Genomic DNA, 72,089 nt, shown 5'->3' on the forward strand with positions numbered 1-72,089 from the left:
TCCAATTCCCTTATCAAAAGCAACATGTCGGAGCTAGACGACTTCCCACCTCCTCATCCTTCTCGAGGCCTTCAGCAAGCCGATCCATCCCGTATTCAGCAGGACATCCTAGAGGAGCAGGTAGAGCTGTGGTGGTTCAGCGAGCCACGGAAATCTCTGCTGTGTTACAGCGCCTCTGTGGCCCTAGTGGTGGGCTGCGGGGTGGGTGGCGTCGGCCTGCTATCCAGCACCACCAGTTTGTCAAGCGAGTGGCGTCTGGGCGCGGGCACGACACTGTGCATGCTGGCATTAGCCGTGGTCCTGAAGCAGCTGCTCAGTTCAGCCGTGCAGGACATGAACTGCGTGCGCAGCCGGCAACGCATAGACGTCCTGAAAAGCGGAGGCTTGTCCGACATCCTGGTCGTACTCCTCACTGGACTTTCCTTGCTCATCTGCGGAGCCGTGTTGCTCAACGTAGCTCTGGGATACCACATGCCTAAACCGGGCCAGGCTCTCAACGATATGTTTATATCAGGAGTGGTTTTGTTGGCAGGTGGAGGGTTCACGGTGGTGGCCGTCACCGTTTACTCAGTTGTGGTTTTCTTTTTGGCGAGGATAAGACCCGAGCAGCGCCTGAGAGACAGAATGCTGGGAATTTTCACTGTATCTGGGCAGATGCGTGCCCGGCGGGAGACGGCGTCGAGCCTGGCGCAACTCATATAATGATGGATATATATATATATATTTGTGGCTTGAACAAACTTACAGAATCTATATAGAAAGTGGGCTGTTAAATGTTTAAATGTTTATTTTTTTTCAGTAACTACTCTCAAGAAGAGGTGATCAATAAAGCAGCACAGCCACTATTGAAGATTTTGCACAGATTGATTGAATGTATAAAACTACAGCAATGGTGGTACAAAAACACATTGTATTATTAGCTCTTTATTAAATATACACATGTACTGGTCTCACTGTGCTCTGAAACCATGAGTGGGACCATATTTATGGGTCTCACTCCCTGACACCCAAAGCCTTTTATTGTTATGCAGCGTCAGGTTTTACACTGAACGAAACAATGAATTCTTTTTTAGATCAAACATGTTGGCTCTTCGCAGCATAACCGTTGCCTTCCAAACATATTAATGAGCTTCACCAAACATCAATTCACCATCTGTGGGGAATTGACTGTGTGTCCTTCACACGTTTATTTATGTGGGCGAAGAGGCGTGTCCCAAACGGAGATCCATCTGGACCTTGCTTGTCAGAGCTGTGTAATGTGTGTTTCGAACGTATCAGCCGTGTCGGTTTGCATGTTCGTGATTTTATACCGTGACCTCTCTGTGGCTCTGAGACAGCAGTACACACTGTCGATCAAATAAAACCAGCTCCGCACCCAGTAAGAGTAAAGAAACTGGTTATGTCTCATTGTATTTGAAATGACTTGCTGTTTATTTTTGGCGTTCTGTACTTTTTATCGTCATTTAATATACCACAAGCACATTTTATGCCCCTGATAAAGTAAACTTTAGTTTATACTGTACCTCTTGATAAATCTGGAGAGCTATTGAAAGTGTTTGAAAAAGGTTGTGTACGAGCAAAAGTGTGGGTGTTTCCATAGGACACTTTATTTTAAAGCCCAAAACGTAAAATTGTATATATGATTATAGACATTCTGTTACATCATTAGAATGTAATTATGTTATGTGGCTTAATTTAGAGTGACTTGAGTGTAAATCAGAATTTACCAAAACTTATTTGAAAATAATAAATAAATGAATGAATGAATGAATAATGGATAAATATGAAGAATTTTCAAAAAATACACATGTTCAATGGTATGATTTTTATTGAGATACAGTGTTAAATGTTTCAGGATTCTTAAAATAAATTCATTTCACTGTTTGAATAAAAGAAATGTTTTTATTATTATTAATATTTAAAAAAAAGTAATGGGTGATTATAAATGAGCGTGTTATGTGGGCATTCAGTACTGCTTACCTTGTTTAAAAAAATCTATTACATTTAAATATAATTACATAAGAAAGAATTAATGAATTATGAATTAATTCATAAATAAATAACAATATTTGTGAAAATTTAAAAAAAGAAAAATTCTGTACATAACATGAAATATTAAAATAGCATTTCTCTATCTAGCATTTCAAGTTCAATACTTGAACATGAAGCATAAACTATTCATTTTTACCCATTTGATTTAGTAAGTATATCATGGTAACACATTCGTTATTGGAAAAACCTTTACAGAAACGTGTGAATGATGTAGTCTATATGTATTATATTTATTTTTATTTTTTATTACATTTTACTTTTAAAATTGAGAGACCATGAGGCCTTGATGTTCTCTTGTAATTAAGCTAAAATAGCAAAAAAAAAATAAATTCTGAAATGTTTTTTAGGGAAATATAAATTATGTGTAAATAAATGATAAAAGCATTTGTTTAATGTGGGCCACTATGTTAAGAATGCAACTTAGATATATGTAGCCAGAGGGGAAAGTATGCCAGTTTTATATGCTGTTTCTGTTTGCTCCGTGTGTGTGTGTGTGTGTGTGTGTGTGTGAGTGTGAGTGAGTGAGTGTGTGCATGTGTATGTGTGCGTGTCAGTGCACATCAGGGAATGAAGGTTAGGCCATGATGTTGGCATTCGTGTTGGTTGGGAAGGTGTGCAGGACTGCAGTAATGTTGGTTCTTGCCCTCGACAGTAGGGAAGTCACTGTTTTTAACCTGTGCTCAGTCACAATATGAACAATAACCATTTCTGAGACCCACAGTGTTTAAGCCCTTAATTTGTCTACTGCAAGCTTGTCAGAACAAGTCTTTACATGTTTACATACAGCTGAGAGATTAAAGAATAACTCAACACAATCACAACCAGTGTTGGGCAGTAACGCGTTACCTTTTTACAGTAACTAATACTGTAATGTGTTACTTTTAAAAATAAAGTAACTCCGTTACCGTTACCGTATGGTGCGTTACCCGTTACTTTTTTAAATGAATGAATTTGGGCTGAAGTGTAGACTACAGTCTAACCTGTTTACAGCAGCGACGCATTGTAGGATTGGTGGAGGAACCACTGTAAACAGGAAGAAGACGCACTGTAGGATTGGTGGATGAACCACTGTATACACGAAGAAGACGCGCTGTGGGCGTGTCTCCGTTTATTCAGGTCTGTGCGGCAGTAATGGCGAGTTGAGGCGAGAGCAAGACGAGTTTCTCAAAGTGGAAATATGCTCATTATTTCACTTTAGTTGAGTATAAAGACAAAAACTTTTAAGTCTAATGTAAGTTGTGTCTTTCTGGTTCGAAGCTCGTATCTACTGTGATAAACAGCAACTCCAATCTGTTGAAACACCTCCAGAAACTCCATACCTGAGGAGCTAGAAGCTAGAAGCTAACCTGGTGTTCTACATTGTTGATAGTTTTCATACTTCAGCTGTGAAAGGAACATTTTAAAGGCTCAACACAACAGCAGAAGCCACTTTAGTTTTTGATTGTGAATATATTATTCAGCTTGTTTTGTTCTTTATTTCAAAAATCCTTGTGATATATTCAGTGTGTGCTGCTCTGACTTTATTAAAAGTGTTTAAAATTACTTTGTGTTTAAGTCAGTTTTGTGTTTGTAGACCATAACGCATACAAGTGCATTAATGGGAACTTTAAAGAACGTTCTTTAAAAAAGTAACTAAAAAGTTACTTTTAACAGTAACACGTTACTTTTTGGTGTAAGTAATCAACAAAGTAACCGAGTTACTTTTTGAATGAAGTAACGAGTAACTGTAACGAGTTACTATTTTTTAGTAACGAGCACAACACTGATCACAACCATGCGCTTGGGATTCAGTTTTATATTTGTCTGGTCTCTGGTACAGGAGTTTGGTGAACTGTACAGCATCCTAAAAGCTGTTTACTTTACATGAAATAAGAGTTTGTTATATTAAAAAAAGGTTCTTCTTCTTATTATTATTATAAATATTATTATTGTATTTTTTTTGTATATTTTTGTAGTATTTTATGTGCAGATCTATTTTAAAGAGTGACTATCACCTGATTTAAAACCTTTTCTAAATATTTATTTATTGTGTGTCTTCTATTAATGATCTATTGATCTTTTCCACTCAAATGTGGTTCTTTAAACTGTTTCCACAAATGTGGAGACACACCATTGTATGGGATACCTTTGGATCAGGTAGCATTACATTTCCCCTTCGCCTCCAGCTGTTTCTAGTATTACAATGCACAAATCGAGCTCCATGAAGATATGCTTTACATGGGTTGGAATGAAAAATCTTGCTTAGCCTACAATAGAGCTCTGACCTCAACCGGATTAAACATCTTTGGGATCTTAACTTAACGCCCTTAGGGCTGAATGAGCATACATTTCCACAAGTAAACTTCAAAATCAAGTGGGTAATCTTCCCAGAATAGTGGAAGTTATTATAAAAGCACATGGGAAGTGGTACACTATATTGCCAAAAGTATTGGGTCACCTAGTCATAAGTACAGTATGTGATTTTTGAGCGGTACATTCCACATTAAGTCCCAATTTTTTTTTTTTTTTTTTTTTCTTATAATTCCCTCCACTCTTCTGAGAAGCTGTTTCACTAGAATTTGGAGTGTGCTTATGGATATTTGTAAAGGCAGGGACTTTTGTAGATGAGGTGAGGAGGCCTGGGGGTGCAGTCAGAATTCCAATTTATCCCAAAGGTGTTCAGTAGGGATGAGATCAGAGCTCTATAGCAGGCCACTCAAGATCTTCCTCTCCAAAGCATTTAAACCAGATCTTCAAGAAGCTCACTTTGTGCACAGGGGCATTGCTATGCTGGAACAGGTTTTGGGTTTCCAAGTTCAAGTGAATGCAAAATTGTATTATAGCGCATCTAAAGACATCCTTTATAATTGAGTGCCTCCAGCTTTGTGGTAACAGTTTGGAAAAGAACCACATATAGCAGGAAAGGCCCAAAAGCAGCTATACTTAAATCCGGATGTTGATTTAGTTCTCTAATAATTAACCCTGATGTGACAGAGGCAAGAAAATCTCATAAGATGACATGAGGAAGAAAAGAGAACTCCAAAGCAAACCCCTCACTTTTGGTATGACTCTTCTTCTTCTTCTTCTTCTTTTTCTTCTTCTTTCGGCTTCTCCCATTAGGGGTCGCCACAGCGGATCATCCGTCTCGATACCCCCCTGTCCATTTCTAATTCTGTCCATCATCGTCACTCCCAACGAAAACCTCACCATCTTCAGCTCCACTACCTTCAGCCCCACCTCCTGTCTTTTACTAAATGCCAGTGTCTCTAAACCATACAACATCGCAGGTCTCACCAGTCCTATAAACTTTCCCTTTCACTCTTCTCCACCCACTCCACCCTGCCTGCACTCTTTCCTTCACTTCTCTAACACACTCTCTATTACATTGCACTGTTGAACCCAGGTACCTGAACTCCTTCACCTTCACCACCTCTTCTCCCTGCAACCGCACCACTCCACTGCCCTCCCTCTCATTCACACACATGTACTCTGTCTTAATCCTACTGACTTTCATTCCCCTTCTCTCCAGCGCATACCTCCACCTCTCCAGGCTCACCTCAACCTGCTCCCTACTCTTACCACAAATCACAATTTCATCCACAAACATCATAGTCCTGGGAGACTTGTCTGGCCTCGTCTGTCAACCTGTCCATCACAAATGCAAACAGGAAAGGGTTTAGAGCCGATCCTTGATGCAGTCCAACCTCCACCTTGAACCAGTCTGTTGTTCCTACTTTTGGTATGACACTGAATAATTTTTAACAATATGACATAAGGTCAGAAAGTATTGATTGTGTGAAGAGGATAAGAACTCTGAGCAGATTGTGAATAAGAGTCCTAGGATGAGCACAGGACAAGCTTAAGTTTGTTAAAGCAGCAGTACTTAAGTTCTATTCTATCCATTGAAGCAAAGGTGAGATTTCAGCATAAAATGTCTGGGGAAGGGAAAATCTTCAGGGGAACCTTTTATGGCTCCAAACAGACTATTTTAGGCATTTTCTAATAAGTCCCCAGTGAAGCACTTTTAAAGTAATTTTTTATGCCTGTACATGTTTAATAAATTGACATTGAGTGCCCTTTTGTGATTCTCCTGTTCACAGTTGGGTTTTCCCGCACTTACTACACTCATTTACATCATTGACATTCATAAATAGACATCTAATTTACATTAACATGTAACTCAAAAAAGAATACTAACTTACTGCATGGGCTTTCATTTAGAAAGTAAGTCTAGGGCAATCACAAGTGAAAATTTGTTTCTTAGTCCTTACTAAACACACACTTTCGTAGCAAGATATGTTTTATACACACATTAAATGGACAAAAGTATCAGGACACCTGACTGTAATTTCTATGTGCATTTTGAACATCCTGTTGCATATTTAGTCCCCCATTTGAGGTGTGCTTTTGTAGATTTGTGTTAATTCACACATAAGTTCATTAGTAGTCAGGGACTGATGAAGAATGAGGAGGCCTGGGGTGCAACCAGCGTTCCAATTCATTCTAAACGTGTTCATTAGGGTCAGAGTTCTATAGCAGGCCATGCAAGAGCTTCCACTCCAACCCATGTAAACCATATATCTACAGAGTTCACCACACACAACTATGTGCCTCCAGCTTTGTGGAAACAGTTTGGGGAAGAACCAAATGATTAGAAAAGACATGTCCCAAAACTTTTGTTCTGGGATCTTCACTTGCACTATGCTCATTTCAGCCAATGTCATGAGACAATCATGTCTTGTATGAATTAGATATTTCTCCGTCTCATAGTTAAAACTTCTTATAGTAAAAAAGTACTTTACAGTAAGCCTTTAATTATAGGTAGCCTAGACACCCAGCAACAACATAATCTAATTGTTCCTCTTGTTCCTTTTTTTCCTATCTGTAAATCAGCTTGTATAAATGTTTTTCTCTGCATATGTAGGTGAAGAACTAAAGGTCAATTGTCCAAAAGTACACTAACGTTGAAAGATTTATGACCAAACTCTTGATGTCACCCATATGAGGATGGGTTCCCCTTTGAGTCTGGTTCCTCTCAAGGTTTCTTCCACATATCATCTAAGGGAGTTTTTCCTTGGCACTGTCGCCACGGCTGCTCATCAGGGACAAACGCACACCATTCACCTTCACTGTTGTTTTCTGTAAAGCTGCTTTGATACAATGTCTGTTGTGAAAAGCGCTATACAAATAAACTTGACTTGACTTGACTTGACTAACGGGCCTCTTTTACTTCCTCCACACTTTACGATCTCTTATCCAAAAAAATAAAAACTAGGCGAGTCAGTAAAGGTCAGTAAATGATCCTTTGCATGTCGCAGGTCTCTACAGAGAAATGGGTGAAGGACTGTAATGTATTATTGATATGGTATGCGTTGTATGGTGTATGTAATATGTATTCAGCTGCCTCGGCAGAAATCGCGTATAATATTCCACACCCCGAGCAGCTTTGCTGATACAGTAAGTAATGTCCTGAGTGCTGAATATGGACAATTACTGAATTCTCTGCAATAACAGTTCAGTGACAGTGGCAGAAAGAACATGATCAATCATAAGATTTTTAGACACAGAAAGAAGGATAGTATTGAATCTCATTCCTTTTCACTGTTACATAATTCGATTGCAACTGAACTAACAGAGTTTATAGTTATGCAACATAAAAACCTTTATAAAAGTGTGCAGCTCCACTACCAAAGTTTCCTGGATGATAAACTTGCATTCTTACAATACTGGACACAAAATCAGCACCTCTTTGCATCCATGTTCTCTGTTCTACCTTCTGTCCCTGTGTGTATGTGTGTGTGTGTGAGACAAATCTGTTTGACCACACCAATAAGACTTTAGAGTTTACAAGGACATTTCAGAGTGTGAGCATGTGTGTGTGATGTGTTTGTGTATTTTTGTAGGCTTGTGCATCTTTGTGTGTCTGCTTTCTTTCCTTCATGCGTATTGCATAATGTGTGTTACGATTTTTAGAAAACACATCATGTGTTATTATGTGTGTTTTCCATGTGTTGTGTTTGTGTGTGCATGTTTGCGCTTTTGTGTGTTTTCTGCTGTGTATTGTGTATTGTAGGTGTGTTTCTGTATGTGTGTGTCTGTGTCATGTATGCTTATGTATGTATTTTAATTTAGTTTGTTGGTTTGTTTTTTGCATGTGTCATATATGCTTATGTATTTGTGTATTTTCCTACACATGCTGCTTCTATGCATGTCAGGCCTGCTTGTGTGTGTGTGTGTGTGTGTGTGTGTGTGTGTGTGTGTGTGTGTGTGTGTGTGTGTGTGTGTGTGTGTGTGTGTGTGTGTGTGTGTAGTAGTGCAAACTGAACCCTCCAGGCTACAGTGCTTCTGCAGTGAATATATAGAGTTACACCACCAACCACCTTATTAATGATTGATTTCATGCACAAGCTATTTATTTCATCGCTCGGTGATGCTCTGTAGAAATAAAGCAAAAAAGTTTTAACATCGTTAAGTATCTGCAATTATAACCATTAACATACATATCTGATATACACTATTAGGACAAATGTTTGTGGACACGTGAGCATCACAATTCTTGTATGCTTTTTAAACATTCCATTTCACATTTAATCCCCTTTTGTAGTTTTATGAACCTGGGAAGATGTCCCACTAGATTTTTGAGTGTGCTTGTAAAGATTTGTGCTCATTCAGCCCCAAGGGTGTTAGTAGGGCCTGGGGTGCAGTCAGCCTGAAAAATTCATCCCAAAGGTGTTCAAAAGAGATGAGGTCAGAGCTCTACAGCAGCAAGATCCTCCATTCCAACCCATGTAAAGCATATCTTCATCGAGCTGGGACAGGGGCATTGTCGTGCTGGAACAGGTTTAGGTCTCCTAGTACAATCCTGTGGTTCTAACCGTGTGGTAACAGTTTGAGAAAGAACCACAAATATGTGTAGCTTGATGAGTCAAGTGTCCCAATACGTTTGTCCATATAGTGAACTATACCCGAGAAAAAAAAATTAATACAATTCTTAAACTTAACTTATAATTACATTGTAAAATGTAGATGTTTAACACATAAAAATCCCACTTTACACAGGAAACGTAACAGTCGACATTTATTAATAAAGTAAATATAAAATGAACAAAGTGATCAGTCCCACATGAAACAATATCACGTGGACTACTTTGTTAGTTTTGTGTTCATTATTCGTTTTAACACATTTATTTACACACTCATTCATTCATTCACATACCTGAGCAATGCGCACGCACGCACGCACACACACACACACACACAAACACACACACACACACACACACAAAATACACGCACACCCACAAAGCGTAAGAGAAGTAGGCCGTAACTGCTTGACTGCAGTGTGAGAACAGCACTGCACTGTCTCTGTCTCTCTTTGTCTCCCCTTTTCGAAGGCGAAGCAGACAGAAGGTCAGCGCTTTGTGTGCGAACCCGCACCGCTCTCACAAAGACATTCAGTTTGTCCTTAGCTGATAATCTGTCAAATAAAATCACATGAAATGTCAGCAACTCTAATAAAACATCACACCCAGTGCTGGTGAGGTGTGTAGATGTGATCTGTGCAATTCAAATCGGTAATGAATAACTGAAGAGAGATAAAAGATTCAAGAGTCTGCATGTCTCGCTGTCCTCTGGTGTCGCAAACCATAGACTACACTATCAGTGCGTGAGGGAGAAAGTGCTTGTGTCTTGAAACAAAGGTTTCAAGACAAACAGAGACATTTCTAAATAGCACATGAGTACACCTGTGTGTGTGTGTGTGTGTGTGTGTGTGTGTGTGTGTGTGTGTGTGTGTGTGTGTGTGTGTGTGTGTGTCTGGCTCACCTCCACTCTGCGTAATATATCGCACCCATGGTAATGCCTGGTAGCCACTCTTCTCAATTATCTTTAAGTATCGGACCTGAACACGAGAAAACACACATCGTTACACACACAAACTAGCCACTTAGAGGTTTATAAACACACCCGGACGCTCTGACTCTCGATATCCAGATTCTGACACTTGGTTTTGGAGCATATCGGAATCTAATCTGGGGTGTGGGTTATGAAACAGGAGTCCTTTGACAATTAAAAAGCGGTCCTGCAGAATAAAAAGCAAACAGGTTGAGAAGAATGATTGCATAATATACATATAATCATTTTTTAGATATTTTTTATTTCTGTGTCTTTTGGTATTATGATATATGTGTGAAGTGTAAATGTTATACTAATTTGCAAGTCTTTTAACAAATCATTATACCATTTACATTTGAAAATGATCAGAAATAAGCTGCTAGCACAGGGGACCCTAAGCATCGGGTAACAGACAGCTACCGAGCCGCGGATCATATGGTACCAGGCTGCGTCAAAAGGAATGCAGAATGTTTTTTTATGACTATTTTTCCCTGTGCCAATTTTCTGCACTTGTTTCAGTCACAGTTTTTTCTATACATCGATTAACGAAGCTGCCATTATGACTCTGCATTATAGTGAGTTGAATTGAATTTTCATTATACACGTAATAAATGAATAATTAAATCATATATTCTGTATAATAGTAATATAATATGCACATCATTGCACGTGACAATATACAGAGTCCAACCCAACCAATAAAGAGTTTCCTCTGTTTTAGAAACAGAAAAACACTATGTACTCTACTTTAAGGTTTAGGGGCATAAAGATGTTTTTAAAGTTTCAATCGATCTAAAATAGTGAGTTTGTAGATTAAAGTGATTGTAGCATGGCAGGATACAAGCACATATACTTCAAGTGTTTAATTGGGGGCAATCTATCAATCATAGTGTGTATGCAGTAGAGGGTTTCAATACAAGTAGGTACAAAAACAGACCAGGATAATCCATACTTAAAAAAGAATATACAGGTAAGAGACTAAAAAAGGAAGTAATACCTGGACTAAAAAAACAACGAAACAATGCTTGGATGTAACTGACTGCACAACAAGACTTCACAAGCACACGAGAGAATATTTTGTACAAAGACAAACTAATCAAGGGATGAACAGAGAACAATTGGAACACACCAATGACAGGACAGAGGCACAGACTAGACGAAATACTCGCCTGAATACCAGACACTGTGAAATAAGGGATCTCAAAGTTCACTGTGATTGGCCTTTTTGCCTCTTGTTCATCGCTCTCCACGCTCGGCAGTTCAAAATGCGCTCTCATTATGTACTCCTTCCCTCCCTGCACACACACACACACACACACACACACACACACACACACACACACACACACACACAAATAAACAATGATTGTTCATTTTTTCTACACAGAAGGATGACATATACTCCACCATTTTCATTTTATTATTTTAATTAATAATGTTTTAAGCCTCAAGCCATAAGCTACAGCTTATGTTGCACCTTGTCGTCCCTATCCATGGAAGACGAAGGTGAAATTACCTACAGGTTAAAATGCTTCTGTAGCAGATTGCCGTATTGCAGCAATTCAATACAATTTTATTCATCTAGCGCTTTTATCAATGGACATTATACCTAAAGCAGCTAAAAAATAATTGCCTGTTTTCTAATTTCTCATATTTAGTGATATACTGGCACAATAATGCACTTCAGGAAACTCACTGTATCCTCACTGCATTATTAAATATCCAGTCAAACAGTAGCCCTACTGTATATTACCATATTTTTTTTTTATAACACGACAGGCTGACATTCTTCGTGTAATATATCTTTAGTATGAAAATTTCATGACATGATGAGTCAGGCTGCATGAATAGTGTGTCTTCCCCACACAACTGGAATGTAATGTTGTCATCACTTTGCCCCTGTGTCATCCTCTGGCTGCCTCGAATACTATACCAAAGCCTATTTATTAACAAGCTGCCATATTTGGTGCATCAGCACTCCAAAGTCTCACATATTCTCACAGTTTGTCCCCACGGTGTAATAAAGACGTGACAGTTTAATGTGAGTTTGCTCCACATTGCTCCACTGTATACTAAGACTCTAACTAGCAGGTGTCTGCTCGTTCCCTTGCGCATCATTAGTCACGGCTTTTACAGGTGATATGTCAGCGTCTGACTAAATACATACGTCTGGGGTGTTTCATGCTAATCGGACGTGCATCTGTTTACCATTCACGCCTCTGTTCGGACTTCCACTGATCCAAATGGCAAAAGTAAAACTTAATTTTTTTTTTCATTTTACAAAAAAAAAAAAAAAAAGAGAGACAAAAGGATTTTGCTTATTATTTCAGTAATATTACCCTTTTACTGTATTAAGTTTATGTTCTAACTAAAAATAAATGTGTTTTGAAATAACAGTCCACAATAAAATATCAAAAGGGACACGTTTTCCCTGTCCTGCTGCTACTGAGACGTGTTTTCTGTGTTCTATTCCTACTGGGACATTTCTTCCCTGCCCTGCTGTTACCGAAACCATTTTTCTAGTTTAATTCCTAGATTGAGCACAATTGTTGGCATTCACAGCCAGGTTCAGCTCTTCCTCCGCATTAAAGCTGGAGGTGTGGTTTAGCACGAGTCTGCAACGTGAGAGTGGTGATTGGTGAACGAGCAACAGGGGTAATGATTAACGTGGCACACCTGAGCCCTGTTTTCCCGAAGGATCCTCGGGTTTCCTCATAAGTGTAACAACAGTGTGGGAGTGCAGAGCTTGAAAACAATACAAAAAGTGCATTTATTTATGCCTGTGAATGTGGTGCAGTTGTCAGAAATGTAAAAATTTGCACATCTAGTACGTCTAGTACATCTATATTGCAGCAATTTTAGAAATTGTGGTCTAGTCAATACTAATAAGATTTTGTAAAAATGTATAAAGTGATTTATATAAGAGTATTCTGTGTTCTATATTCCCTGAGTAAACAATGCACACATTACTTAGTACCAAAACAGAATAAGATGGTTAAAGTGAAGTAAAAGTGTCACTAACTGGAAAGGATTTGATGGTCCACTCCACAGTACTCTTCTCAGGTACCCACTTGGCATGGCCTGTGCTGGTCTTAAATTTGGGTGAGTCAGCGTCACTAGGCACAGGCACTAGGATAACCACGTTGTTGGCAGTGGATCGGCTCTTAAACTGGCTACGGGCCTGCAGGACACCGTACACCACACTGAAGTAAACATACATCTGCCACCAGTAAAGCCACATAATATGAATATGACTTCACACAAACAATAGTTAATATTAGCTTTCCAGAGCTGCATGACCTACAAGGTGTCCATTATAATTTACTTGTATTCATGTGAATGACTGTATTATTGAAGCTTTATAACGTCAGTGAGGGGAAAAAAAAACGCCAGGATCAAACCACAAGATTAGCCGAATTGGCACTAAATGTACTTTCCCAGGTAAAGTAAAGGTCCAAATGACAAAAGTACCCTTGAGGCTTCAACCTCACTGACAAGTATCTGTGTCCTAAAATCTACTGTTACAGTCTTCAAAGTTGAATGAAACAAATTGATGTATTGTAAGTGTGTATGAGAATGTGTGTGTGTGTGTGTGTGTGTGTGTGTGTGTGTGTGTGTGTGTGTGTGTGTGTGTGTGTGTGTGTGTGTGTGTGTGCACTAGTACCTTAACTTTGATCTCAACTCGGCTATGGGAAAATTTCTCAATCACACTTTCAATCCATATTAGGGGTTTCACCTGTAGCAAGCACAATAAGAATTCATTTGGGCATAAGGACGTAAGCTAAATCATTTAAATAAACCAAATCATAAAGTAATAAACTCTGATGCAGATGCTCACGGTGGTATTGAGGCGGTAAGACATGAGTTCGCTCTCTCCATCAGGGGGAATGAAGGAAATGGTTCGGTCATTCTCAAAGCGAGAGAGTCGCACACACTGATGAAACTTCACATCCTCTAACTCCACAGACTTGCTCTTCTCTCCTGTGGGATAGCGTTCACACATATACACACAGATAAACCATTAAAAAAAGTCACTGTTGCAAACAATTCTGAATTAACATCAGATTTTATCTTATATTCTTTACATGTGATATATTTATAATATATTTATATATTTATATTTGATATATACTGTATATATATAATGATATATCATAAAGCAATGATGAACATTGAAAGACAAACACACATTGCTGAACATATAAATATATGTGCTTGTGATTATCATAAAACTTATGTGCACTGAGCAGATATATTTGTATTTCATATTTTTCATATTCACACATATGTATTAAAATAGCTATATATTATATGAGTCTCCAATGCCAGTGCTTTGGAACAGTCCATATGATTTCTACTGCGGGAAATTTGTTTTTGTGTTTCCAATAAGCAGTGCAATTTCATTTAATGTGAATATAGAAAAGGAAAGAGAGGCCTGGTGAGGAAACTTTTTATAGCTGCTATAATGTAAATTATAACAGGATCCATCTCACTGCAGTGTATTGTATCCATAGTATAAAATGATACAACCCGGGACATGCATGTCAAGTCAAGTCAAGTCAAGTCAAGTTTATTTCTATAGCGCTTTTCACAACAGACATTGTCTCAAAGCAGCTTTACAGAAATCAACAGTTAAGGTGAATGGTGTGTATTTATCCCTGATGAGCAGCTGTGGCGACTGTGGCAAGGAAAAACTCCCTTAGATGTAATGAGGAAGAAACCTTGAGAGGAACCAGACTCAAAAGGGGAACCCATCCTCATTTGGGTGACATCAAGAGTTTGAACATAAATCTTTCAACAATGCATAATGTATATATAGGAATTTTATTAAATATATAAAATATATCTTGTTATTTACTAAAAAGCCTGGTATAGTTTGATAAGAAATGGATATTGGTCTTTTTGGTTTGGTCTTATTGCTTTTTGTATCTTGTTTTATCCGTTCTTGGTTCTAGTACATTTTATGGTCTTTCATTTTATATCTGTTTAATGTTTTTGACAGCTATGAAAGCATAGCAAAATGTAATTGAAATGTAATATGCAAAATGCCAATGCAATATTGAAAACGGCAATGTATTACTTTATTTAAATTTACATTTTATATTACCATGTGTGCAAAATAAAAAAAAAAGAAAATATATCATTTCATTTGCCATTTCCAAAAGTAGTTTTAATATGTAAATTACATACTAATCTCTTACATTACGCTTTGTTAGTTGTTAGTAAAAAAAAAAAAAAAAAACGTTTTCCCAAATTGATTTGATATGTGTAACATGTACAAGCAAGCAAAATGATCATTTAAATGTTATTTGTCCTATATGCATTTAGACTCACAGCTAGTTCACTTAACGCCAAGTGATATTTGTAGCAGAATGCCTTTATTAAACGTGTGTGTGTGTGTCAATGCAGCAAAAAAATTAATTTAAATCACCGTTTGCTTTAGCTTTGGCTCAGAAAACATTTTAAAAAACACACTGAATTTTTCAAGGCTAACTGTGAGTCTAAATGCATTTAGGACAAATAACAATTAAAATTATCATTATGCTACTATTTCTACTTGGACATGTTACACATATCAAATCAATTTGGGAAATAAGTTTTAGTTGTAAAGCTTTAAAATGAGCATGTAATTTAGATTTTGAATATCGCATTGCCATTTTGCATATTACATTTTAAATTGCTAAATCTATGCCTCCATAGACAACACTTCGGCCTACTAAACGACATCACAAATCTATCCCATGGGCAAAGAATCTGAAGCTGAGACAACGTACAAAATTACCCTAGCTTTTAAACCGTAATCCTCACTGATGAACCAAAACATAACTGTCTAATATGCTATTGGTCTTCTGGGTGTCACCAAAACAGATATTGCCTGATGAAATCTGGCTTTAAGAACTCAGCAGCAAGTCCTTTAAGTCCTGTAAGTTACCAGTTCGAGCAAATGCTAATTGTGCCGTGTTGTTCCAGCACATTGGTGCTTCAAATATTCCTTCGGTACAGGTTTAACTCCTGCTAACATTTTTCCTGTTCCTCCTATTAATGTCAGGAGGATATAGCCATACAGTATCATACAAGCATATAGCATATTTTGCTACACAACTCATTCAATCTACGAACCATCCTTATTTTTCTTTTCTTTCTTTCGACTCCTCCCATTAGGGGTCGCCACAGCGGATCATCCGTATTCATGATCTGCATGTTTGATTTAGCACATGTTTTACGCTGGATGCCCTTCCTAACGCAACCCTCCGCATTTATCCGGGCTTGGGACCAGCACTAAGAGTGCGCTGGCTTGTGCAACCCTAATGGCTGGGGTTGGTTCCCTAACCGGGAATCAAATCCAGGCCACAGCGGTGAGAGCGCCGCATCCTAACCACTAGACTACTATATATTTCCTTCTATATTCCTCTCTGTGCTGGATACAAACTCCTTTATTCAGAGCATTTACACTGCATTTAAAGTCCAGATAGTTTCAACATAAAACAGTCATAACCTGCAAGAGCAAACAATGTTTTTAAGTTTATGTAAGTTTATGCCTACATTTATTACGTTTTAAGTATGAGAACCTAAATATCTAGATTACTATGTCGAGAAGAACTTCGTCTTATAAATGACTTTAAAGGAATGAATACTGAAACTTTGCAATTTGGTGCATTTAAGTGTGTAAAAAAGTGTGTGCTGTGGTCCAGCCTTCCTGAGATAAATAATAAAATTGGAGAAGATGCTCAATAGTTGATGCAATAGGCTGCAGGACCCTTGAGCAAAGCCCTATATTCTCAACATTCTCAACTTTGTTCGGTTTTTCCCTGTCTCACTTGGTAGTTGAGGTACCAGCCAAATGAAGTAAATGTAAATTTATCAATAAATATGAGAAGTTAGTCTGGGACTTCTCATACTGCAAGACATCAAAACAATAATCAGATTGTCCTACAGAAATTTGGCCAGACACTGAAAGTTTAATTGCATTTAAAATGAGCTGAACTGCACCTTGCCCTTAGAGAGAGAGAGAGTGCAGGTGTGGGTTCTTTCAGCCTGTTTGATCTGAGAACAGACCGAGGCACAGCTTACCGTCCTAAAATTCCCTAAATCCCTAATTCAACAAGCTCGGGAATTTAACACTGTACTCTAGGCTTCAGAATGTTGAATTACGGAAGCAGAAAAACTGGGCTTACTCTGTGTAAATGTCTGTATGTGTGTTTGAGTGTGTGTGTGTGTGTGGTATCAGGTGTGCCGCCGAACCAAAATAAATTGATGAGTTGTCTAAAGTAGCATTTGCACAGTTAAGCCAGGTGAATTCTAAGTATTCAGGGATATTCAGTAGGGTGTCTTTGCCTACATATTGAGTGTATTTTGATTTATAAACACAGATGTGTCTGCCTCTCTGTCTCCTGGCTATTGGCATTTACCGAGGCACATAAAAGGGCCATGAGAATGACAGTGTGGAAGGCAGAGCTCAGCAGTCTCCATGCTCCCTCTGCAGAGGTGGAGGCCTGCTGAGACCCGACACTCATTGCTCATACTCGAACGCCTTGGATGTCATCAGCAACGCTGCCTAAAGGTCACACGGGGGAGGGAGCAGCCTCTATTTCGAATGATTGATTCCCCATGGGCAAAAGTAAGAAAAACTAATTAGTGCACTGAAATACAGAGCACTTATCCACAAGGGCTCCTTAAAATATCCTTTATATTAGAACAATGATGCTTACATGAAGATCTTTAAGTGTCATATTGAGTCATTGGAAACCAACAACCTGTCCTTTAGCTTCTCTGTAGTCACTGAATAATTTTGAGCAACTCATATTTTCCTGTATGATAAGCAGAAACTTGAGCCTAAACCATCTCAACCAAACAGATCTCTAGCATCTTGTTTAGTTTTACGAAGAAATCTTGGCATATTTGTTATTCCACAACGTCAGTATGCATTACACATGAACTTGAACATGCCCTCTACTGATTTATATCAGTTGTGTCCTGAAGAGGGCAGTGTTTCATCTCATCTAAAGAACGTAAATCGCTGGTTTCATATCTTCATCACATTTGAGGTCAGATGACTCTGAGTGTAATATCATCTGTCTGGAGGAGCTGTGTGATCCATTAAAGCCTCATTAAAGGAAGGAAATCAGGAAGTCAGTCTGCCTTTATCACTTCCCCCAAACTCTGAAATGATCGTTTTCTCTCTAGAATATTTGTACTCTGCTTATTCCTCTTAAAAAATTCATTCAGTGACTCGATAATTTATTTTCTTGATGCTATGATTTTTAGCTCTTGCAAGGATTTAGCTTTCTGCTCTGTCAGAATGTATGCGTGGGTGTAGATCATTTGGGTTATTGTCAGCTACAGTGATGATTCAGAAACAGATGGGACGGTATTTGTGAAAGGAACGTAAATACAGTAGGTAGACAACGTGTTTGTTTGTTTTTTATCTCCTCCTACTAACACTAACACAGTGTTATGAGTAGTCTTTTCCCAGCATAGAGAAATAATTTACTGTTTCTGTCACTATTTAATATAGGGTTAATATAGGTCCACATTGTGGTATTTCTAACAGTATTTCAAACTGGTCTTTCTAAAAGTATTTCTTTTCAAAGTCTCGAATGACGATTCATCGGAGGTCAGAGTGGGCACAGCAGCTGCAGCGCGGAGTTTAGCAACAGTCAGTCATTCATTTTCAGTAAGCACTTTATCATGGTCACTGTGGGTTCAGCGCCTATGCCGGGAACAATGGGAGCAAGGCAGGATGTGACACCAGTCCATCACACATCATGCACACATACACACATTCATACACCTGTCCAAGAAATAGCAGAACAGCTATTTGTCCAATTATTTTTGATCACTTACAAAAAGCAGAGAACTATAAAAAAAAATCCCTTAGAGTTTTCTTTAATCATATAGAAATACATAGAGAATTGTAAAAAAAAAAAAAAAGAATTATATGGAATGCAGTCTCACCTTCTAATATTTCACCTTTATATTACTCCAGGGTAAAATAAGAAGTAATTTATATGGGTAATGACTAGAGAAATGCAGTTTTGTTTACAGCATTCCATTAAATAAAAAAAGTTCATAAATGTGTGCACTCACTGCCTGTGATTTCAAAGAGCACTTTGTCATTGAGGCCTAGCCTCAGCTCAGGCATTCCAGAGAGAACAACCTTCAGTTTAATGCAGCCCAGAATCTCACTGCGCAGGACGCTGCCTGTAGCACTGACCTGAGTGAAACAGATGAGAAACAAAGAAGGGAGAAAATGAAAGTGCGTGCAAATCTCATAATCATCATAATCATTGCTATTATCATCATCATCATTAGTGGAAATAAAAATAATATATAAAACAACGTAGACCAAAAAAAAAAATCAAGCATTTAAAATGAAAAACCAATCAGCTCCAATTTCCAACAGCAAAACAGGAAAATGTCAAATGGAGAAAGCTGCATGGGTGGATAGTAATGCCCTATTAGAAAGCAATTAATGTGGGCCTTGTGAAATGAAAAATAGTGCAATTAAGCGTCTTGGACTAAAGGGCAGTAGAGCATTAAGCCTAAGACAAAGCAGAAACCAGATTCACAGCAAAAGTAAACACTCTTATTGTACTACATGACTCAATGCATTTGAGTATGGAGAACTTGCCTTTGTCTATAAACATAACTATAAAAGAAGCACAGTGGTCACATCTTTCCTGGGACTAACAGGCACACCTTTATAACTGGGACAAATCTAACACCTTTTGCACTGGGACTAACCGGCACAGCAGGCACATCTTCATGAGGACAAATAGGCACAAAAGCCAAGACTCTTCCTCCTCCTAAGCAACACCTCTATTACTAGAAATGACTGAGAGAGAAGTCATGACTGCTTCCCAGAGGACAAAATCACATTATGAAAAACGAACACCATGAGGCTTTTATCACTGTGGAAGAAATCGTAGATTGTTAAAAATGGCCGTGGATTTTTCGTATAAAATCTTCAGGTATCTGGTGATGAAAAGGAATTTCACCTTTTAGCACTGCAAAGCCCCAAAGCATACATCCAAATCAATGGAATGCTGTAAACAAAAGAAGATCGATGTTTTGGAATGGTCTAGCCAGAGCTCAAACGCGAATCTAACTAGAAATCTGTGGGGTGACCTGAAGTGGGCTGAGTGCAAGCAATGCCCTTACAGCATGATGGAAAAAATATTAGTTTAACAGTGTGCACACTTATTGTGCAACTCATTTACTGTTATTGTAAACCTTTGATTTAAAATTTTTCCCCTTTAAAATGTATTAATTATTACTAATAATTTTTTACTGTATTTGCATACTTTGCAATTACAAATGACATACCTTTTAATAGTTCTGCACAACAAAAAGCCACCATTTTAACATGAGTATGTCGATTTTTTTTTAATCCATATTCACTGTGCTCAGAAAGAGGAGTCTCTTTGTTTTTAGGTTTAAACAGAAATCTAGTTGATTCTTCTTATCTATGGTAATGAAGAGGACTATTGTTTTAATATATACATTTGTATATTTCTGTCTGCACTGCACTGTGTCATCAGTTTGCTTTGCATCACAGTGGCATCCCACCAACACATACAAACAAGAGCTCATTGACTGCTTAAAAAAACTTGATACAATCAGTGCCTGTGCCACTCAATGTACTTTGCAGATGACGGTTCCAGGGTTATATTCACATAGAAAAAAAAATATAAAAAGCTTCTTTCAGGAATATTGGTGATTACATATTTTTTAAGTGCAATTTTTATTATAAAATCTTCTTTTTTTTTTTTTTTTTTTTTTTTTTTACTTAATACAAAATACAGTATTTCGATTTTTTTTATTTGTTTAAGTATATTTTACTGTTTATTTGATAGTATTTAAAGCTCTGACATCATTAGGAAATGTTAGATATTAGATATTCGATTATATAAAAATTATTCCAAGGACAAACACCAGGCTAGTGCCAAGAGAAAGAGCCTCCTTGTGTGTATAGCCATAATCCCTATGTTCTCCTGTTAAATGTTTTGATGTAGCACATTATTTGTTTGATTATCTGTTAGTGAATATCGTGTTACGTGTTACGTGCGCTATTGTTTTCTTGCATGGCAAAGCATTTTTTTGTCTGGCTTGTATCTTTATTTGTTTTGCTATGTTTAACTGCAATGAGACGTTGCATTGTGTTTAAACTTACAGTGAGGAAAATAAGTATTTGAACACCCTGCTATTTTGCAAGTTCTCCCACTTAGAAATCATGGAGGGGTCTGAGATTGTCATTGTAGGTGCATGTCCACTGTGAGAGACATAATCTAAAAAAAAAAATTCAGAAATCACAATATATGATTTTTAAACTATTTATTTGTATGATACAGCTGCAAATAAGTATTTGAACACCTGTCTATCAGCTAGAATTTTGACCATCAAAGACCTGTTAGTCTGCCTTTAAAATGTCCACCTCTACTACATTTATTATCCTAAATTAGATGCACGTGTTTGAGGTCATTAGATACATAAAGACACCTGTCCACCCCATACAATCAGAAAGAATCCAACTACTAACATGGCCAAGACCAAAGAGCTGTCCTTATGACCTTCATAGATGGATCGTCGCCAGAAAAGATAGTATATTTAATATATTACACACATATTAAAAATTGCTGAACTCACCAGTAGGTTGACAGACTCAATGACATCCATAAACACTTCGTTCTTCCTGTATTTGATGCCCTCGGACCTCCAGGAAACAGCATTGGTGACGGTTGCCGGGGGACGTGGGGCACCCACCTCCAGTTTATGCCCTTGCTGGGTGATGTACCTATAAACACCAACCAAATTAACCAACTAATAAATAAATTGCATATAATATGTAATAAATAGTCCATTCAAAATGTTATTAAAAGCTGCACAGAATAGTGTAGGAGACAAATCCCAAAGGTAAATACATAAGATTACCATAAACATTAATTATTAACAAAGAATTATTATATATGGCAATTTTTAACTTACACACTTTACGTGTTGCATACATTTTTGAGCCATTTATAGATAGAATGTTGTGAAACATTTATAAAACAGGTTATTTCCTGTTATTTTATACATTACATCACCATTAAATCCTTACTGATTATCAAATTGATGTATTACAAATCTCATACTACAGAATGCCAGAGTAGTACATAAACTTATATATACTGTATATATACACGCCTTTTTTTTGTCTTGTATTCACAAAGTAATTCAGTTCACTACCGAGCCGTTCATGGTTCAAGCATCATGACTTTCTTGGTCACATTTCTGTTTCTCCTTTTAGGTTCTCGTTTACGGCCCAGTATTATGTTCGCTAATCACCTGATTATTCCTGTCTCAGGTTTCCTGCCAATTTAGTTTATATGATATTAAAACTTTCCTACTCAGCACTTGTATCCACCTCAGATATTATATGACGCGAAAGTGATAAAGAGAATGTACGCATTATTATTAACCGGTGATTTGAATTTTACCGGCCATGACTGTCAAAACTGCACTAATGGAAAATTAACACCTTCTAACCAGATTAGAGAATTCACCAGCTCAGGTCTATAATAATACTGTAAATGATGACTGGCCTACATTATTGCGATCAGCACAAATAGCACAATTAAGCGATTAGGTGAGAACTGTAGTAGGATGATTTATGGCACCAACTAACAGGGGATCCATGCAGAGCACTTGAAATAAAAACCCGAGCATCAATTTGAGAGTCTCGGACTGAAAAGTAAACTATTTAACTGGTTCTAATTAAGGGGTATTGATTATGTAAAAAAATACAAACTGCAATAAAGGCAGCGGACAAGGTGTTGTACTCAGTAAACAAAGCTCTGCAGTTAGTGTGTGTGCAGCTGAAGACTCCTGGGATGAACAGGGTGTCCATAGAGACACTAAGGTACGCAAACAACCTGTTCTTTATCTATTCATGTCACCTGCATGGTCATGATGCACGCATTAATATTCATATATCCATAGACTTTGTTCCGTTTGGTGTCCTGATGATTTCGGTAATTTAAAGCACCATAATTACATTAAAACATTTAAAAGTGTATTTTGTCTTCATGCTCCATGTTGGGTTTGGTTTCACTAATAATGAATATACATTTGCATAAAGCGTCTATATTTGTCCATGCACATGTTGATTAGAGTATTTAAAACTTGAAAAGTATTAATTTAAGGTACAATTAGAACTGATCAAAAGGTGCAACAATACAAAATATTGAAGATCAAATGCAAGGCAATGTATTAGTGAAAAATTGGGTTCTTTACCGATTTTCTTTTCTTAAAAAGAAAAATGGAAATTAAGCAAAAAAGCGAGGAGAAGTCAAAAATCAGTAACCACACCTCCATGTCAATAACTGTTGAAAGAAGGAATATCTCACATATCAAATAGTGCTTCTTTGTGTCTGCCACATAAAGTAAATCTCTGTTTGCAAAATGTTATCCAGCTCACAGGGCATGAATAGAACACAGGCAGTGTGTGTGCAACAAATGGCGGACGGTGCTGGATTAAGTGGCGAATAATGAATTAACAGCCATTCTATCAGTACTCACTCCAACAAGATCTTGCTATCTGTGGTCTGAGGGAACCCAAAATCCATGACCTCATCCATTAGCTCATAGACAGTCACGAAGTTGTCGCGAATGCTTTCTTCCTCCACAACCTTAAAATATTCAGTGAAAACCTGTAACACACATCGACATAGCGTGTCTTAATACCGACAAAAATCTCACTGGGTTCAGAAAAGGTTAACCCTGTATTCAAATCTGAAGAAATTTCGATGAATTCTTAAATTTTCATTAGTCAAAAGCTTGTTTTTTTTATATAATACTGGATGATATAAATAAATAAATAAATAAATAAATAAATAAATAAATAAATAAATAAATAAATAAATAAATGTAAAGAAAAAAAAAACATAAAAGTATAGTAACTGTTGAGATGTTTTCTATATGCAGATCCTTATTTAAAATATTCAGATCTCAAACAGTCAGAGATAAACCTCTCAATTCTAAGCAGCAATTTTTTAAGTTTATTAACTTCAAGAAAGAAAGATGATTCAAATGATGCCGATGTTCCACATGACATGTTGTTACAATACGAATGGTTCAAAACCATGCCATTCTTCAATAAATAGAAACCGTTAGTGGAAACAAAACAACAGAACATAGTGTTGTAGAAAATGCATCACACCACCACATCATCAATAACTGTACTACAATGCCTCACATCCAGTGTTTCATTCCACACGTAACACCTACCCGAGCTCTCGGTCTTAATAAATACACCTCAGTGTGCGCCATTGCAACTATCACACCATGCTGAGCAGGCGGGTGTGTGAGAAACGCATACTCACCTCCACTATCTTGTACAGGAAGGAATACACAAGAGCAGCATTGGTATTCTTCTTAGTTATTGCTACCACTGAAATGGGACTGTTAAAGAGTTTGTCTTGAACATTTATACAGGCATTTAGAGAACAACACACAAAACCGATCAGTGAATAAAAAATTAGTTTGTCAGGATACAGTAAATGTTGCTATGTTTGATGTACAAGAAGTGATTGGAGCCATGGCACACGACAGGTGATAATTCTGCATCCTCTTCCCTCTTCATCATGATAGGCATGAGGTGGTCGATCTCACTCATGTTAACCTTGCCCATGTAATTCCGACATATAAGCACCTAAAGGGGTGACAGCAAACTTCATATTACACAAACAGTCATATAATTTGTCATATAAAAAATAACAAGCAGATTTATGTAAATAGCTGATGCAATACTTATTTTTTTAAATCTATGTGGCATACTGGAAACTTATGAAAACCACATTCAGACACTGCAGTAGATGGTATCAGTTTCAGTTTTATTTGATCATACGAAAAGAGCTGATTCACCATGAGTGAGTGCAGGAGTCAAATATTCACAGCCTCCAATAGCAAAATATTATATATATCTTCTTGGAGGAACTTGGGTTTTGCAAATAAACTTTCATTTCTTTATATGAAAAAAAACTACACAGGTCATATAGGGATAAAAATAATATTGATCGAAGAACTGCATTTAATGATTTTGTGTCTTGAATCAAATATTTTCATTTTTACAGAGAACACTGCATCCTGGTACTGTAGATCGAGTCATATTAAGTCTTTAGCATCCAGCTTGCTTTTTAGTAAATACTAGAAAATATATGATGTTGATATGTTGCTACATTATATGGAAAAAAACGTTTGTGGGCACCTGATTATAAGATTGTATGTGCTTTATGAACATCCCTTTCCACATTTACTCATTCTTTGCTTATAAAATAATTTCCACTTTCCTTGGCAGATGTTCTACCAGATTCTGGAGTGTGCTTGTGGAGATTTGTGATTATTCAGCCACAAGGGTGTTAGTAAAGTCAGATGATGTAGGTTGAAGAGATTTGGGGTGCAGTCAGTGTTCCAATTGATTCATTCCAAATCATATGTGATATTGGAGCTGGCTTTTTTCACAAGGGCATTTCCATTCTGAAAGGTTTTGGTCCACCAAGTTCACGTGAAGGGACATTGTAATAACCCAAAGACATCCAATACAGTTGTGTGCCTACAAATTTGTGGTAACATTTTGGTGAAACTTTTGTCCATATATTTCTTGAAGAGTAAATTCTAAGAGTAAATGTAAATACCCATTGTTAGATATGTTGTTGTGTGAGGCATTTTGCCAATTCAATATTGTTTGTAACCATTTATTTTGAGCAGGATTCTTGGCCAAAAATCAAAATTGGTCAAGTGGTTATATACCAGTGGTAATAAAGCATGTCTATAGACTAGTTTATATCACGGAAGTCAAGCATCAACAGATAGTTACACTACACTGCTCTCCCCTTGCCAGATGTCCATGTATTGAGCTTGTCAATTTATAGCATGCCAAACCTTATGGCATATTACTCACTCAGAGCAACTTATTGTCTCACCATGTTACTTAAGTGCATACTCCTGCTTCTCCTAGTGTCAGCATTTTAGCCTTATTTTATAATATAGCTCACTAATCCATTCACCTACTCTACTTGAAATTCATGAAAATAGTCAAGAGTGCCTTTGGTGTGTTCTTTTTTCTTTCTAATGAGCTCTCATAGGATTTTCAGTTGCCTGTTACTATACGGGCTAGCAAGTAGAATTAGCTACAGTAACTAACAATTTAAACTGAGCTTAAGCTGAAATACTCATTATTACTCATACTTATTCGCTGCTATGACATGGATGACTGCCTTCCCTGTAACAAGATGAGCTTATGTTAAACTCATGAGTTTTAAAGCTGGTGTTTACTAGATAGCACTAGACATGGTACTTATATGTAGTATTGCTTTACCTAGATTAAGTGATTTAAAAAAAATCAATTTGTTACCTAAATCCAGCCATTCAAACAGTTTATACAGTATAGTGTCCGGCTTTTTTCCATTTGGCAATCGTTTCTACATCATGGAAATTCACTAGCAATGTTTATACTAAAGTTTCTGAAAGTACAGTGTTTTAACGAGCGCCAGAGTTATCTGGTCTTGCTGAGAGTGTTTATTTTTTTCTGAACAGAGATTAGAATAAAGTGGCATTAAAAGTGTCTACAATGTCAACAGTGACAGAGGCTAAAAAGCAGGCCTGTCATTGTCCTCAGTTTTCCAACATGTTTCCATTGCTATTTTTGTCATGAACACATTTTCTATTCTTTGTGTACGAGTTATAAATAAAGAACCTAAACATTTCGAGTCAGTGATTCAAGCTTCTTTCATATATATATATATATATATATATATATATATATATATATATATATATATATATATATATATATATATATATATATATATATATATATATATATTATAATGTATTAAAGCATTCTTCCCTGATATTTCAGACATGTATCATTCATGGTTATGATTTCTGCCTAAATGCTGAATAAACAGTAAAGACATATCACAAAGAGGAATGTAAAAGGGGCTTAACATGTAAAATGGATTTTGTCCCCAATTTCATTTCTTTTTACCTAAATTTAATATAATAATAATTCATTCGAAAGGATTCGAAGAATACTAGGATTCGAAAAATCCTAGTATAAAACCATGTATAAGAAAGCGTAAAGGAAATCAGAGTGTGTGCCAATCTAATGTGGAATGCTTTAAAGTACTGAATTGCTAAAGGGCACAGACAGGAAAGCTTCCATCACTACTGCTAGAAAACCAGCCATATCATAGATTAATCCATCCAACCAAAGCCCCCCAGCTACACACACTACTTCTTGGCCTTCATTTCTCTCTCTCTCTCTCTCTCTCTCTCTCTCTCTCTCTCTCTCTCTCTCTCTCTCTCTCTCTCTCACTCTCTCTCTGCCTTTGTCTTTCTGTCTCTCAGAAGTTAATTACTCCTTACTAACTGAAGATGAGTTATACAAAATCCAGACACTGGCTTTTCTATATAACACTAAAGACAGACCAAAATAGACTAAAAGGAAGATGAGTATGTGAAAATAAAACGACGTGTTTGGAGGAAGTTAGTGTGTAGTTTCCACAGTTATCTCTCTCTTTCTCTCGCTGTCTCTCTTTCTCTCTCTCTCTCTTATCATGGTCAGCAAAAACAGAGATAAAATAAGGTTTAAAACAGAACAGATGTGGACCTGAATGATACAAGATAATATTTATATGTTTATACAGAGACGTTGACGGCATCATCTGTATATATGTGGAAATATGTTGTGCAGGAAGCTTTATTTTCTATTCAATTTCTTGTTGAAAAGTTCAGTTATTTAATGAATAAAATGTTCAATGAAAACTTTTATTGCTGTTGTTTCAGGGCACAGAGGTTTGGAGGGAATGTTGGGAAACTCAAAACTGTAAGACATATTGTATATTGTAGAATTCAACATGTGTTTGATGTTCCAATGTAATTTTCGATCTATAGCTAACAGATTGTAATTACTAATAATTAATGAGTTATACTTATGCAAGAATGAATAAGCTTGGTCAGTAATTAATGTAATAGACCCTGCATGTGGACAAGACATGATGTGACAATGTATGATGCAGCATCTATGAAAGAAAGAAACAAAACCATATTGTCTGAAAGGGTTTCCAGTCACATGATGTTTACTATTACTTTTTAATACACATCTACCACTCTATAAATTGTTATGTACAGACTGGTTGTCTTAACACAGTTCTAAGACACATTACACAGACTCAATATATTCAATGTCACAACCAGTAGACTTAAATACTACTGACCCTAAACCTAACCCTCAATGCTAACCCTAACTCTAACCCTATTTATGTCCAGAATGTTTTAATGGCTATTGGACTTTCAAATACTTGTAACTTTAATCCCAGAGAATTAGTTTAATACTAATATTGTTAGAGGTAAGTGAATATTTAATTCGCAGTTTAGCATTACATATCTAAAAGGAAAGTGGTAGCTCAGTGGTTGAGATGTTGGACTTCTAATCAGAAGGTTGTGAGTTCAAATCCCACTGGCACTGCTGGGCCCTTGACCAAGGCCCTTAACCCTTAACTGCTCAGGTGTATAAATTTAATAATCGTAAAATACAGTAAATGTACATATCTATCTATCTTTCTATCTATAATGAAGTTGTAGCTCAGTGGTTAAAATGGACTTAAATCCCAGTACCACCCACCTGTCACCACTGGGCCCTTGAGCTAGGTCCTTAATCTTCAGCTGCACAGTTGAATAAATGATTTTAAGTCGCCCTGTATAAAGGTAATGCCATATCTATCTATCTATCTATCTATCTATCTATCTATCTATCTATCTATCTATCTATCTATCTATCTATCTATCTATCTATCTATCTATCTATCTATCTATCTATCTATCTATCTATCTATCTAAATAGAGGAATGCAAAGCAACTGGTTTTTTACCATAACAGTTTAAATAAAATAGAATCAACCTGTGTAATATTCCATATACACTACACTACACTTCTGCAATTATTGACAATACCAGTACTTTAAGTTAGACAAAATGGACTAGTCTGAACAACACCAGAAAACTGGCTAGGTCAAAAACATTGATTTCTGATTGAAGCCATTCTTTTGTAGATTTAATGGTCACTGAAGTTTTGGTTCACTGCTGTATTTTAAGATGAAAATCAGTTTTTCAACTCCTCCACCTTGAAAAAAAGCTGTAACTCTGACATAAGAAAAGCAGCTCTAGATCATGATGCTGCCACCACCATGCTGCACTGTCAATATAGCGTTCTTTATGGCTTAATTATTTATTTTATTTTTTCTAAAAATATTATTGCTCTTGGAATTAGTCTCATCAGACCATAAAACATTTTGCCACAGGGTTTCGAGTCATTTAGTTAAACTTTGATGTTTTTGTGTGAGACAGGGTCTTCTTTTATCCACCCTACCCCAAAAATCAGAGATTAGAAGAGTATGGGAGATGAGAAGAATATGAGAGATGCTTGGAGCAATCAGTACCTCTCAGATATTCTTTCAGCTCCTTTAATGTTGCTGTAGGCAGGCTTGGTGGTAAATTTTTTGTCTTATACTTTAATAGATTTTGCAGGGATATCCTGTTCTTGTTGATGTCATTGTCATGTTCAGTTGCAGTTGTGTTTCATCTCAATAGACAGTTTTATAAATATATATGAACAATGTATTGGATGTTATTTTTATTGGATATTATATTTCATTCTGAACACAACCACCCCCTTAATTCCCCCAGCCACACCCTAATTAACTTTATGTCATGGAAAAAAGTGAAGTTGGTTTTCCTATTAAGAGGTGTATGTAGTTATATTCAAAAACTCTGAGGATGGAATTGGACTGTAATTAATATCAACAGTCTACTACAATGGCTCAGCAGCACAGGTTGCATTTAATCTTCTGTCACAGAATGGAAATTCTTTGCCACCCAGATGAGAATGGGTTCCCTTTTGAGTCTGGTTCCTCTCAAGCTTTCTTTCTCAATCCATCTCAAGGAGTTTTTTTTTGCCACACTCGCTCATTAGGAACGAACTTACAATAATAAGTAACAAACTTATACATTCTATTATAACCGCTTTATCCCTGTAAAGCTGCTTTGAGAAAATGTTGATTGTTAAAAAAGCTACACCAATGAAAATGTATTGAATTGAATACATTGAAGGTTCTACAGCTGGTCTTTCCTGAGTCCCTACTTGGACCCTGATCACACTGTACATTGTCTTTAACTTTTAAATAACAAAAAGGATGACACTTGTTTCTCTCTCCCAGTCATCCATCTACTCTCCTTCAATGTATTTCTTCTTTTCGGATCTGCCTGATTCACCCCTACACCTTACATCTGGATGGAGTTCTTTTTAATAAGAGACCACTCTGTGCACCTTAGGATGGAACAGCCTAAAGATCTTTGAAGTTACTGAGCAACACAAGAACTACGAGAATCGATTTTGACTGTAATCAATTAATATCTGCACAAACAGTTCTGCATTTAGGGACCCAACACTGAACAGCACAGATGAGGAAGGGAGCCCATCCTCATCTGTGCTGTTGGGTCTGGTTCCTCTCAAGGTTTCTTTCTCATACCTTCTCAGAGGAGTTTTTTCTTGCCAATGTCACTGGGATAACTTAAGAACGTAAGACGTTTCTATTTGTCACGTATACATTTCAGCACTAAAGGTCTGACCCCAGTTTAGTAAGAACAGAGTTTGCGACGATACAGCGCCCCTGGAGAACAAAGGGTTGAGGGCCTTGCTCAAGGGCCCAACAGTGGCATCTTGGAAGTACTGGGATTTGAACCTCTGACCTTTTGTTCAGTAATCTAGAATCACATTTTATAACATATTCTCTGTAAAGCTGCTTTGGGACAATGTTTATTATTATATGTTAATTGTTATACAAATAAAACTAGAAAAAACAGAACTGAACTGGTAGAGCAACGACTAGGAAAGGTATGATTTTCCCCTGAGGGTGTAGCTTGCTTTTCACCTACACCTAAAACATCTACAATAAACATGTTTAAACTTTATTTAAAAACTAGCTTTAAACCCTTAATAAAGTTTATTAAATCTCATTTATTGGTATTATCCAGTATGGAAACTATGTATACACATTACAGTCCATGTCAGACATCCTCCTCTTCCGACAGGTGCAACTCACTAGTAGATCATTAAAGCACTTTACCTTTCCCTTCAGGTCCAGGATGAAGATAGCAGAAGCGGCCATTCTGTTCACGCAACCCTTTTAAACAGTATGTATCAGAAATAAAGGAGAAAGAATGTAAGCTTTTATCGGAAACCACCACAAGACAAATGAAGCACTTCCATCCCTCGCTTTGCTCGCACGCTTCCGGGGTCTCGGCGAGTCCAGCCGGTTTGACAGCTTTCTAAAAGGTGCGTGCTGTCAGTCTTTCTTTCTTTTTTTCTTTCCTTCCTTCTTGCTTTCAGGCTGTCATCAAGTTTACATGCGCAGCTCCGGGCACAGAAGATCATATACAGCAGGCTTAGGCAGTCAGAAAAAAGCCCCTGTGTGTAAAATCTCACAATACTGAAGCGGAACGTGACGAAGGTGTGATGAGTCGACTCGCGAGTGAATTGTTTTTCTTCGTGCCAGCCGGAAGAATCGACTCCTGAACGAGGAAAAACTTTTGTCTCTTGTCTCTTCTTGCAAATGATAAAATATCTAATTGTAGAATGAAATGCTGACTTTTGCAGATAAAATCTCTTTTAATGCGGTTGAAATAGCAGTCTACGTGTAAATAAAGGCATCTGAATGGTGCATGTATACAGTACATATTCTATACATCTTCTATAATGACAGTATAATATACTGTATTTATCTTGAAAATCTAGAAATTAGTTATTAGATTTACTATTATGGCATGAACAACATATTTTATACATCAACATTTCAAAGTCTATTAATTATATAAAGTGAATTTTTTTTTTTTTTTTATCTTTAGCTTATTTGCAGTAGGTTTTCTACTAAAATCAACTCCTCGTCCTTGACTCTGTCTGAAGAAAAGTAGCCCCAGATCATGATGCTGCCACCACCATGGTGTCCTGCCAATATAGTGTTCTTTTGGATGTTGTGATCTTGTTTGGAATTATGAAATTAATATTGCTTTTGGAAATTGTCTCACCAGGCAATTGGTGTTGGAGTGATTTAGTTGAACTTGGATGTTTGTTTTTTTGTGCATGTTTATGTTTATGTTTATACCTCCCTCATATTCGTCCCTTTTAACAGGTGAAGTTTAAACAGATCTGTTTGATTCAACAATAGTACAGTTGTGGTTTATATTATCATTTTACTCGTATAAATATTTAGAAATATAGGATGTGATTGGTTCATTCTTAACACAGCTGCATCCCCAATTTACACCAAAGGAGTGCACAATTTGCAAATAATAACTTATTAAAACCGATTAAAAGAACAATGTAAGTGGAACTAAGGTGTAGCATCTGCATACGGTATTCTGCTACATATTAATTGTTATTTTTTTATTTTGTCTGTGCATTGGTACATACAAGCTTTCAATTTAGTAAATAAGTAATATGCTACCAACAGTTGTCAACTACAAGCAATTAATGGGATATTAGCTAGTTTAATAAGAGTCAATTGTATCTTTTATTGTAAATTATAAAGGCATTATTGGTATTACTATTATTACATATGAACAACATATTTCACGCTTTAACATCTTAAGACCTAATCGGGTAATGATAAATAAAAAAAGGTCTAAAAAAAAATGCCCAAATTTAGTTCATAAATACATTATTCTTTTACCAAATACTGCACAAATTATTATTATTATTTTAAATGCATTGGAAAAATAAATAAGAATTTAATATAATATATTTGCTTTGAGTGTCAAATTGGTATTATGCATCTAATAAATTGCAAAGACTGTCTGAATCTTATCAGACATTTTGGAAATTTCTCAGCACGATTCATATAAACAGTTTGGTTCAAAGGAGGCGGCTTTGTAAAGTACGTTATAGTGAAAGTGACCACAGTGTGTCATGTGACATCTAACTATAGAGTAACATTTCCTGTCTTCTGTTTCTCATAATCTGAAGTGTGCCAACTAGACAAACGTGTCTTTTAAAGAACACTGAAGTTTAAAGTGAAATTTTATCATATAAATGCGTATATATAGTTTGCTATACAACAGCATTAGCACTTTGCGTATATAGTGTTTTTAAAACAATATAACACTTGATGCTGAACATGAAACAAAATGCTGATGTTACTACAAGTAAAAGTGTTGGAGAAATGTTGTAAGGTTTATTAAAGTATAGAACATCAGAAAATAAATAATTAAACAGTCTTTGTACCAACATCTTCAAATAATAGTAATTTTTCATGGAAATGCAGTGCTAAATTAAAATTATTTACTGGGTTGGATGTAATTTATTGCTTAGCCCAGAGGTTCTTAAACCTTTTTTTGTAAAAACACCATTTAAACTTTAAAATTTAAATTTCCTGTTTGAACGCACTCAAATATTATTTAGGATTTAGGATTTAGATAGGATTCAGATATTCCACTCATCATTTAAAAATGTGTTTGATTAAACCATTCAACTTAAGTATCAGGTCAAACCCAGCAAATAACTGCGAAGGCTTAATCCTGACTTATTTAGACACAGTTCTGTATTAGACTGTCCACAAAGATGGATTTTGTTCTGGTCTGATCTTCACTTGCATAAACATTAGAGCTTTAACATGAGGTGATATAGACTCGGATCCTCCTTGTAACACTGCCAGACCCATTTTAGATGCACATCATTATATCACTTTCAGTTTCTGTTATAGACTACTAAAGGAGTCATGCTTTGTCATGTTGAATAATAAGTTTGCTCACAGTGATGACATGATTATGGTCACCATGCTTTTTCACACACACTATATTATTCTGCTGTAGTGTTTCAATCTATAATCAATATAATCCTACAGTGACTTAGAGCTGCATTGCAACAGTATTACATTTACATTTACGGCATTTGGGAGATGCCCTTATCCAGAGCAACTTACATTTATCACATTCATACAAGAATTTGAGGGTTAAGGGCATTGCTTAGGGGCCCAGTAATGGCAGATTAATTGTGCTGTGATTTGATCAGCTTCTGATCAGAAATCCAACATCTTAACCACTGAGCTACCACTTCTCCTCTACCACTTATAAGGTACCACTTATAGTTTTGCAGCTAACAGGACCTTAATAAAGATGGAGCTATAATGAATGGACATTCAGTGTCACCCAGATGAGGATAGGGTTCCATTGGGTCTGGTTTCACATGAGGTTTCTTCCTTATACCATCTCAGGAAGTTTTTCCTTGCAATTGTTGCCAATGACTTGTTCATTAGGAATAAACTTATAGGGAATATTGCATGAATTTATGATGATTTATTTTTTGTATTTTTTGCGACCATGCCTATTTTAAGAAGAGCTATACAAATAAAATAAAAATAAAAATTAGTTTAATAACTAGAAAAAAAATATCGTTTATAATTGCAGTTGCGATTTCCCTGGCTATGCTTCAAAGACATTGCGAAAGGACTTACAGTGGTCAGCATTCTTTTTATTCATTTTGAATAAAAAAAATTATTAAACATGAAAAAAATGGAGTGTAGTTCATTAAACCATTAAACAAAATATAAATGTATTGAAGTATGAAAATCATTTAAATAGATGTTTCAAAAAGGTCATTTGTAAATGAATCAAGTCATAGTGCAAGTTATCATTTTCCATCTGATGATAGAAACCCTGACGCTAAAGGGATGCACGGAGAATGTACTGCTGCGGCATCTGACAAACATTTTTAATTTGTTGTGGTTGGAAGTGGGAGGTCAAATATGTGACTTATTGGACACCGAAAGTAGTTTTTGCTTTCATTCATTCATCATCAGTAACTGGTTTATCCCTAAACTTATTTGATTATATTTATATAAGTTCCTTAGACAATTTTGTGTGCAAGTGGAAGCAATATTATCTGAAGAACAGGCAGGATTCTTTCTGGAGCAAGTGAGAATAGGATTTAAAAATAACAGTCCCACACAGATGTCACACTAAGCTCATGTTTTTGTTTATGCAATACTGAACTTTTCTATATCATCATCATCATCCTCCTGCCAGTGTTCAGCTTCTCGGGCTGCTCTTTCTCTCTCACTTGCTGGAATATAATTGTCTTCAATAAATCCATCATCATCATCCTCTCTGTTCCCATTGGCCATATCTGAATTATGGATGTTGGGCCGAATTTGGGATGTTGAAAATCCCACCTCAAAATTAGCAGAGTCATATTGACTCGCCCTATCCCCCTCTCTGAGCCGTGCGTGCCTGTAGCTGGCTAAATACCTATGGAAGAGTTTACACTTTGCCCCGATGGCAATGAGCACGGAAAGACTGATGGCTGTCACCAGAGCTGCCACAAGGTACTGCCAGGTCATACTGTGTGAAGACCCTTTTCCATCGTTCGCGTCTGACCCTGGACAATAAGGACAAGGTGAAAAAAGAGATTAATCTTTAGTTCTTTTTCAGAACAATTACGCAAAATGTACTATAATATTAATGTTAAATATTAATTCATACTGTAATTCAAACCTGTTTTGTTGTTAAGTTTGGAGGTCTGCAAGTTTTCTGAGAGCAGTTTGCGTAGGAATAGACTGTGATTGTCCATGCTGAGGACTGAAGCAATAGAATTACAAATATAATTACACTTTTACTCAAAAAGTCTGAAATTGTCTCAAAAACATGCTAAAAATAAACTGCACAAGATTTTACAAGTAGAAAAAAAAAACATACCATCGCCAGAATTTCTCTCCGATCTATCAAAGTCTTGGGTTCTGTCAATTACTTGAAGATTGCTGGCACGAGCTACAGCCTCAACAATTTGTAGATCATTGTTGTCGAGAAACAGCTTTTGCAGTCTGGGGAGGCTGAGAAGAGCACCAGGCTCAACTGCAGCCAACTTGCATCCAGTGAGGTCCAGTATTTTCAGAGAGGGAACGTGGTAAAAGTGCTGCTTTGCCAGCAGGGGGAGGTAATTCCCTGATAAATTGAGCTTAATCAAATGGTCAAAATGCCTCAACTTTTTCAGGGCTTTAGTGGGTAATATTTTTAGGTGGTTCTCAGAGAGGTCCAGCTCAGTCACGTTTGGCCATATTTGCTGAGGTACAGATGTCAAATTACGTCTGCTGCAATCTAAGGTAGCCTGAGAAGATAACAATGGTAATGAAGATTGGTTGTAGGGTTGCATTGGACTTTGTACTGCAAAATGATTAGAAAAATCAGTATTTCAATTCAACCTTTTTTTTAAATAATGAAAATATTTGTTAAATCTTTTCTCATTAATAAAATTAGTCTATTTGTAGTTTTCTGCATTACTCCCAATGTTTTTTTTCCTTAATATTTCCTTCCTTTAGCCCTTCCTTGAGCTCTTTTTCTTCTTTATGTTTTCACTCAAAACAAACAGATCAGCTTCCAAAGATTCAACCTTCATGCTAATACAGTCATAAAAGCCATCATGATTACCATCTCATATATAGTTAACTAGCTGAGTGTGGCTTCCAAGATTTCAAGATTCAAGATTTTTATTTGGCAAAAACATAATTATATACAGAACACAACTTGCAGTGAAATGTGAACCTGATTGGCCGCTCATGAAATTGTGCAAATGAACTAAGACTGTTAAATGAAAAAAAAAAAAAAAAATATATATATATATATATATATATATATATATATATATATATATATATATATATATATATATATATATATATATATTTGAATAAATAAGTATTTGAACACCCTGCTATTTTGCAAGTTCTCCCACTTAGAAATCATGGAGGGGTCTGAAATTGTCATCGTAGGTGCATGTCCACTGTGAGAGACATAATCTAAAAAATAAAAATCCAGAAATCACAATATATGATTTTTAAACTATTTATTTGTATGATACAGCTGCAAATAAGAATTTGACCACCTGTCTATCAGCTAGAATTCTGACCCTCAAAGACCTGTTAGTCTGCCTTTAAAATGTCCACCTCCACTACATTTATTATCCTAAATTAGATGCACCTGTTTGAGGTCGTTAGCTGCATAAAGACACCTGTCCACCCCATACAATCAGTAAGAATCCAACTACTAACATGGCCAAGACCAAAGAGCTGTCCAAAGACACTACAGACAAAATTGTACACCTCCACAAGGCTGGAAAGGGCTACGGGGAAATTGCCAAGCAGCTTGGTGAAAAAAGGTCCACTGTTGGAGCAATCATTAGAAAATGGAAAAAGCTAAACATGACTGTCAATCTCCCCCGGACTGGGGCTCCATGCAAGATCTCACCTCGTGGGGTCTCAAATGATCCTAAGGAAGGTTAGGATCTGGGACCACCGTTTCCAAGGTTACTGTTGGTAATACACTAAGGCGTCATGGTTTGAAATCATGCATGGCACGGAAGGTTCCCCTGCTTAAACCAGCACATGTCCAGGCACGTCTTAAGTTTGCCAATGACCATTTGGATGATCCAGAGGAGTCATGGGAGAAAGTCATGTGGTCAGATGAGACCAAAATATAACTTTTGGGTCATAATTCCACTAAAGGTGTTTGGAGGAAGAAGAATGATGAGTACCATCCCAAGAACACCATCCCTACTGTGAAGCATGGGGGTGGTAGCATCATGCTTTGGGGGTGTTTTTCTGCACATGGGACAGGGCGACTGCACTGTATTAAGGAGAGGATGACCGGGGCCATGTATTGCGAGATTTTGGGAAACAACTTCCTTCCCTCAATTAGAGAATTGAAGATGGGTCGAGGCTGGGTCTTCCAACATGACATTGACCCGAAGCACACAGCCAGGATAACCAAGGAGTGGCTCTGTAAGAAGCATATCAAGGTTCTGGCGTGGCCTAGCCAGTCTCCAGACCTAAACCCAATAGAGAATCTTTGGAGGGAGCTCAAACTCCGTGTTTCTCAGCGACAGGCCAGAACCCTGACTGATCTAGAGAAGATCTGTGTGGAGGAGTGGGCCAAAATCCCTCCTGCAGTGTGTGCAAACCTGGTGAAAAACTACAGGAAACGTTTGACCTTTGTAATTGAAAACAAAGGCTACTGTACCAAATATTAACATTGGCTTTCTCAGGTGTTCAAATACTTATTTGCAGCTGTACAAATATACAAATAAATAGTTTTAAAATCATATATTGTGATTTCTGGATTTTTTTTTTTTTTTTTTAGATTATGTCTCTCACAGTGGACATGCACCTACGATGACAATTTCAGACCCCTCCATGATTTCTAAGTGGGAGAACTTGCAAAATAGCAGGGTGTTCAAATACTTGTTTTCTTCTTTTCCTCACTGTGTATATATATATATATATATATATATATATATATATATATATATATATATATATATATATATATATATATATATTAGATAATAATAAAGTGGTAGTTAAAAATAGTGCAATCTTGACACTGCATTTGTTCAGGTGCTATAATGGTGAGTTTATTGTTATTATGTATTTTTGAGATTGCTGAAGAAAAATTCCCTATTACATAACACTGTATCTGCACTAACAATGTCGACCATGACTGTATTGCAGCATGACAACTGAACCACTTAAAATCAGGTTAATTATGTAATCTGTGTTTGCAAACCAATAACTCCAACATTCAAGACATCATTTATTAAATATTTTTTAATTGCCCAGCCTTATTTTTTTATACAGTTTTACTTTTGGCTCATGTCATCATTTTGTTTCTATTTTTTTTTTTTTTTTTTTTTTCTTCCTTGCATACTGCACTTTTCTCAGGCTGCCCACAATGCAGCTAATGCCTGCTGTTAAAAACAGGAAACCCATGAATGCAAACAGGATGTTACTAATGTGGTCAAGATTTTCATGGATTGTGAGTAAAAGGGGAATTGGAAAGCTGTTTTTCCACTCACCTTCTCCGTATCACCCACACAAGGTCCCACAGTTATAAGTGTGTGGCATAAACTTGAGGCCCAGAGACTGAAGAGCAAGCACAGGGTACAAGCCACAGAGCACATCCTCTACTGTTTCCTGTTGAAGTAAAAAACATTATAGGATCTTTAAAGCTGATAAGTGAGATATCTAAAAGGCTCTATTTTCCTAGACCAGTCTGGTGTTTTTATTATAAAAAACATGCATTTTAATATTTAAAGCATCTATATCATGGAAAGGTATAATTTTGTTTACAAGGTTACGCAGGCAATGTTTATTGCAGGGTTGAGTAACATGGTTGTAAACACAAAATATGATTAACTAGCATCCATACTACTGGCATAACAATATAAAAACATTGTAATGATTTGCTTTTTAACTAACCATTTACATTTCAGTCAATAATTTACCTAAAATACATTCATACAAAAATACATAATCTCTTAGTTAAATTTTTTAATGATACTAAAACATAATAATAATAACAACAAACATTAATTGCACAAATTATGAGGAAAAAGGAATGAGAGAATATAGTTTTCTCCATCCAGTGGTCTTCATAAAATATGGATTGAGCAACATTACATTTGATGTAATAAAATAGTTAAAGTATTTACAGATAGTATATATATATATATATATATATATATATATATATATATATATATATATATATATATATATATATATATATATATATATATATATATACACAGTGAGGAAAATAAGTATTTGAACACCCTGCTATTTTGCAAGTTCTCCCACTTAGAAATCATGGAGGGGTCTGAAATTGTCATCGTAGGTGCATGTCCAATGTGAGAGACATAATCTAAAAATTAAAAAATCACAATGTATGATTTTTTTAGCTATTTATTTGTATGATACAGCTGCAAAAAAAAGTATTTGAACACCTGAGAAAGTCAATGTTAATATTTGGTACAGTAGCCTTTGTTTGCAATTACAGAGGTCAAACGTTTCCTGTAGTTTTTCATCAGGTTTGCACACACTGCAGGAGGGATTTTGGCCCACTCCTCCACACAGATCTTCTCTAGATCAGTCAGGTTTCTGACCTGTCGCTGAGAAACACGGAGTTTGAGCTCCCACCAAAGATTCTCTATTGGGTTTAGGTCTGGAGACTGGCTAGGCCACGCCAGAACCTTGATATGCTTCTTACAGAGCCACTCCTTGGTTATCCTGGCTGTGTGCTTCGGGTCATTGTCATGTTGGATCCTCTCCTTAATACAGTGCAGTCGCCCTGTCCCATGTGCAGATAAACACCCCCAAAGCATGATGCTACCACCCCCATGCTTCACAGTAGGGATGGTGTTCTTGGGATGGTACTCATCATTCTTCTTCCTCCAAACACGTTTAGTGGAATTATGACCCAAAAGTTCTATTTTGGTCTCATGTGACCACATGACTTTCTCCCATGACTCCTCTGGATCATCCAAATGGTCATTGGCAAACTTAAGATGTGCCTGGACATGTGCTGGTTTAAGCAGGGGAACCTTCCGTGCCATGCATGATTTCAAACCATGACGCCTTAGTGTATTACCAACAGTAACCTTGGAAAAGGTGGTCCCAGCTCTTTTTTTTAGGTCATTGACCAGCTCTTCCTGTGTAGTTCTGGGCTGATTTCTCACCTTCCTTAGGATCATTGAGACCCCACGAGGTGAGATCTTGCATGGAGCCCCAGTCCGAGGGAGATTGACAGTCATGTTTAGCTTCTTCCATTTTCTAATGATTGCTCCAACAGTGGACCTTTTTTCACCAAGCTGCTTGGCAATTTCCCCGTAGCCCTTTCCAGCCTTGTGGAGGTGTACAATTTTGTCTGTAGTGTCTTTGGACAGCTCTTTGGTCTTGGCCATGTTAGTAGTTGGATTCTTACTGATTGTATGAGGTGGACAGGTGTCTTTATGCAGCTAACGACCTCAAACAGGTGCATCTAATTTAGGATAATAAATGTAGTGGAGGTGGACATTTTAAAGGCAGACTAACAGGTCTTTGAGGGTCAGAATTCTAGCTGATAGACAGGTGTTCAAATACTTATTTGCAGCTGTATCATACAAATAAATAGTTAAAAAAATCATACATTGTGATTTCTGGATTTTTGTTTTAGATTATGTCTCTCACAGTGGACATGCACCTACGATGACAATTTCAGACCCCTCCATGATTTCTAAGTGGGAGAACTTGCAAAATAGCAGGGTGTTCAAATACTTATTTTCCTCACTGTATATATATCTTCCTCTAACTGTTAGCACAAAGTTGGAGATATAGGATTGTATAGGATGCCTGAATAGGATGCTTTTACTTGAACTAGAAGACCCAACCATGTTTTTGTCTTTGTGCACAAAGCAAGCTCCAGAAAGATATGTCTATCAGTTATAGTGTACAGTCTTTAAACTATAATGTATTTTGCATACTGTAATATTAGTTGCATACATGCATGGCATCATTTAATGGGGCATCAATTCGTCAGGCAAGACTGGATGTATATATATGTATATATAGTTCCTCTAGTTAGGTTGAGTGCAATGTTTATATAGATGGTTGTCTGATTAGGGAAATCAGCTGCATACTATACATTTTGTATGTTATGTACAGTTCATTATTGGGAAAAAAATTATAAAGGCTTAGTAGTGTTAGAGTTCACACCAGTGCATATTGTAATGTTCTTCCCCTCTTTCTTCTCTTAGCCAAGAAGCCATTGTTCACAATCTCTGCTTGTGTTCATAAGGCCTTTCCTCTCTTTTTTTCTCACTATTCAATGTCAGCATGTTGGCTGTAAACACTTGTCAGGAGCTCACTTTTATCTTCCTGCCTAAAGATTTCCTCAACACAACAAACACGCTTGGTCCAAAACACTGCCATGTGTGCGTGGTTGTGCCTGTGTGTAGGAGTATCCTTGTGTTTTTTGCATTTGTTTTTTGATTAGGAAAATCCATCTCACAATGCAGTTTGCCATAAATAAACTTGGCAGATCTACAATGCAATGATCAGGAATGAGGACCACTAGGTTTTGCCAGTGTTGGAACACTGACTGAAAGCACTATTTGATCAACTGTAATCAAATAGCGCCGTAATCTCAGTATATCATCCCCTGAACAAACTAATAGTGCTTTTTTTTTTACACACATCTTAGATCAAACAACATAACAAAGTCCTTCACTTGACCTCCTCTACAGCACTCAGCAAGTTTATCGCCCTTCCCCCAAGTGAAATTCCTGCTGTCTTGGCTTTAATCAATAGTCTCTCAATACTGATTCCATTGTCATGGGGACTTTGCGATGTCATTGTCACTCTAAATTGGTGAGATCTCCTAAAGAGGTTCTGTCGTTTCTTGTCTCTATCATGTTTACCACATAGCAACACTACAGGTGAAAAATAATCATGACCCCTACCTTTTACCACCTCCACCGTACACAGCGCAGAATATCAAATTCTTCTATTCAGGAAATACCACAAATTCTGTCCATACACCCAGCAGAATAAGTGTAAACCAGTTTCCATATGTCTTGTTATTAAACTCCAGATTAGACTCCAGCTCTCCTAGTGAGTAGTTGGTTAAACTGAGCATATCGTGTTTATAGTTAACACATAATGAGTAACAACAGCATACAGTGAGACACGTGATACCGTCACTTCGAACCAATTTAGCAGTCTTATCAATTTACGCTTGAGCAGGTTAAAATCAATGAGAAAATACAATGAGATCCTGCATCATGTTGTCAGGGTTTTTAATAAGTCGATTTTCTTTCTTAAAATTTTACAGTGCATACAAACTTTGTATTCATTGAATGAATTATGATTAGTAGTTAAAAGGAAAAAGACGGTGTATTAATATGTAAAAGATACTTATTTAAATATCGAATAAAGCACCATTTATTATTCACCATTTATCAGTTAACAGGTAAATACAACTATATAAAAGAGCTGCCTACCTGAACGTTGGTCCTACAGTCTCTTTAAATATAACAAATAGAAAAAATGTCAACAATTACATTTTTAACACTCGGACAAGTCCATTTAGTCGGATATTTCCGAAGAAATAAAATGGAGGCATGTTGTGCAAAGGTTGCTCGAGGTGTGCCTTTAACTAGTCACCTGAGGTATAAGTTAATGAGTAACAAAATAACCACATTCAGCTCTAAAAGGGTTTCTGGACCCTCACAAAATTCATATGTTAGACATCACATTATGTCAGAACTCTCACTTGTCATCTAAACCTCATGGAAACACCCTTGATTTTCTTCAACATTAGATCAAAGTGCTATGCAAAGTGTAATTTAGGATGTACATCATTTTTTCTCGAAGGTGTAAACATGCATGCTTTATTGGTGGTTTATTGCTACGGTAATTTGGCTGATGTGCTCTTCACTCTTCCTGTTCAGTGGCTATTTTCATGCTTGGAAATGACTACACCTGCTCTGATGGAAATGAAGCGGAAAGTCAAGTCAAGTTGTCGAACTCTGTTATAGATTTGAAGGTTATAGAAGGTTTTCTTAAATACACAAAACCTAAGCAGCAAACCTAGGATTCATGTACCCTCCTAGGTTACCCTGATTAAAACTAAATAAGTATTTCACAATTTTTGGAACACCATATTATTTGTTTTTAACAAATGTATTTAAGAGGATTTTTTCTTGGACATTTATAAAAAAGATAGCACAGCAACACTAATTAAAATACATATAACAGAATAGAGCAACAATGCTTGGGCTGATTACTTTACAGACAGACTGTTGATTTATTTTGATTTAATAGTAACAGTGTCCGGTGATTACACATAATGAAACACATCATGGATTTGATCTCCTTCGGTTAATATTTTTCAGCCCGCTTCATTGACATAGGGACACCCGACCATTAACAGAATGAGGTGGATTATTTACACTTTCATGTTTTCCCTTCATGTATTTGGTAAAGCCGCTAATAGAGTAAACACAATTTTCCGAAGTATAAATAACAAGGACAGATGACAGAACTGCTACTTTAAAATATTTGTTTAAACCTTTTTGCCTACTATGTTTGGTTCATAGAGGAAACATGGCATAAACCCAGCAGAGCCATATGAAATAAAAAAGTCTGTTTGTGTGTGTGTGTGTGTGTGTGTGTGTGTGTGTGTGTGTGTGTGTGTGTGTGTGTGTGTATACACCATATAGACAAAAGTTTGCAGGGGTGCAGTCTTCCAATTTATTCTTCATACTAATATTCAATAAGGTTGAGGTCAGCACTCAAGAAGGCCACTCAAGAGCTTCCACTCCATCCCATGTAAACCATATCACCATGGAACTTATGTTCAAATAAAGGCATGTTTAATGCTAGCGCATCAGAATAAATCGTTTACCATTGTGTGCCTCCATGGATCCGTCCCTCTTTGGATAGAAAAGCTAGCTATACCTGTACTTTTATCCATATAACCTATATACTTTTTTTAATTTGTGCCATTGATCATAGTAAATGATACAATGCATTACTCAAAACTAATAGTTAAAATAATATTAAGTTTTTAATAGATATTTGGTCATAAGATTTCAGTCTAACACCATAAACATCCATCACTGGTACAACAAACTTAAATATTTGTAACATATCAGAACAAATAAATTACTATTTTTGTAGCTACTTAATGTGAGTCAGACAAATATGAACACTTTTTGTCATTTATTAATGTCTCATTTTACTTTTTTATGAAAGCTTTTTAGGTATTAGTGATTAGTCATAAAACAAGATATGTAACATACAATACACAGTGGCTTAGAAGTGTAGAACTCTACAGTCACAAGAAGAAACAGTATTTATTGTCAGTCATCTCTGCCAAAAAAGTGGTTTATACCACTTCGATTATTAACCTTAAAACCATGTCACCAACTGAATTGTTTGTCATTAAGAAAATGTCAAGATTATGACCTTTGACAGTTTTTATCAGTCGCTGAACACTCACATGCCATGTGACATGGTCTGTTCACCTAAATCACGTCATCTTGTACTTAGCACATGTATATAAGTCTCAACATTTACACCATTCTTTGTCTTGCAGTTGGCTCTCCATGGTTGTTATTGTTCCTGATCCTTCATGCGAAGCTTATGTTGTCGCAGGTGTTTTTTGTTTTTTATGTTTTATAGCATTATATGACAACAAATAGTATATAAAGCAAACTACTCTCTCTGCCGGTGTACACGTGTCCATGTGCTAAGTAAGGCTGTATACAAGCATACCAGAAGATGTATAACAATACAACTTTAATGTGATATAGCAGCCATAGCTTTTATAAGTGTATAAGATCTCCCTTCTTCAAGTCATTCCACAGGTTTTTGATTTCTTGGATTCGTGCTTTGGTCAATATTGTGCATGAAATAATTTTTTTTTTAAATATTCAGCTGGCTAACAGAGGTTTTATACACATAAATATATGATTTGGAGCAAAGTGTGATTTTTATCTATCTTGACAATGTCCCAGTTGAAAAGATGCATCCTCCTTAGATTTATGCCGCCATTACCATGCTTCACCATTTTTATGGTGTTCTTTAGGTGGTAAGCTCCTTTCTTTTTTTGTAACACTTGGCCAGAAAGGTCCCAAAATTTTGACCTTGATTTTAATGAGAAAGGGTTTCCGTCTAGACACCCTACCCCAAAGCCCAAACATGTGAAGAACGCAAAGATTATTGTCACATTCAGGGAGTGACCCCGTACTTGGCAGATATTCCTGTGGCCCATTTAATGTTACCACAGGTCTCAGCAGAATTCCTGGTATGTTTTCGCCTTGTCCTCACATAACATTTTAGAGGGACATCCTGTTTTAAATAATGTCCCTTTAATGATTTGTATATTGTTCACAGACCATAGCTTCAGTAGACAAATTAAACTTTATCATGGTTATGGTTATGGTTAATCCAAGTCATATCAGATCCAGGTTAAAGGCTAATTACTTTTGGACATTTGAATGACTTTAATGAGGTTGATTTCGAGCACATGAACCATTAATACAAGGTTTTTACACTTACACAACAGGTTCTATTTTCCCATAAACTATTTCTATTTGTTTTTACTTGCATTTTGTTACTTATTATGCCTCATAAATAGTGAAAAAACATCTGACATTCTTAATGTTGGATTTGTCATACGTCCTTCCTTTGGTATGTATAGACTTTTTAGATACTCAGTGCATTTTGCAACTAGAAAACTATGCAGTGCTACTTCGGGTGTTAACTGAGTCGAAGGAGCAGGGGGATCAGAAGAGACCATGAAAACAATAGGGTCATTTCCTGTACGACTCAATGTTTTGGCGCCATTATGGTGCCTCCAGATTAATCTGGAGATGTGTCTGTAAACATCAGCTCTGTCTCTGTGTCTTTGTGTCTCTGTGTCTCTGTGTGTGTGTGTGTGTGTGTGTGTGTGTGTGTGTGTGTGTGTGTGTGTGTGTGTGTGTGTGTGTGTGTGTGTGTGTGTGTGTGTGTGTGAAAAATTGAGATAAGAGGAAGGAGAAAGAAAATCCTTTACCATCTGCAGTGGCTTCATGGTCTTAAAGGGGAAAAAACAACATGAGGTCGAAAACAATGGATGATTTGTCTTCTGACAGATGCAGATGAACTGGTCAAGGAATTCATGCTTGGCTGCTACACTACACTGCTGTAAATGCAGTCAAGAGCATCTGTAGCCTCATTTTATTGAGCACACAAACACACACACACACACACACACACACACACACACACACACACACACACACACATACACAAAATTTGGTATCATAAGTAGAACAGTACATTTCTGTTTAGCTTGTGTAACCAATCAGCTATCACAGTGTGGAGGAAATTTGTTTTGCTTTTTTGAAAAATGTAATGACATGCATATTAATCATAATAATAATAATAAATTTATTTTTTTTTACCTGTATTGGGAGCATAGGGTTGCAGGTCATTACTCACACACACACACACACACACACATACACACACACACACACACACACACACACACACACACACACACACACACACACACACACTTTTTTGCATAATCATTCACACCTAAGGACTATTTGTCATAGTAAAACCACCTACCAGCATGCTCTAATGAGGTAGGAGGAAACTGGACAACCCAGAGAAAGCCCATGTGGACTTGGGAAAAGATAAAAAAAAAAATAACAGTAACCTGAGACAAGCATCAAAACCGGGGACCCTAAAGCAGGTATGTTAGAATTTCTACAGTCAATGTTTTCACATTTAAAAAGCATATAATAAGTGAAATAAAGTGCAAGCTACCTGTCTGACTCATATTCAGTGGCCACAATTGCAGTGAGACTAATCTGAACATTACCAAACCAGGATATTGAACTGCATAAATTTAATTAAGTGTAAAAAAAAGGATGCAAACATGTTGCCTGGAACAACTGTATTTCTCATAAACATTTCATTATTTAAATATATAGTTATATAGTATAAGCATATAAAAAATATATATAGATAAGTAAAAATATAGTATAAGTCATATAACATTTGAACAGTACTGCATTCACACAGCAATTTCTTACATATCCATGCTTCCTGAGGTGGTCTTATTTAAGTTTTTTGTTTTTCTGGCTCCCAACAAGTGCTCAAAAAAACTCTGGTTTCCTTTTGCAATGGGAATTGCTAAGTCTGGTTTCTAAGTAAAAAAGAAGTGATTTGTCCAAAGAATATGATAATCAGTGGTTTATATGAGGAGAATGTTTAATTTGGCCATGCTGAGTGTGTGAACACAAGAAAAAAACAAGAAAAAGAACCTGAAATTGCATGCAAACTCAGGGGAGTAAACACAGTTGTACTTAGTTGTATGCATCATTTTCTGTTCCTAGGCAACAGATTTGATATTAAATGTGTGCATGAAGAATGCAAAATTATAAGCTATAGTTATGTAATAGTGAATTTCAATTATAAAATCTAGACTGTTATGACTGTGTTGTATTTATGCCATGCTGTGTTCAGGTCATCAGAGTGTCTAAACAAATCTGCCCACTAAACAGTTTTTTCCTCTCCTTTTTGAATCCTGGTTTAGTAAAGGGTAAGTATTCACCAGTCAAACTGTGATCCAGCAGAACCTCATGGGAAAGAGAGGTAGCTGGCTGAGCAAACACTCTAAGCAGACAGGAGACCAGCAGTTTTCCTGTTTCTCCTCGCCTGCTGTTTGATTCCTGATTGGCTTGCTTCCTGGTCACATATCGTCCCGTGGCCATATGGTCCCGTGGCACTGCTTCCTGCACCGAATCTCCACAACTCTTTTTCTACAGCTGCTTTTCATTAAAGCGCTTAAAGTTTACTCTCTCTCTTTTTGTGGTTTTCCCCTCGTGTAAAAAAAGAGGTAAACAAAATTGCAGACACCCATTTTTTTATCAGGTCCTGGATTATAATGCATTAAAAGGTCTCATTAGCAGTGATTTGTGTAAAGCTGCTTTGAGACAATGTCTGTTGTGCAAAGCGCTATACAAATAAACTTGACTTGACTTGACTTGACAGTGAAATGAAATATTCAGCCTAAAAGAAACAACAGGAGAGAAGATAATGCACACGTGGCCACAGGAAACAGGAAGGTACATTCAAGGTTGAGGGTTATTTGTAGTATATGGCATGTTGCATGTTTTTTGTTCATCCACATCCATTTCATTTTTACTTTCTTTGTTGTCACTAATAGGTTTAATATGTTTCTATCACAGATTTAAAATAAAAAGCTTTAAAGATTTTTTTTTACAGAAGTTACTTCATAGATCTTAAGAGCAACATTTTTTATTGAATAATAACATTTACTGTTGTCTAATTACATATTGAAAAAACATTTTCTGCTATAGAAAATCTTAGGAATTTTTTTTAAGTATTTTTTATAAATCTCACAAGGCTTACTACAATTCTGATTCAAAAATACATACAAATGATCTTAATTCCTTTCAAACTAAACTGCATTAAATGTAACAGAACCTTTTAAAATTAATATAGCCATAGGCTATAGAAAAATGGTGTACATGTGTAGGGCAAGAACATCTTGTTGAACCGAGTTTAATCCATTCCAGTTCTGGTGGTCCTTATTGGGTTCTGCCCACTCAACATAATTACTTCCGCAAAAAAACATTACCAATCAGCTAATTCCAGTAAACACCAGCTGTTTTTTGTAGTGAAATACAGGATCTAGCTGAGTTCATTAAAAGTGTGAGTCAGCTGTTAACATTCATCCAACAGAACCCATCTGATGAGAATTCAACGATGCAAAAAGCTGACCTCACTACTGCAATGATAAAGTAAATGTTACTAAATAAGTAATTCTTTATGGGTTTTTTGTGTCTTTCTAAGACATTTAATAGTTACTGTATGTATGTATGTAATGATAAGTTTTAATTATAAGAGGCCATTGCAGCTGCTGAAAACACAAGTATTAAACAGGTAAAGTGGTTGGGGGTATTGATTGAGGAAACTCGGTCAGGCAAATGCACCTCACACAGGTTTATTTATATAACCTGCACTTCCTGCATAAGAGTTTGTAGAACAACATAAAGCCATGTTTCCCTTTAATGATAATACAGAATTATAAATAAAGAATTTCTACCATAGCCTAAGGATTTCTAAGATAATATTTGTGTAATTCCTTTGTCAGTAGTTACTGCACTGTCTATCTAGAGACACTTCTCATGTCAATCAATAACCCTGGGAATTCATGAGCCTCTTAATTCTCTTATAGTTATCCTATACTCATACATAGTGGTGCCAGAGCTGATGCTGGAGCAAGGAACCAAATAACTTTTGTAATAACCAGCCCACGCTTCCACATTTATAAGGGTAAACATTTAAAAAGTCTTTCCTTTCATGAGAAAAGCACTGCTTGTATATAATGCTATTTAATGCTAATTCTGAGAAGCCGTGCTGTGATCGAAACAGGGATTTCCTCCTCGCTACCACCACCATGCCGTGAACCAACAGTGAATTTACTATTATTTGAGTTTCTTCATCTGTTGTAAAATTAAAAGCGGTTGCTGTAATAACATTCACCAAGTAAATGAGGCTTGTGATTGTCTTGTTCTAGAAAATACTGATATAGAGTTCAAGTCAAGTCAAGTCAAGTATATTTGTATAGCGCTTTTCACAACAGACATTGTCTCAAAGCAGCTTTACAGAAAACAACAGTGAAGGTGAATGGTGTGCGTTTGTCCCTGATGAGCAAGCCGTGGCGACAGTGGCAAGGAAAAACTCCCTTAGATGATATGAGGAAGAAACCTTGAGAGGAACCAGACTCAAAGGGGAACCCATCCTCATATGGGTGACATCAAGAGTTTGGTCATAAATCTTTCAACAATACAGAACAATTTGTGATCATCATAGATCCAGCATCAGCTTCTCCATGCCAGGGCCTTTAAACACTCGGCATCTACTTCTCCATGATCATCCATAGGTCCATAATCTTCACGAGGTGGGACGTGACTGGAGCTGGCCAAACCTCAGGATGCCTCGGGATGGGGAGAGAAAGAGAAGCAGTGGAGAGGAATTAGCGTAGCTGCTGTTCATGATATTAACAGCACAAGTTGAAAATGTGCATGTAATCATATATTCTGGAGCACAAGGTTGTGATGTGATGTGTGTGATGTGTGTTATGTGTAGGCTTTGCTAAAAAGATATGTTTTTACTCTACACTTAAACTGGGAGAGTGTATCTGAACCCCGAACACTGTCAGGAAGACTATTCCAGAGTTTAGGAGCTAAATGTGAAAATGCTCTACCGCCTTTAGTGAACTTTGCTATTCTAGGAACTACTAGAAGCCCAGAGTTTTGAGATCTCAGGGAGCGTGACGGATTGTAGCGTGTTAAAAGACTGGATAGATACATGGGAGCCAAACCACTTAGTGCTTTATAAGTGAGTAGCAGTAGTTTGTAGTCTATTCGAAACTTAATAGGAAGCCAATGTAGGGACGATAAGATAGGGGTTATATGATCGTATTTTCTTGACCTAGTAAGAACTCTTGCTGCGGCATTCTGAACTAACTGAAGCTTGTTTATTAATGATGCAGGACATCCACCTAGTAATGCATTACAGTAGTCTATTCTAGAGGTCATAAACGCATGGACGAGCTTCTCTGCATCAGATATAGATAACATATTTCTTAGCTTAGAACTTGATTGATGTGATTTTTAAAAGATAAGTTGCTGTCTAAAATAACTCCCAGGTCTTTTACCGTTGAACTAGTAGTTACAGAACAACCGTCTAAATGCAGGCTGAGATGCTGGAGCTTCTGTGTACTATTTTTTGGGCCGATGAGCAAAATCTCCGTTTTATCAGAATTTAATAGCAGAAAGTTATGGGTCATCCAATCTCTTATTTCTTCTACACACTTAGTTATGCGAGCTAATTGAGCTGTATCGCCTGGTTTGGATGAAATATATAGCTGGGTATCATCAGCATAGCAATGGAAGCTAATTCCATGCCTTCTAATAATATTTCCTAATGGAAGCATGTATATTGTAAAAAGCAGGGGTCCTAGAACTGACCCTTGTGGCACGCCATAATTTACTAGCATTATCCTGGATAGCTCTCCATTTAAATCTACGAAATGGTAACGATTGGACAGGTAGGATCGGCTAACTAGTGGTACTCACACCATCCAGTAAACAGGTGCCATTTTGCCGCATATGACCTTCCGTGGAGGGAGCTCTGGACTGGAGAATATACTCTATCAAAATAGTGGAGAGACTAGAGGCTAGGAGCTGTGCCCCCACAGTCTCCAAGGCTCTGGCGGGTGCTAAATAAGCTTGCCCCTGCCTGATAGGGGAGATCCCTCCTTGGAGGAAGCTCCCAGGGAGGGCATTCGAGAAGGGCTACCAGGTAGCAACCACAGTATGCCCAACCACCATGGGGCCACCAAGAGGAGACAAATTCAATCCTGGCGAACTCTTTCCAGAAGTCCTAGGAGCAGCGACAGGGGAAGAGTGTACAGGCTACGCCTTTCTAAAAAAGGGGCATAGTAGTGGGAAGGGAAAAGCAAGACGACTATAAAACTTTATGCTGTTCTTGTAGACAAGGGCTGCAACTAAGGATTAATTCCGATTATTCGCTTAAAAAAAGAAAAAAGAAAAAAGAAAAGAAGCTGTTTTACTTATTATAACTACATAAAACCCCAATTCAGGGTATTTATGTATAAAAATTGCTTAAAAAATGCAAAAGCCAGATATTGAGGAGTGTATGGGGGATTTTTCTTTCTGTAAACAGAAAAAAAAAATCTTCTTCTTTCAGCTTCTCCCATTATGGGTCGCCACAGCAGAACATCTGTCTTCATACCCCCCTGTCCTCTATCTTCCTCTTTCATACCAACTACTTGCATGTCTTCCCTCATCACATCCATGAACCTCCTCCTTGGTCTTCCTCTTTTCCTCCTTCCTGGTGGCTCCATCCTCAGCATTCTCCTACCGATATACCCCATGTACCTCCTCTGCACATGTCCAAGCCATCTTAATCTCGCCTCCCTCAACTTGTCTCCAAAACATCCTACATGTGCTGTCTCTCTAATAAACTCATTTACTCCCACTGACTTTTATTCCCCTTCTCTACAGCGCGTATCTCCACCTCTCCAGGCTCTTCCCAACCTGCTCCCTACTCTCACCACAAATCACAATATCATCTGTAAACATCAAAGTCCATGAAGACTCCTGTCTGACCTCGTCCATCAACCTGTCAATCACCACTGCAAACAGAGAAGGGCTCAGAGCCGATCCTTGATGCAGTCCAACCTCTACCTTGAACTAGTCTGTCATTCCCACTGCACACTGCTGTCACACTGTCCTCATACATGTCCTGCACCACCCTCACATACTTCTCTGACACACCTGACTTTCTCATACAAAACACACAATGCAACTCATTCTGACCTTTTCTATATATCTTCATCAACATTCTCAAAGCAACGGAGGCGTCTGTGGTGCTCTTGCTCGGCATGAAACCATACTGTTGCTCACAGGTGTAAATTGTGTAAATTAACATTTGTACTGTTTTTAATGACAACAGCAGATGGCAAGATGACAACAATACAAAAAAAAATACACTGACATTTTGTTTTGTTGAGAAAATATAAGCATATAATTGATAAAATACAATTAATAAAATTTTGTATAACAATTAAATTATATATGCATAAATTAATTACTTTTATAATAACAATTAAATTATATATGCATAAAGTAAATATACATAGAACATAGAACATTGCTAGAGACTCAAAGCACTTTTGTACGTCGCTCCGGATAAGGCGTCTGCCAAATGCCACAAATGTAAATGTAAATTTCCTGCTGCCATTTGACCCTGTACTCACTGACGTTTAGCAAACGGCTATGTTATCTTGTTGCCATGCTAACCTGTGACGTGAGCATCCCAACTAATCAATAACACCATTTGTTGACAAAGAGTGGCTTTATCGATTATTATCTATTTTATCGATTAGTTGTTGCAGACCTAGTGTAGACCTTATCGATTAGTTGTTGCAGACCTAGTGTAGCTAGTCCTCAAAAATCTTTAATACTTTAGTATTATAAATCCTGGTTGAATTCAGGACACAACATTAGGACATTTCTGTAATTAAAATGATGTCTAACTATTACTGTATCAGGAGGCTTATTTTGATCTCTGCCACTAGTTTCTAATATGTATTGTATGACAGTAACTTAATCCTTCTGAATTTCTCTTTTCGGAACTTCATGGTGTTTCCTCACCCAGTCTCCATTCTGTCAAAGTTCCTCTGGAAATCTGGCAAACATTTCTGTAAGTAGAAACTTAAAGACATCTTCTTTTCCTGTCCACTGCTGAGTTTATTATTCTGCAGATGTTTGCATGGGAAAATTATCTGGGCCAGTTCTAATAAACTGACAGATTTGTTTCAGTGGAAATCTTATAGTGAAGCTGGACTTGTGTGAGCTTTCACTAAGTGTCACTCAAGTCTGTGCCATTTATGTAAACTGTCTTCAATATGGTCTGAGGAGATGATATATTTCCTTGAGAGCCTTAAAAAATAGTTTTCAGCAACATTGTTATCATTAAAGGATTCTCAGAGCACCCGCGACTTCTGGGGTCACATGCTGGACTTCTTCTGCAGCACTGGTAACCCTGGAGTCTGACAATGTGTTTCAAGCTCTTACTTTCTTTAACATCCCAAGCAGCACAAGGAGTGTTGGGTACATGTGGAAACCTGCCAACTATCACAACAATGGGTGGAAATGAGAATTTATTGCACACTTTAACACACACTCCCACAGCTAGTACAAACCACATTGTATACACACACATACACAGTGTTTACAGTGTTACTGCTATTGTTTAATTTAATTTAAACAAGCACTCAAGGATCAATGTAAATATTATATCAAAACCTTTTGAGATATCATAAATGTAGTGCATTGCATTGACAAATTCAATAAATCACAAATCACAAATCTTTCATTAAATATCTTCCAATTATCATACATTTGGGAAGAGCATAAATTTTTTTATGTCGATTTTACATTTTAATACCCTCACACAAAATCAAACTTTTTCATTTATGACACTGTTAAGAAACACTATCTGTAACACTTCTGCACCTGTCACCAGTGTGTTAATAATATCCCGTTAGAAGAATTCACAGCAACAAATCCTCAATGCCATATTTTTTTTAGATAAGATGTAGATTAAATATACATAAAGGAGCTTATTTAATATAGTCAATATTTTTCTGAATAAAATATTTTATATTTTATATAAATATTATTAATATACTTTCTCATGGACTATATAATATAATATAATATAATATAATATAATATAATATAATATAATATAATATAATATAATATAATATAATATATAATTTTTCATGGACTTTGCACTTATGATCTTGTGACCACACTGTGCATGAAAACATAATGATGCAACTTTATCTGAGAAAAAAAGAAAAGAAAAGAAAAAAGAAAAGAAAAAAGAAAAGAAAAGAAAAGAAAAGAAAAGAAAAGAAAAGAAAAGAAAAGAAAAGAAAAGAAAAGAAAAGAAAAGAAAAGAAAAGAAAATAATCAGCTATCATCAAGCCATAACAATAATGTGAGATAATTGCAGTAATGAAAAAATAAGGGTTGAGGACAATAGGCGACAGACCTGAGGAAAGTTATGGGGGCCAAATCTCCTCCCCCTTTCCGGCTTTATTATACAGAAACACCCACCCTGTCTCAAAGCACCTAGTCTGTATTGACACAGCATCAAATGCTTTCCCTAACAGCTTCCTGTTGCAAATATTTACTACTCTGATTCAGCCGTATGCAAACACACACACACGCGCACACACACACACACACACACACACACACACACACACACACACACAAAAACAGACATCCAGACTACAGTTACATAAAACATCTCCATCAGAATATTTAATGGGCAAAGGCCAGAAAAATAACTTATTTAGCACTTTTAAATAAAATGTCTATTGGGTAGAGTCTTGTTATTGGTCTCCCACATGGATACTCTGCACTCCTCCAATAAAAGTTTTTTAGTTTATATCTAACCCATGGGTAACAGGATAATCTTACCTGATACTACAGATTTACATATGAACAGTTGCTATAATCAAATAGATTGTCCTGTGCACATCCCAAGATTTTAGACACAATATAAGTTATCCTTAAAAATAACTTTTGTGTTTGTACTGAATATAATTCTATTTATGTATTTTTTTTTTATATCTTTTAATGTATTTTCTTTTTCTTTTATAAGAAATAGAAATAAAAACTGGAAGCTTCTGTCACCGAAACAAAATCTGTGTAAGTGCAAACATACTTGGCTATAAACCTCTTTCTGATTCTGAATCTGATTCGGATTCTGATTTAATATCATTTATATTATTATATCAATTTATAACGCTGTGTTATATGAGAGAAAAAGCTTCTTCTTCATGTTTTCTTAAGGAGTTTTTGTCTTTGCACTGTGCACTGACCATATAGGCTGCTTTGTAAAAGCACTATAGAAATGCAACTTTTGAATTGAACTCTGACACCTTTTCTCAACATTCATGACATTATAATAGCAAAAACATTTTTTCTGGCTATTTCTAAAGAGAGTCACTAGAAAAGTTCTGTGCTCTTATGAATAATAACAACACATAAAATACTGTTTTTATATACACAGTAAACAGGAATAACTCCCAAAGGTGATTTGTTATTTATGACTGTGTCAAGTTTACTTTTCTGATATGCAACACTGCAAACAAAAGCCTAAGGAGGGTCGACTTTCTATCTTTAAATGTCTACAGTACACCTCCTGCAGCTGCCCTGATAACAAGATGCAATACATTTCCTAATCTTCCTACAGAGACTCTCTATCATTCTGCAACTCATGTCCATTTGAGTAAGTGTTACTAAAAATACCATTGGAATTAACCCATACCACGTGAAATCAAAATGCATACATCGCATATAACCTATGTTGTATTAATCCTGCTTAAGCCTCTGGGTCGCTTGAAAACAGGAAAAACTAAACAATGTCTGTCTGCCCCAACTGTGATTATCTGAGGTTAACAGCTATCGGAAAGAAAACAGAAAATCACTTATATCAGCGCCCACACTAAGCGCAAAATTAATATTCAATGAAGAAAAACACGAGACAAATGATTGGGCACACGTGCAGCTCAGGCCTTTTCCATGCAATTAAAGTCGATTTGAGTGAACAGTCAGACACAACATACAGAGTCATATTGTTCCTGCTTTTCCTGACTTGGACTGCCACATTGACAGACATTCACTTCTGTCCTGTTTCCTTTTGGGAAGTATCGTGTTTAGTAAAGCTGAATATACAGTACTTGAGAAATTCATGGTTTTCAATGTCAGAAACTGAACACTCGGTTGAAAGCTCAACACCTGTGCATTAAGCTGTGTCAGCATTAAAGACACTGCATATGAGCAGGCATTAAATACAAAAATTACAGTCATATTGTATTAATTTGATACATTATAAATAATTATCAAACATAATACGATACAAAAATTTAAATTTAAATAAAAAAATCTATCTGGGATGAATAAAGTAATCTATTTAATGATTTTTAATGATTGTTTATAAAAGTGGTTAATAGTAATGTTCAATTAATGCTTAGAAATTATTACCTATTAATTAATAGTGTATGTATTTATTTATATTACACACACATACACACATACACACTGTTATTAAATAATTTATAAAAATCACTTATAAAAGGTATTCCGAATGTAAAAATTAACAGAATAACTGATTTTTCTGATACTTAAAGTGATTTTTTGAAAGTATTCTATGTTTTTTTTTAGCTCTTTTAATAACAAAGGACTATGTTGTGAATGTAGCATGTAATGTTTTCAGTGCATACATCCTTGTAAAGATGAGCAACATGAACTATACAACATGAACTGTAATTTATAAAAAAAGATTTTAACAACATTATTGTCGTTCTAATATTTATCAAAGTCAACTATTCTGCCACAATTTCTTTTAATATTACAAACTGTAAAAAAGAAAGAAAGAGGCCTTTACCTGTCTTGTGTACATTACAGTATAATGAATATAGTGAACTTTAGTGTAGTCAACTGTGTATATACGTCCTTTTATCGTGGTTTTTCGTTTATCGTGTTCGGGTTTGGAACATAACCGCGATAAACAGGAGATTATTGTATATACAGTGAGTATTTGAACACCCTGCTATTTTGCAAGTTCTCCCACTTAGAAATCATGGAGGGGTCTGAAATTGTCATCGTTGGTGCATGTCCACTGTGAGAGACATGATCAAAATAAAAACACCTGAGAAAGTCAATGTTAATATTCGGTACAGTAGCCTTTGTTTGCAATTACAGAGGTCAAAGGTCTCCTGTAGTTTTTCACCAGGTTTGCACACTTTTGCAATTTTGGGATTTTGGCCCACTCCTCCACACAGATCTTCTCTAGATCAGTCAGGTTTCTGGCCTGTCTCTGAGAAACACGGAGTTTGAGCTCCCTCGTAAGATTCTCTATTGGGTTTAGGTCTGGAGACTGGCTAGGCCACGCCAGAACCTTGATATGCTTCTTACAGGGCCACTCTTCGGTTATCCTGGCTGTGTGCTTCAGGTCATTGTCATGTTGGAAGACCCAGCCTCGACCCATCTTCAATGCTCTAACTGAGGGAAGGAGGTTGTTCCCCAAAATCTCTCAATACATGGCCCCGGTCATCCTCTCCTTAATACAGTGCAGTCGCCCTGTCCCATGTGCAGAAAAACACCCCCAAAACATGTTGCTACCCCCCCCCCCCATGCTTCACAGTAGGGATGGTGTTCTTGGGATGGTACTCATCATTCTTCTTCCTCCAAACACGTTTAGTGGAATTATGACCCAAAAGTTCTATTTTGGTCTCATCTGACCACATGACTTTCTCCCATGACTCCTTTGGATCATCCAAATGGTCATTGGCAAACTTAAGACGTGCCTGTACATGTGCTGGTTTAAGCAGGGGAACCTTCCGTGCCATGCATGATTTCAAACCATGACTTAGTCTTAGTGTATTACCAACAGTAACCTTGGAAACGGTGGTCCCAGCTCTTTTCAGGTCATTGACCAGCTCCTCCTGTGTAGTTCTGGGCTGATTTCTCACCTTCCTTAGAATCATTGAGACCCCACGAGGTGAGATCGTGCACGGAGCCCCAGTCCGAGGGAGATTGACAGTCATGTTTAGCTTCTTCCATTTTCTAATGATTGCTCCAACAGTGGACCTTTTTTCACCAAGCTGCTTGGCGATTTCCCTGTAGCCCTTTCCAGCTTTGTGGAGGTGTACAATTTTGTCTCTAGTGTCTTTGGACAGCTCTTTGGTCTTGGCCATGTTAGTAGTTGGATTCTTACTGATTGTATGGGTTAGACAGGTGTCTTTATGCAGCTAACGACCTCAAACAGGTGCATATAATTTTGGATAATAAATGTAGTGGAGGTGGACATTTTAAAGGCAGACTAACAGGTCTTTGAGGGTCAGAATTCTAGCTGATAGACAGGTGTTTAAATACTTATTTGCAGCTGTATCATACAAATAAATAGTTTAAAAATCATATATTGTGATTTCTGGATTATTTTTTTTTTTTTTAGATTATGTCTCTCACAGTGGACATGCACCTACGATGACAATTTCAGACCCCTCCATGATTTCTAAGTGGGAGAACTTGCAAAATAGCAGGGTGTTCAAATACTTATTTTCCTCACAGTATATATATACACATTCATCTCCTGTAAACAAAAAAAAAAGCTTTTTTTGGGTGGGGTCCTCTTATTGTGGTTTTTAATGTATAAGTATATATTCATTAATCTCCTGTTTATCGCGGTTATGTTCCAAAACCGACCGCGATAAACGAAAAACCACGATAAAAGGATGCCACCACAAAAATGCTTTTTTTTATTGTAGTAAATCATCCTCCCACACACTTTTAACACACACAGAAGACATTTGCAAGAATACAGTAATTGTATTTTTAGCAATAAATTTCATTATTTCAACCTAAAACTCCATAAAAACAATTCCTTTTAAGTATTTTGCTCTATCGTGCTATCCGAGAGAGGCCGGGAAAATCTGCCAAACAAATTAGTTATGTGGTAACCGCGATAAACCGCGATAAACCGGAGGCACAAGATTCGAACCGCGGTAAAGCAGGGGGATTCCTTTATTACAGGACAGTCCTTCTTCACATATCCAAGCTTGTTAGGAAGCTGTTGTGAGAGCACCGGGGCAGATATAATACAGCGCCCCTGGATTAAAAAGGGTTAAGGGTCTTGCTCAAGGGCCCAACTGTGACAGTGGTAGCCCAGAGCCTTACCCACTGAGCTTGCACTTGAATCAATATGGAATTAATATGTATTAATGCTATTGTTTTACACCACAATAATAATTACTATAATTGTCATCAGCATCATCAGCATCTAACAGCCTAATGGCAGAGATAATCATATTATATTCCAACACATCATAAAATTTTAGTCCATAATACTTAATAATGAGTTCTTTTAAATCAGCACACCCTGAATACATAAATTATCCTCCACCATAAATTACAGTAAAAAAAGATTCTTCTCCTCTTTATTCTAGATCCTCTGAATTCTCCTAACACACCGACATGCAAAATCTGCTTTTGTCTGCTACACCATACAATAATAGCTCCAGTGATGTTTATCATATTCTCTCTATTGTATGTTGATGAGGTTCTGGACTTTCCACACATTCTAACATGTCAACACTTGTCAGCACAGTTGCTTTAGTAATTAGTAATTATGCTTTAGTAAAGTGTCTGACTTCAAATTAAAGCTTCATATTTCAAACATTTTGATTACAAGAGAAAATAATTATAAGGTTGCAGAGATTCAGGGGGTGTCAACATTTTTTGTAAAAAAATAAATAATCAAATATATGAACAGTATGAATAAGTTAAAGAAATAACACTAGTAGCTGCAAATTTACATTTATTTTTGTTTACTAATATTTAGTGCAATTGAAATGTCTGATTACCAATTGATAATCTCTCTCTCTCTCTCTCTCTCTCTCTCTCTCTCTCTCTCTCTCTCTCTCTCTCTCTCTCTCTCTCTCTCTCTCTCTCTTTCTCTCTCTCTCACTCTCCCGCTCTCTGGCTCTCTCTATCTTTTCCTCTCCTTCTCTTTCTCTTCTCTCCGCCTTTTCCTTCCTTTCCCACCCTGAGTTGAGTAGAGTGGAGTGGACAGTGAGCCAAAAGAAGAACTTTGGGATTTGTTGTGTGTGAAATGCGAACTGAAAGGACGGGTTTTGTGACAGAGAAAATTACCACATGTTCCAAACTCCCATTGGAAATGTGTCACACTGTGCGCTGCCACCTGCAAAACTGGGAAACCCTATTGGATTTCTTTTATTTCTGATACTTTAAACACTTGGATAATTTTGCTTGGATTTTCAAAAAGAAAAGCAGGATTTAAGTAATGATTTACCTCATCTGGCTTTTGTTTTTCACAAGGACATCAGGTAAGTTGATCAAAGTTCCAGCACACTAAGAAAATTTTCATTGGAATAATTGTGTAAATATAACATTATGAAAGTTATCATATGGCCAAGACATAATTGCAAGGATATTGGAAATATTATGAAAAATGTGGCTTGGGGTGGAGTAGTCATTTACCTCTGATTCTTCTGAAAGTGTCTGACATAAAACCTATATAACATATAACTGGCAATGTCCATTGTTAAAAGCACTATACAATAAAAAAAAAAAAAAAAGCAAAACGACTAAATAAAATGAAACTATAACTTAGCTTTTAGTCTTAGTCATTGTGCCACTTCAATATGTTTACATTTACTATACCAGCTTACTATACCAGCTCTGCTGTTGGCGCCTGTGGCTCATCCTTGTTTCCTGACATTGTTCTTGCTACACCGACAGGGAATGTGTTAAAATAGCAGGATGCTGATAAGTGCAACTGTGATGGGAATTCAATGATAATGTACATAGAATTGTTTAAGAATTAAATCTGAATAACTATGAAATATTTAAATGAGAGTGCCCCACTTCAGATGGACCTTATACATTGACACAACTCCTACTTTTTTTTGTTGTTTTTTGATAATGTGAAAATATATTTTATTAAATGTTCCATTTGACTCAAATTGCTAACCATAAACTAGACTATGGGAAATCAAAGTCAGTAGGAGTAAGACAGAGTACATGTGTGTGAATGAGAGGGAGGGCAGTGGAGTGGTGCGGTTGCAGGGAGAAGAGGTGGAAAAGGTGGATGAGTTTAGGTACCTGGGGTCAACAGTGCAAAGTAATGGAGAGTGTGTTAGAGAAGTGAAGAAAAGAGTGCAGGCAGGGTGGAGTGGGTGGAGAAGAGTGATAGCAGTGATTTGTGATAGAAGGGTATCTGCGAGAGTGAAAGGGAAAGTTTATAGGACTGTGGTGAGACCTGTGATGTTGTATGGATTAGAGACAGTGGCATTGAGTAAAAGACAGGAGGTGGAGCTGGAGGTAGTAGAGATGAAGATGTTAAGGTTTTTGTTGGGATTGATGAGGATGGACAAGATTAGAAATGAGTTTATTAGAGGGACAGCACATGTAGGATGTTTTGGTGACAAGGTGAGGGAGGGGAGATTGAGATGGTTTGGACATGTGCAGAGGAGGGACATGAGTTATATCAGTAGGAGAATGCTGAGGATGGAGCCACCAGGTAGGAGGAAAAGAGGAAGGCCAAGGAGGAGGTTTATGGATGTGGTGAGGGAAGACATGCAGGTAGTTGGTGGGAAAGAGGCAGGTGTAGAGGACAGGGTGGTATGGAGACAGATGATCCGCTGTGGTGCCCCCTAATGGGAGCAGATGAAAGAAGAAGAAGAAACTAGACTAAATCCTGAATCTAAATCCACTGATTAAAGGAAAATAAATCAAGCTGAAAATCACAATATATCCTGCTTTTGTAAGTCAAACGTTTCTCATAAAACGTTTTATAAATTTTAATAAATCAATAAATGAGGACTCATACTTCATAGGAAAAGTACAGTATATGTTTTCTTAAGTATGAAGCATAACAAAAATTGTCTAAAAGTCTTCTGTAAAGTTTTAGTGACGGTAAGGAGGTCTTGCAATAAGCAAATATTTTTAGGGGATTTTTTGTAATAAATAAATATATAAACAAACAAACAAACTAATTCATTCAATCATAAAATAACAATGACCCAAAGTCTGTCTGCTGCAGTCAATATTTACTCCACAAATGCACAGATGTTCTACTCCCTATAACGTGTGTATTCCCTCTCCAGATGCAGTCATTGATCTCATCATGACGTCAAATGGGAGCAATTCACAACATTTTGCCCTCTACTGCATAACCGGGGAGCGCGACACTGACGAATTTCAGCTTAACATCAAAAAAGACAACACTATAATGCGTATGACAAACGAGCCCGGTTTCACTGTGCGGCAGCCTTACTCTAATAAAGTGGTGGCCTCTGGTTTCAGTGGCATGGAGCAGAAGGGCATCTTTTACTGCGATTTGAAGCAGGGCTCAAATCACCAGACCACTGTCACTCTCATCAACAACTACAATAAAGGTAACTGTTTTCACAGAGTAGCAAGTATTTTTGAAAGCCTGGCTAAAAGTCCAAGCAAAGAGGTTATATATGGTCATATTGTTTATTTTCTCTAAGTTCACTTTAGACCACAGAGTCTCTCCCTGGTGACAAACAAAGGAGACACAGTACATCTGCTAATGGACGTCTTGGGCAAGGAGTTAAGAGATGTCACATGGAAATTTAATGGTAAGGGATTGACTTACATATATATATATATATATATATATATATATATATATATATATATATATATATATATATATATATATATATATATATATATATATATGTATAAACAATATAAATACAAATATAAACAACCAACTTCATAGCCACGGATCAGGCATAACAGCAGTATCTCACAAAAGTCAGTACACCCCTCACATTTCAGCAAGCATTTTAGAATATGTTCTCAAGGGTCAAGACTATAGAAATTTAAATCTATATATTTTAGAGTAGTCAATGTGCAGCTTGTGTAGCAGTATTGATTTACTGTCAAAAAAACATACAGCAATTATTGTCAAAACAGCTGGCAACTAAAGTGAGTACACCCTAAGTGAACATGTCAAAACTGTGTACAAAGTGTCAATATTTTGTGTGAACTCCATTGTTATGTAGCACTGCTTTAATCCTCCTGGGCATGGAATTCACCAGAGCTGCAGAGGTTGTTTGCTGGGATCCTCTTCCACTCCTCCATAATGACATTACAGAACTGCTGAATGTTAGATACATGGCACTTCTTCACCTTCCAGTTGAGCATGCCCCACAGGTGCTCAATAGGGTTAAGATCTGGAGACATCTTAGTTTATCTTAGTCTCAGAACTCAAGGCATGGTTGCAGTAATTCATGCTCTTGTACAGGGTGTCTTCAGCAAACTGTTTGTGGGCTTTTTTGTGAGCCAGCTTCAGAAGAGGCATCCTTCTAAGATGACGACCATGCAAACTGACTTGTTGCAGTAAGTGGCATATGGTCTGAGCACTGATAAGCTGACCTTCCACTTCTGCAATCCCTAAAGCAATACTGGCAGCATTCGCGTCTGTTTTTGGAAGCCAGCTTCTGCACCTGATGCACAGCACGAGGACACAACTTCTCTGATCGACCTTTGCGAGGTCTGTTCCGAGTGGACAAAAACAGGAGCATGATGAATAGGACATGTGGCTTTGCTGTTATCACTTAGGGTGTACTCTTGTTTGTGTACTTTTGTGAGATATTGTATATGAACACCTTCCAAATATTGTGTTGTTCTCCTTTTGCTGCCAAAACAGTCCTGACCTGTCAAGCATTAACAGCATTAACTTCTTCAGCAACATCTGTTGGATCGGACCACACGGGCCAGCCTTTTCTCCCCACATGCATCACTGAGCCTTGACCACCCATGACCCTGTCACCGGTTCACCACTGTTCCTTCCAAGTATCACTTTTGATAGATTCTGTCCACTGCAGACCGGGAACAGCCCACAAGAGCTGCAGTTTTCGGTGATGTTCTGATCCAGTCGTCTTGCATCACAATTTGTCCCTTGGCAAACTTGCTGTTTCTCACACATAATCTTTGAGGACAAAATAATCACTTGCTTTCTAATTTATCCCATCCACAGGTGCCATGATGAAGATATAATCAGTGTTGTTTACTTAAACGGTCATAATGGTATAATGTCATACTCTTATGCCTGGTCAGTGTAAAATATAATAATAATAAAAAAAAAAAAAAAAAAAAATTATATATATATATATATATATATATATATATATATATATATATATATATATATATATATATATATATATATATATATATATATATATATATCAAACAATTGATTAATTAATTACTATGTATTTCAGGGAATTATCACTACATGACCAACTGGGGAGATATTAAAAATCGGACAGCAGTTCTCACCATAGAAAACGTTAAGCAAGCCAATGCAGGGATATACAGTGCAAACTATGTAGGAGAAACCCCACTCTTTGGAGCCTGGATGCAACTAATTGTTCGCGGTAATTTCATTATATTTTTGTATTTGATGTTTCATTCCAATATTTGCATGTTTTTGTTATGCCTTACACATTTTGTCACATTTGTTTATTTAGATTGTACGAAGAACAAATGGGGCACAAATTGTGACAAGGAATGTCCTGAATGTCTTAATGGTGGTGTGTGCCATGACAAAGATGGAGATTGCGTATGTCCTCCAGGCTTCATGGGAACACGCTGTGAGACAGGTATTACAGCTTTAGAGACACAGAAATCAGCTCACTGTTTAAGGTTATAAGCCAATGATCAATATTTAGGTAAAGGCTATTCAGCGAAATCATTTGACAGGTCAAAGTAATAAATGCCTTATGTGCTGTTGTGACTTGTAGCATGTCGAGAGGGTATGTTTGGACGAAACTGCCAGGAATCCTGTAAGGCAGAATATGGATGCCAGGGTAAAACCTTCTGCCTTGTTGAGCCTTATGGCTGCTCCTGTGCAAGTGGCTGGCATGGACACCACTGCAACAAACGTAGGTTTGACAGATTACTACATTAAATAATCACTATTGGTCTGATGTTTTTTAGTATTTGCTCAATAATGCATTATCGGTCTCTGATAAACAATTCATTTGGGAAATGAAATAAAGCATTATTTAAATAAATAAATAACACATAAATAAATAAAAAATATGCTGCTTTGGATATGGCAAAAATGTGATCTTTTTTAGACAATAGCATTTTTATCAATAAATAATTAGAAAATATGGTTAAAAGAAAAACTGGTAAAACTTTGCTCTTTAAAATCAGCCTACAGTGTTTAAGCAGTATTTAAATGGCTTAAAAATACCATTATTAATTATGTATTAATAATGAATAATAATTAAAGATTTTCTTTTACAAGGCTACACTTTTTTTTTTTTTTTACAAATCTGCCTTAAAATAAAATGTAATACACTTAAAAATTCATGAACTGTATGATGCATAAATAGATCGTGAATGGTTCTTGCTAATCTTGATCTTGCTCTTTAGCCTGTCCTGAGGGAATGTATGGAGCTGACTGCCGTCTAAGCTGCAACTGTAAGAACAAGGGCAAATGTAATCGCTTCAGTGGCTGCCAGTGTCCTAGTGGTTGGAGAGGACAATATTGTGAGAAATTAGGTTCGGCCTTCATTGTGTTTTCATCTTACTGATCTGCACATTAACTAAATGTACTCTTTCTTTATGTAACAATTTATATGTTTTTATATTGTCCTGCAGAAAATGCTCCACAAATCCATGGCATGGCTAGAAACCTGGAGTGTAACCTCAACTCCAGCAAAAACATCTTATGTTCTGCTACAGGCAGTCCTCTTCCCAGCCACACCAACTTTGAGCTACGCAAGCCAGACAGCACAGTTCTTAAGGTTAAAAACACATTATTATGATATAATGTCGGCTTGTAGCAAAATATTATTCGTATAGTATTATTATTATATTTGTATTATTATTATTAATATTATTATTATTATTATTATTATTATTATTATTATAAAAGCTGATTAATGTGATGTATTACATATTTTATTATTTCCAATATTATAGTAATTTCCAAACTCCAATCTTTTTTTTCAGGCCTCCCACACAACAATGGACTCAAATAAGAGCACAGCCCAGTTCGAGATTCCACACTTGACTGCTGAGCATAGAGGGCTCTGGGAATGTCGGGTTTCGACTAAGGGTGGGCAGGATTTTTTCAAATTCAACGTGACTGTTAAAGGTAAGGAATAAAGGAATGTATAAGATTATATGCTTGCATACATACGTTTAGGTTATAGTTATCAAACAGATTAGGACTTTTTTGGGTAAAAAAGGCATGTTAAAATATAAAACATCAAAGTTCTGAGATTGCAATCTTTAAATTAGTGCTATTTACATTTGAATGGGGAAGTGTAGCTGGTTAAGGCTCTAGGTTACTGATCAGAAGGTCAGTGGTCCAAGCTCCAGTATCCCCAAGCTGCCTTTTTGGCCCTTAACCCTCTGTGCACCAGGGATACTGTATCAAGGCTGACCCTGTGCTCTAACTCCAGCTTCCTAACATCACCAGGAAATTTGAAGAAAGATTCTCACTGTGCTGTTTAGTACATTTTACAAGTAAAAAACACCCTTTATGAAGCTAAGCAGGAATTTAAATGTACATTATTCAAATTAAGCTTTTAGAAAATAAGATTAGTTACTATATAGTTCAATCACAAATAGAAGCATATTAAGCTCTTATGCAGTGATTTTTTTTTTTTTTTTTTTTAAGATTCTACATGTGTATTTCATATTAAACAATCTCTCAATTTTTTATAATTCATTAATAAATGGGTTAGAGTGAGACAGAGACAAAAGGAGAGCAAATATGACCATATTCTCTGGGTTTTAGAGATGGCATACTCTTTCTACTGATGAACGTTTATGTGGTTAACTCATTTTCATTCATTCGAAATGCCATATAATTCTTATAATACTGAGATTGCTGACTGATGAAATGACTCCTATTTTTTTAAATATATTTTTAACAAGAGCCCCCATGTCCAACCACACCTCCAAAACTGATAGGGAAGGACAGTAAACAGCTCATTTTAAAGCCTTTGGAGAAGTACAAAGGTGATGGGCCAATTTTGTCTGTAAAGATCCACTATAAGCCTATGGAGTCAGAAAACCCCTGGGCTTCCATTATAGGTAAGAAATTGTCATTTTGTTGCTTAATTTTATAGAAATCTATAAGTTACTCCACATGAGAAGAGAAACTAAAGCCCTTTGTTTGTTTTTATTTTATTTTATTTTTAGCGTACGGAAATGAGCCTATTACACTAATGAACTTGAAGGCCACAACCAAATATCGAGTTCGTGTACAACTTACTCGACCAGGAGATGGGGGAGAGGGGCCTTTTGGTCCAGAAGCTATCATGGAGACTGACTGTCTAGGTAAATGCATTATGGGACTATGACAAAAGACTTATGGATGTCTAGCTCATAAATGTTTTTTTTTTTACATTTTACAGGCTCCAGGTCTGAATCTATGGCCTTGACTTTTTGTGAGTCAGATCTTTGTTGGCTAGAATGTCATTCAGGTTTTAATCTATTGTGGATTTTGGATGGCTTCCAAATTTTAGGCTGTTCTGTGAGGTGCAGCAGGCTGGAGATTGATTTTAGCTTTTAGGACGGGTAGAACGCCGAAGTGAATTAGCACCTGTCAAGTGGTTGAGCCTCTGGTGGGGCCATGGTCTTTTTAGCACAGCTCTACAGACCAAATAATTAAACTCTGATCAGCTGTAGTAGACTTTGGCCTGCCTCAAAGTTTTATCCCATGCATCTTAACAGCCAGGCAACTCCTTCTAGTCATTAAGTGGCATTTATAAATTGGATATGATAGATGTTGTTTAATGGGTTAGATATCTTGAAGAATTATTGCACTGTGTAAAATATGGGTTGTTTCATGAAAAAAGCATTACAGCAGAGTTAGCAGTAATTGTACGTTTGTTTTTGTGGCCTTGATATGAGCACCTTCTTTGTGCTCCATCATGTTTTTTTTTTTGGAAGTCAAAGAAGGGAGAAATATTTCACAGTCCATTTAAATATGGATATTTTGTGGCATGCTAGCCTAATTTACAGGTTTTTTTAATATCCACTTAAGGTCCCTCTTCTCCACGGAATGTCCAGGCAAACCCTTTGTCCCTCAGCACCGTTCAGCTTCGCTGGGAGCCCCCTGAGAATTCCAGTGGAGGCATAATGAAATACGTTATTGAATACCAGCCAGTGGGCCAGGACAGCCTACTTCCATGGGTGGACAGTGATGATGGAAACAAGACCACGAAGGATGTGACAGCATTAAATGGCAGCACCTTATACCAGTTTCGTGTGAGGGCTTTCTCAAAAGTACCTGGAGAGTGGAGCAAGTTTGTGCAAGCCAGAACCCAAGGAGATGGTATGATTTTGGATTAAATAAATGGAAGTCGGGATTTACAGTAGTGTAAAATAAATTGTACTTTAAATACATGAAGGAAAAACACGTTAAACTGTGATGTGTTTATTTGTCACAAAATATCAATATCTGATATGTTTTGTAATTGATGCTCAATATTATTCAATATGTGTCCATCAGGCCCTTCAAGCTTCATTCCAACCACTCAGGGGGTTAAAAAGCCTGGGAAGGAGGAGCATCAGCTGCTCTGGGCTGTGATTGGCTCAGTGGCTATCACTTGTGTTACCATTATGCTAGCACTTCTGATCCTCTTCTACATACGCAAATCTATTGTCAAACGTAGACGCACGTTCACCTACCAGTCTGGATCAGTGAGTTAACATTTTTGCTTTTATCTCCAAAAATCTTTAGACCAACCTTTAGATATTTCCTGTACATTCTATCTGTTTTGTGTCCATTTTGAATTTAGAAGAGTTTCTCCAATAATATTTCTTAACCCTATTACATCCCAACCCAAACACATGTATACACACAAAGGGAGAAGAGACCATCCTGCAGTTTAACTCCGGGACTCTCACACTGACTCGGAGACCGAAGCCTACCCCAGAGCCCCTAACCTACCCTATTCTAGAATGGGAGGACATCAAGTTTGAGGATGTCATTGGTGAAGGGAATTTTGGCCAAGTCATTAAAGCAATGATCAAAAAGAATGGAACTAAAATGAGTGCTGCAGTCAAAATGCTCAAAGGTCAGGCTCATATTTAAACCAACATGCATCGCAAAATAAATTGAGACGTGATAAACATACAATAGAAGCAGTGTTCTCGCATGCCTGTTTTTTGATTCACGTGTTTCTTTGTGCAGAGTTTGCCTCTGAAAATGATCACCGGGATTTTGCTGGGGAACTGGAAGTGCTTTGCAAGCTGGGCCAGCATCCAAACATCATTAACCTTCTAGGAGCTTGTGAAAACAAAGGTGAGGGTGCCTTCTACTGGTCATGAAAGCTGTTCCTATACTGTATACAGCTACTGCAGCTGTGACTGGCTTTATCTAATCAACCTTGAGAATTCAAGCTAAATAAATGCCAGCAATTTTAAAGGCAAAGAAAATAGTTTATGTATGAATGTACATACTCATTTATATATCGTTTTATCTTATTTAGGGTTTTTTACAGTTTGATCACATAGGAGAAGCTATAGAAATAAATTTTTTTTTTTTTTTTTATTATTTGATTTTTCATGTTGTTTTTCAGCTTTGAAAGGAATTTGCATTTTTCCTAAAAGAGTTTGCAATAAATCAGCAAGCTAGCTACTGAATAAATTCCTGCATTAAAAATCAATAAATATTAATAGTCTTTCAGTTTTTTAGAATTAAATTTTATGTTACAAGTTCTTTCTCAGGAAAGAAAAATGGCCATTCTGACCATTTCTAACTGTTGTCACGTCTTGTTTTTCACTCTTCCTTTGCAGGCTACCTTTACATTGCTATTGAGTATGCTCCCTATGGGAATCTCCTGGATTTCCTGAGGAAGAGTCGTGTTCTGGAGACCGATCCAGCTTTTGCAAAAGAACATGGCACTGCATCTACGCTCACTTCACACCAGCTCCTGCAGTTTGCTGCAGATGTGGCAACAGGCATGCATTACCTTAGTGACAAACAGGTAAGCAGAGAACAACTGTACACATATGCTGTTCATAGTAATGAAAATGTACGATTTAAATTTTAATCTTAACAATGAACAGATTTGTAGTGCTCATTTACAAAATAGATGTCATGTCACATTGACCATTATCTATGATCTTACAATAGTGTCATATAAATATTGTTTAATAATATTGTTAATAATTGATATAAATTTATTTCTATTATATACTGTCAGTTTATTCACAGAGATCTGGCAGCCAGGAATGTACTAGTTGGAGAAAATCTGGTGGCAAAAATTGCAGATTTTGGACTCTCACGTGGGGAGGAAGTGTATGTCAAAAAGACCATGGTGAGAAAAGTTTATTTGGCTTGTGCAAGTAAGTGAGAACTTGAGAAACATGAGAATGTGATACTCTATAATAGTACAAATATTTTAATGACAAGGCCACTACAAAGTCTTTGGGTGATTCAGTAAATGGGAAATTTAAGAAATTATGAAAAATGTCTTCAGGTGATTTCCAGAGTGGTTAGATTCATTTTGTAAATTAGGTAGGCCATTTTTTAATTTATATATTTATATATTTATTACTAGCAAATGTGCAAACTTCGGACTCATTCATTAATTTCTTCAAGACAAGTAAAGTAAAGGGTAAAAATACTTATATGATCAAATAAATTGTGCAATACACAAATCAAAAATCGAGTCATCTTCCCTAGGGGAGACTTCCTGTACGATGGATGGCTATTGAATCTCTCAATTACAGTGTCTACACCACAAAGAGTGATGTGTAAGTATCTTTTACGAATGTTATATAAAACCGTTTACAAATGTCTATATAAATATCACCCTGAGTGAATCTTTACAGTGCTTTAAAGCAGAGATTCCCAACCTCATGCCTCAGTGCCCATTGTGGATTCTTTTTTTTTAAACAAAAATAAAAATTGCACAAAATATATCCTTAAATTAAATTAAATTAAATTAAATTAAATTAAATTAAATTAAATTAAATTAAATTAAATTAAATTAAATCATTACTATTATTATTATTTTATTATTATTATTATTAATTATTTATTTTATAAAAGTTAGTTTAGTTTAATTTAGTTTAATGGTTAAGCCCAAAAATATTTACCGTTTGTTCAAGCTGTATTTTTGCTTTCTGTTTTTTATTTGTACACTGTTCACTGTTATGCACTCTGTTAATGTGAGAACACTAAACAGTTAATATAGAGAGCAGTGTGCCATCTCATGCTGTGGTTTTAATGAAAAACAACAAATCATTCTACGATCATCCTGTTTGTGTCCCTCTCCCATTGGTCACTGGGCAACTGATAAATATGAAGGGAGGAACTGATAACATGGCAGGAAATTCAAAAGCAGCTACTAGGCCGCAATGACTGTGTTAAACCTCTATTTATAACCATAAGGAACTTGCTGTACTGACAAGATGAAAAACAAAGAAAGTACTGGTTGTTTTCAACTCTTATTTTGTCGAAGTTAATAATGTAATGGTTGCAAAAGAATTAAGCTTGAAGGATGCATTATATCTGAAAA

At 36.6% G+C, this 72,089-nt stretch overlaps 4 protein-coding genes across 7 annotated transcripts in view; 2 read left to right on the forward strand and 2 right to left on the reverse strand.

Annotated features, from left to right (window-relative positions):
- Positions 1-1,897, forward strand: part of tmem125a (transmembrane protein 125a) — a 2,558-nt gene extending 661 nt beyond the window's left edge. Inside the window, exon 1 of the mRNA XM_083567792.1 lies at positions 1-1,897. This exon is cut by the window's left edge and continues 661 nt beyond it. Within this exon, the coding sequence (XP_083423918.1) occupies positions 25-702 (678 nt within the window). The 5' untranslated portion in view covers positions 1-24 and the 3' untranslated portion in view covers positions 703-1,897.
- A 6,518-nt stretch (positions 1,898-8,415) lies between these two features.
- Positions 8,416-31,504, reverse strand: ap1m3 (adaptor related protein complex 1 subunit mu 3). 3 transcript variants are annotated; one of them, XR_014537694.1, is made up of 13 exons: positions 31,091-31,504; positions 24,460-24,616; positions 24,288-24,355; positions 23,485-23,615; positions 21,571-21,718; positions 19,012-19,138; positions 13,763-13,905; positions 13,589-13,660; positions 12,947-13,105; positions 11,094-11,219; positions 9,856-9,931; positions 9,289-9,508; positions 8,416-9,247 (listed from the first exon to the last, which is right to left on the reverse strand). XR_014537694.1 is itself a non-coding variant. In XM_083567493.1 (12 exons), the coding sequence occupies exons 1-12, from the start codon at positions 31,130-31,132 to the stop codon at positions 9,486-9,488; spliced, it is 1,272 nt and encodes a 423-aa protein (XP_083423619.1). In that variant the 5' UTR covers positions 31,133-31,504; the 3' UTR covers positions 8,416-9,485. The 3 variants fall into 3 exon arrangements, 1 of the variants encoding a protein (XP_083423619.1); XR_014537695.1 differs by having other exon boundaries at positions 9,281-9,508; XM_083567493.1 differs by having other exon boundaries at positions 8,416-9,508.
- Positions 31,505-33,171: 1,667 nt separating this feature from the next.
- cUnh1orf210 (chromosome Un C1orf210 homolog) lies at positions 33,172-42,963 on the reverse strand. Of its 2 annotated transcripts, none has more exons than XM_083560271.1 (5): positions 42,826-42,963; positions 38,863-38,980; positions 35,712-36,120; positions 35,511-35,594; positions 33,172-35,394 (listed from the first exon to the last, which is right to left on the reverse strand). In XM_083560271.1, exons 2-5 carry the CDS (start codon positions 38,965-38,967, stop codon positions 34,994-34,996), a joined length of 999 nt encoding a protein of 332 aa, XP_083416397.1. In that variant the 5' UTR covers positions 38,968-38,980; positions 42,826-42,963; the 3' UTR covers positions 33,172-34,993. The 2 variants fall into 2 exon arrangements, with proteins under 2 accessions (XP_083416397.1, XP_083416398.1); XM_083560272.1 differs by lacking the exon at positions 42,826-42,963 and adding an exon at positions 42,286-42,464.
- A 17,618-nt stretch (positions 42,964-60,581) lies between these two features.
- Positions 60,582-72,089, forward strand: part of tie1 (tyrosine kinase with immunoglobulin-like and EGF-like domains 1) — an 18,280-nt gene continuing 6,772 nt past the window's right edge. The window contains exons 1-18 of the mRNA XM_083566135.1: positions 60,582-60,875; positions 62,658-62,948; positions 63,045-63,155; positions 64,812-64,967; positions 65,061-65,192; positions 65,334-65,474; positions 65,974-66,102; positions 66,202-66,347; positions 66,556-66,700; positions 67,489-67,647; positions 67,756-67,893; positions 68,603-68,893; positions 69,071-69,261; positions 69,428-69,638; positions 69,755-69,865; positions 70,360-70,550; positions 70,770-70,883; positions 71,252-71,322. Of these exons, the coding sequence (XP_083422261.1) occupies positions 60,833-60,875; positions 62,658-62,948; positions 63,045-63,155; positions 64,812-64,967; positions 65,061-65,192; positions 65,334-65,474; positions 65,974-66,102; positions 66,202-66,347; positions 66,556-66,700; positions 67,489-67,647; positions 67,756-67,893; positions 68,603-68,893; positions 69,071-69,261; positions 69,428-69,638; positions 69,755-69,865; positions 70,360-70,550; positions 70,770-70,883; positions 71,252-71,322 (2,771 nt within the window). The 5' untranslated portion in view covers positions 60,582-60,832. The remainder of the gene's footprint in view (positions 60,876-62,657; positions 62,949-63,044; positions 63,156-64,811; positions 64,968-65,060; positions 65,193-65,333; positions 65,475-65,973; positions 66,103-66,201; positions 66,348-66,555; positions 66,701-67,488; positions 67,648-67,755; positions 67,894-68,602; positions 68,894-69,070; positions 69,262-69,427; positions 69,639-69,754; positions 69,866-70,359; positions 70,551-70,769; positions 70,884-71,251; positions 71,323-72,089) is intronic.

This window comes from Silurus aristotelis (assembly GCF_946808225.1).
Source record: "Silurus aristotelis genome assembly, chromosome: 2".
NCBI lineage: Eukaryota > Metazoa > Chordata > Actinopteri > Siluriformes > Siluridae > Silurus > Silurus aristotelis.

Bases quoted from the DNA above. Each gene is read 5' to 3' on its own strand.
- cUnh1orf210 (XM_083560271.1), bottom strand. From the start codon at position 38,967: ATGTGCTCTGTGGCTTGTACCCTGTGCTTGCTCTTCAGTCTCTGGGCC. The intron at 36,121-38,862 runs GTGAGTGGAAAA...TTATCTTCTCAG, and splicing joins GTGTGGGTGATACGGAGAAG to GCTACCTTAGATTGCAGCAG. The intron at 35,395-35,510 runs GTTTGAATTACA...CTTATTGTCCAG, and splicing joins CAAACTTAACAACAAAACAG to GGTCAGACGCGAACGATGGA.
- ap1m3 (XM_083567493.1), bottom strand. From the start codon at position 31,132: ATGGCCGCTTCTGCTATCTTCATCCTGGACCTGAAGGGAAAG. The intron at 24,617-31,090 runs GTAAAGTGCTTT...TCACCCCTTTAG, and splicing joins TCCTGGACCTGAAGGGAAAG to GTGCTTATATGTCGGAATTA. The intron at 11,220-12,946 runs GTTAGTGACACT...GTGTGTGTGCAG, and splicing joins GGACCATCAAATCCTTTCCA to GGAGGGAAGGAGTACATAAT.